Source organism: Mus caroli, unplaced genomic scaffold, assembly GCF_978045245.1.
Source record: "Mus caroli unplaced genomic scaffold, Mus_caroli_1 scaffold_8, whole genome shotgun sequence".
Taxonomy (NCBI): domain Eukaryota; kingdom Metazoa; phylum Chordata; class Mammalia; order Rodentia; family Muridae; genus Mus; species Mus caroli.
Genome location: NW_028227263.1, coordinates 129499354 through 129562897, shown reverse-complemented (window position 1 = coordinate 129562897; position 63544 = coordinate 129499354). Strand labels below are relative to the sequence as shown.

The following is a 63544-nucleotide window of genomic DNA, read 5'->3' as shown; positions in this document are numbered from 1 at the left end:
TAATGTGTAACATTAGTAACAAGACAGCTTTAATTGGTAACTCAAGTTTGGAGTCTTTCAAACAGGTGGCATAAAGTAGGCAAAAATGTAGGTCTCTAAGGATACTTCTAGTTGAGATAATATTTAATGTGATTCTTATCCTAAAACGTAGACTTAAAGATAAGATTTAAAACAATGACTCTTTAATGAAGCATTAAAATTTGCACTGTCATGCATTCACAGATATAAAATGGCAGCCAAAATTTCATAACATGATAGTAATGCTTCTAATATTGATTTTAAAGATGATAAATTGTTTTAAAATTGGGTTTTGCTTTCCCAAGGTTGGAGATATTATCCTAATGTTGTAAAAGAAACTTAAAATTATGGTTAAAACTGCCAGTGTTCCATTGAATGCCGCTTGCAGTTTGATCGCAAATTTAAGATTTTCTACTCACACATATATTGTTAATTAAGATTATGACAAGAGTAATAATCTTATGAGAGCAGGAATTCAGCTCTCTGTGGCCATAAAGCCATACAAAGCTCAGAGAAGGCTCAGAGAGGCTTATTGTGACTTTCTTTTGTTTTGCAAATGGTATGCCTAAGGAAGTTCTTGAAACTTGCCTCTCCCTGCCTCCAGGGGAATTTCTCTTTAGCTAAAAGAACACTGTTGCAGATCTATCCAGATGTTGTTCTAATGAAGTTCAAATTCAAAGTTTATAAAAGGTCAACCAGACAGTAGGACTTATAAAGGCAATACAATCTCCCTTGCCTACTTCATGTAAAGTTATAGGTTTAAAGGTTTGCTTTTTCCTTTGCATCTTGATAATTGTAAAGGGTTTGCTTCTAGTGAACTGATAATCACTGGAAAATTTTGCCTCTAGGTATGGTTAATAGAGCTTTATATTATGTAAGAAAAAATTTTATTGTCTCTGCTTTAATACAAGAAGCTAGGAGTTTGAACCTTTCACTGTATATTGTTTCTTAAGTGGAAAGCTTTTCATTAGCTAATGCCTCTCAGGGGAAGTTTACTTCAAATATTTGCTCTCACACAATGAGCTTTACAGTTCTGGGGAGTAGCTGTTGCTCCAGAAATGATTCAGAGGCAATATCTTTTTAATATTCAGTGTTTTAGTTATACTATAAAATTGTGGTACAGAAAATCTAGAACAAAAATTTGATTTGCTTCAAAATTTTATTTTCAAAAGCTTCCAGAAGATGGTAATTGGCTAAGGCCTCACCTTACATTCTTAAAGTGCCTTAAACTTTTGTCGGATGTTATCTTGAGAGACACAAATTAACTGGTAAAGAACAAAAGGCTTTGCAGAAGATAATTGAAGCTTTTATAATTATCAATTATAGTCAATGGTAAATAAATATTAGCTGCTTATTTTAGTTATGGTTATTAAATGTGCCCACAGCAATTCTTTGGCAAGAGAAAACATTAATGTAAAATCATCTTTCTTTGCCTCAAAGTAAAGTTTTAACATCTGATTAAGGCTGTTGTGGTGCTAATAAAGAATTGTAAGATAAATTCATATATTTAAAAAACCTAAAACAAAAAAATTGTGTCTTAAAAAAGTGACAAAGTATCTGTTCCTTGTTCCAAACAGCAATTAATTTGGTTATTGCAGAATATTGATATTTGGCCTATTACATACCATCATTTTAAATAAAATTGATAATCATCATCCTAAAGATAAGTTAAAGATTGTTTTTATGCATGCTTTTTTTACCGTCTATAAATTCATGCATGCATCCCAATTACTGTGTTTAAAAACAGCCCTTCTATGGGAGAAAAGTATATGTGAATTGGATCACATGCTTATTCTTTTGAGTTTCCTCCTGCTTCAGCACAGATAATTAAATGTGTGCTGTAGATGGTGTTTTAAAATGTTGAATAACCAAGCTTTAATTTGTATATTAATAGTCAACATTATATTTCAGAGCTTACAATTGCTTAAAATTGTTCATCCCTCAGATATTATAAATTCTCAAATTTGCAATGGTTTGTGCATATATACCTCATAAGAAAAAAATGCTGCTCTTTTAAGAAGACTTTTTTTGGACATTTAAGAATTTTTCCTGGATTGCCTGGACATGAACCCTTAAGTCAGTGCCATGCTGGATTTATATCTCAGGCACATTACAGGCCTTACATAAGAATAATCTTGTTGGGCTGGTGAGATGGCTCAGTGGGTAAGAACACCCGACTGCTCTTGCAAAGGTCCAAGGTTCAAATCCCAGCAACCACATGGTGGCTCACAACCATCCGTAACAAGATCTGGCGCCCTCTTCTGGAGTGTCTGAAGACAGCTGCAGTGTACTTATATATAAAAAATAAATAAATCTTTAAAAAAAAAAAAAGAATAATCTTGTTCTTTACATAATCAAAACAGTATTGGCTTAAGATATTTATGTATCTTTAGAGAATGTGCATATCAAATTGTAAAGAAAAGAATTTGTTCTTGATGTCCTCAGGTTCTACCTGTTTCCACATAATGGTATTAATTCTCGAGGACTTATACTTAATCAATTGCTGCAAATGAATGTTCTTATTTCTAATTAATAAAAACTAAATTATGCACATTTGACTATTAATAACTTTTCATGCTTTTTAGTTACAACCTCTCTTCAAGGGAAACAACTGAAAGTGTCGTCACTGCCCATGTTATATTAAAACTAACTATAACAGTCAAGTATTTGAGATGTTTCGTCAACAATTTAATAATTCTCAAAGACAAGGTATTAAACTATAGCTTCTTAAAAAACAAAGAAGGGGAGGAATTATATCCCTTTGCACATTATTTAAATGATATTTTTATTTAAGAATTTTGAAATTTGGATGTCAAAGAACTTAATAAATGCCTTATAGTATCTTAAAACTAGACATAATCATGTGTAGGTGAGATGAAAATGATCTACTTATTGGCATATGGATTGATCCTGAACAGCTACCCTACTGAGGAAAGGGGGAAGCTTAGATTCTCTCCACAGAATGCTGAAAAAGCATCACAACTGTCAGAATGATTTGTGTGAAAAACTGACCTGTAAATTCGCTTAGTGCCCTGACTGTGGTGACAAGAAAGCTGAATTAGGTATATGTTTTTGACCCACCTTTGCTTGCTTTTGTCCCAGATTGGACAGGCTAAGATGCCTTGCCTCAAGCTTTTTAACCTTATGGAACATAGAACATTAGAGACCATGGAACCTGATTTAGAAAGATTAGTCATAAGAAAGAGTTATAATGATTCTTCTCTTTCCTTCAATGTGACAGGTTATTGTAACTCAATCTTAGACTGGTCTAGTAATATTTCCAATATAACAGATTCCTATTGAAGACAGCTAAAAATCTTAAATAACTAGCAAAGTTAATTTGGAGCATAGCCTCCATTTTCAGAGAATCTCCAGCATTTCTGCTACTTCTCAAAGCCAACTCCCCCACACCAGGAGGTCAGAGTCCGATCTTGATCATTGCTAATTTGCAACTGAATAAAGTACCTAGGCTTCCACAAAGAAACTTTTATCCTGTTGCTTTCCAACTATCTAAACTTTGTTTTTCAAGCAGGTCTGTCTCTCCTTATAGCCTGATTTCAGCAAGTGTGCAGCCTCGCCTACAGCAAGCACAGGTGGCAGAAAATAATCAATATGAAGAAGCATATTCAGTATATATTTGTGGCTTTGGTCTGATTTGAGAATATTGTGCTATGAGGTCTGGACAGTCAATGACAGGCAACCAGTTTTCGGTGCCAGATCAATCTAAGACAGAGGTATATGGCGAGAGGCTGTGGTTTGTTAATAATATACCACAGAGCCATGTTTGTGTAAAATAAACAAAAAAAGCTGCATATATTCTCCTTGATGGATAAGAATGGCTTGGAAAATCTTAGATCCTAAAACGGACACAACCACCAGCCACCAAAACTCCCAGGCAGGACTAGGGAGCATAAATAAATCTTATGTCTCGGTCCAGCTATGTTCATTATACATTTAGGGAGGAATTGTAGCCTCCCCCAGCCTGAAGTGGGTGGCACAAATCTTGTTGCCACTGAGGTGGTGCCACCTGCGGTACAGCTTTCCGACTTGGCTGGCTCCTTTTTGAAGTGACAACTGCCCTGAGATTCTGCTAAATGCCGAGAGGCTGAACCTGTCTTCCTGAGACATTCGTGAAGAAGCAACCACCCTGGTGACCAAGTGCTGACAAAATGGCTCCAGGCACCAAGAGTGGAATTGGGGGGAATGGGCCTTCCCCCTTATAAGCACGGTCTCTTAGTATATTTGCAGGCCTTGAATAGACAAGTGTCATGGTCTCCATTAATTTCTCTCTCAGTCTAAGTCTCTTTCAGCTCCAGCCTGAGTCCCAGGTATATGTAGTTCATGTAGGCCATGGGCTGGCATAAAAAACAAATTGATAAAAATCAGAGATGACTGTTGCGTCCAACTCAACCAGCAAGAAAAACGCAACCACAGGTTCTACTTAAAGCAGTTTACTCAGGCAGCTTCTTCTTCAAATCCCCTGTGGTTCAGGGTACAAAGGCTTTTATCCACTCAAGCCACAACCATGCCTCAAACAATCACCACAGGTCATATCACCTCACCAGGCAGGCTTGCTCAGCCAATCAGGGATTAAGGGTGAGCCATCCACCAAATATGGGCTTGTTTACTTCCTGGCATAGATTTCCGTCTGGCTGGCCAGGGAGTCCGGAATGGCTTCCCACAATTCCCCCTATTATATTCTTTTGAAGCAAGCTCCATGGGTGAAGATAGAGGTCTGATCCCCAGTGTGCAGAAATAGAGGCCATGTACAGGATTGACTCTTAGGCTCACAGGTGTTTACTCAGAGCAACCCTGACCTGCTCCTGTGCCATTTTTCCTGGGGGAAGGACACTAGGACACACAACCCTCATGCAATCAGACATACCACCCAGAGATTGTCAAACAGCTTCCAGACTAACCTCTGTGCAGTGCTTAGCCTTACAACCCTGTGGAGCGATGGCTTCATTGTTCATTCTTCCTGGCAGCAAGCCAAATCTGAGGTGACTGCCCTGCTTCCACTGTGGCAAAAGCTTGTACCACCATGGCGGCAGTGCGGACCTGCGCATTCTGCAACTGACACATACACCATACACACAACATGCATGCCAAAACAAGGGCCACAGTGAGGGCACCTATCCCAGCCCATTCTTTCTCGATGCCAAGCCAGTATCCACTCAGGTAGAATTCACAGTGACAATCGCTGAGCGAAGCTCATTCATCTTGCCATCAAAATTTGCAGTCCAATTTAAACATTGACAGTATCCCCCATCTGGGTTCCACACCCATCAGGTGCAGACACATGCTCATCACCAGCAAGATCAGCTTCTTCATTTTGACAGCGTCACACTAGCCGCTCCAGTACCCACACTGGCTCTGCACGATTCTGTGGAAACACGAAAACAGACCCTCTCGCCCAGGCCAACAGGGGAACCGGATCCTGTAAGCACGTCCTTCCATTTAGCATACCCCAGTTTACTGGGGGCTGGTATTATCCAATTGCAAAAAATTTAAGGTAAAAAGAGCTAAGGAGAGTCTTATCTTTGGGGTATGGTGATAGCCTATTCCCCCTTTTTGTTTTATTAATAATTCTTTTAAGGTTCTATGTGCTCGTTCAATGATTTCTTGACCTTGAGGAATTTATGGCAGGCTGTGTTTAACTTGTAATGGTTGGCGTCTTTCCCACAGCAACTTCTGTAATTGTAAGACCAAGGCTTGGATGGTACTATGAGCTTTTATTTGGCCAGCCACTTCTAGGGATAAAACTAAATTAACTACATATTGTGAATCTGAAATTTGATTAAAAGGAAAATCACAATCCTTAATGACCTCAATAACTATTTGTAATTCCACCATCTGTGGAGTACAGGGATAATACTGCCTGACCACAGGAACTTTCCCCTCTACATACGGTTTTTGATCCATCAGTAAACATGTTAACTACATCCTTAATGGGTGTTTTCCTCACCACTTGAGGAAAAACATGACTGGATGTTCCTTTAAAAAGGTCATTAAAGAATGTTTGGGATAATGATTATCAAATGGGCCCTCATTAACACAGGCTAAAATAGCCCACTCATCAATATTTGCTGTTAGGACCTTTTGCTGATACCCATCATAAGGGATTACAATAGAGCTGGGTTTTATACCAAAAAATTGTAAACAATACTGAATTCCCAACAAGGCTAAAGAAGCCACTGTTGTAGGGTAATGATCTAATTTCCTCTCAGCGCATATTTTGGAATGGATCCATAACAATGAGCCTTCTTGCCACAATAATCCTGTGGGTTGTATCTCAATAGGTAATATTATCAAAATGATGGGTAACCCTTCTCTACAATGCTGAAGCTGGGCTTTAATCAATTCTTCTTCCACTAGGGTAAGGGCCTTACTAGCCTCAGATGTTTATTCCCTTTTGGAACTTAACTCTGAGTCTCCGTCTAAAATTTGAAACAGAGGTTTTAATTTAACATTTGGGATCTTCAAATAGGGCCGAATCCAATTGATATCGCCTAACAATTTCTGAAAATCATTTAAAGTATGCAAGGAATCAACCCTCAACTGTATCTTTTGAGGCCAAATGGCTGTAGGGGCGATCTTTGCTCTTAAACAGGACACTATTTTTAACAAATCCCTACCCCATAAGGTAATGGGCAGCTCAAGCACATATGGTTGAAACATCCCATCATGCCCTTCCTTATCTTTCCAAGGAGCATCCTGGCTCTTACGTCTGGGCTCTTTGCATAGCCCAGGCCTGGTAATATTTGTACAGATTCCTGAATCGGCCATCCTTTTGGGTAGTCCTTAAACCAAAAGGCAGTAAGAGAAATTACCCAAATGGCTAGAAAAAGAAAGTAATCCATACACTGTCCCCATTACCCTCTTACTTTCACTACCCTCTTACTTTCACCTTCTCGTCTCCAGAGCAGGAGAGCCCTATTGTCTCTTACCCAGAGCCTTATTGTCTTTTTACAGAGAGTCTAATTGTCTCTTTAGCGAGAGCATTATTGTTTCTTACTGAGAGCCTTACTGTCTCTTTACCAAGAGACAGTAAGGCTCTCAAGATTTATCTCAATCCTGGGATGGTGAGTTACTTACCGTACTCATCCTGTTGACAGAACCTGACTGCAGAAATTTCTGAACCTCTTCGGTGGGGGAGTCGGTTCCCTAGTTTCGGCACCATTTGTTGCATCCCACTCAACCAGCAAGGAAAACGCAACCACAGGTTCTTCTTAAAGCAGTTTACTCAGGCAGCTTCTCTTTTCAAATCCCCCGTGCATCGGGGTACAAGGGTTTTTATCCACTCAAGCCACAACCATGCCTCAACCAATCACCACAGGTCACATCACTTCACCAGGCAGGCTTGCTCAGCCAATCAGGGATTAAGGGTGAGCCATCCACCAAATATGGGCTTGTTTACTGCCTGGCATAGATTTCCATCTGGCTGGCCAGGGAGTCCGGAATAGCTTCCCACAGATGACAAAGGAAGAACCCTTAAAGACCTTGGCTACAGACAAGAAGAAAGAGACAAAGTAGGATAAAAAGATAGGTGATGTATATATCTCTGTACACGAAGATAGCTCGAGAACAAGCTGACATTTAAATGTCTATATGTAGCCAATAACACCTATTGGGTATAAAATTCTCATGACTTGTTGTTACATACAATCCTTTAAGATGGCATGAATAGAAATTTATATTTTAGCCAGGCGTTCGTGGCGCACGCCTTTAATCCCAGCACTCGGGAGGCAGAGGCAGGCGGATTTCTGAGTTCGAGGCCAGCCTGGTCTACAGAGTGAGTTCCAGGACAGCCAGGGCTACACAGAGAAACCCTGTCTCGAAAAACCAAAAAAAAAAAAAAAAAAAAAGAAATTTATATTTCTTTGGTTATATGATCAAAGTAACCACTAAAGAAAAACAATTGTCTTTCTTTATTGATCTTCATTAATTAATTTTTGCACCTTATACCTTTGATATGAAGGTTTACAGAGCTATGTGTAGGTTGTAAGGTCTATACATTGTAGAATGAAAGAGGAGGAAGACAGGCCTGACAACATTATGGGACCTTCCATTCCATCTCCTTGATTGATTTTATCTCAACTACATTGAAGCTGTTTCCTCTAAAGACTTGCTTCCAGGACTTTTGCAGAACACCTAGCTTGTCCATCTAGCCATTCAGAATGTTATAATCAGGATGTCAGCTAAGCTGTAAAGTTGTTCAACACATAGAGATTGGAAGGCAAATGATGCCAAGTAGCCCTCCTTTGACAAAACTAATTTTCCTATTTCCTTTTGGGTCCACATAAGGGAATTCTTTTCCCTAATTCAGCTAAAAGCTAGCAAAAGAATTTTGTTGTTCCAGGCACTTAGTTTATACAATTTTTCAATTTACTCAAATAGACATGACTAAGAATAGTTAGGTTTCACATTTCAGATATATTTTACATATTCTTCAAAGTGTCAGAAACCCACAGGATATGACATTTGAGGCCATTTCCTTATTAAAGATCATTTGACTAGTACCATCTGTGCTCCTGGCAACACTCCCTTTTTGGTTCAAAGAAAAAACTGAGCAACAATGGAGTTTCTCCAGTTGTGGCAAGATACCTACTGGGCAAGAATTGTCCTAATTCATCTATTGACAAAAATACTGTGTGGGAAAGTGACACACTATGTGAAATAGTCAACTGATAGCTCTGACAAGAGAGGGTAACAAGTCCTTCATAATTCTGCTTTACATAGGTCTGTCAGATGATCCTGGGTCAGCACACCAAAGACTGATATTGCAACATTTTGAGGAATGAAGGTAGTAACTGTCTCTACACATTAGTAATTGCAGGTAATGTTTAAGTTGTTCTCATATTCTGACAAGGTTGTAGACTAGTTCTAGTGCCATACTCAACTCAAGTTATTTAACATCGAGAGAGATGATATAGGTTTGAGAGGATAGTTTTCACATGGTAATCCAAGCTAAATCCATGACATAATTCAGGTATAATATTGTAAGCACTTTAAGTTTACATAGATGTTTCATCTAAATTCACAAATATGATAATCTGAGTGTATCTCATACGTTATAATTCACGTAATTGTAATGGTTGTGGTCAATTTATATCTTAGAGAAAAGAGGCTATTTTTGTACAAAATCGGGGAAATGTTGTGGATGGCTGTTGGTCTGTGGGTGTTTTTGAGAGAGTATTAGGAGAGTTCGCGAGTCCCACCAGAGATCTGGTGGTCTGGGTGTGTGGACACGGAAGGACTGCCGGAGGCTTTTCACGTGGACCTGGATGGGTATCTGGCTGTGTTAAGTCACTGACCCCACATTGTGATGGTGGACAAGAGGCAGCCTCAGATACCAGGTTCTCAGCCTCCAGCATTGCATGTGGATATGGCAGAGGAGCTGAGAACAGAATAGGGGCCCCAGGGTGGCACTTGGCCCCAGAGATAAGGGAAGAGGGGAGAGGGAGAGGCAGGGGCTGGATGATTCCCACACAGGCGAGAGTCCTTAGTCCAGTCCTTGGCTGCTCCATAGGAAGGTCTTCTGTCAGGAGTTTAGACATGGCTTGTTAGGAGAAAGCCTATCCCATTGTTCAAGCATGCTGGGCCTTGATAGTCAGAGACAGTCTATGATTTTAGAGCTTTATTGGAGAAATGCAGGGGGAAAGAGTAAAGGTAGAAAGAGAGAGAGACTGGTCATTGCTATAGGCAAGAAGGGGTCAAGCAGCCCGTCTTATGGTAGGCTAGCTATCTTGCTGTTGCTAGATTAGTTTGAGGAGGAGTCTAGCCAGCATGCCAAAAGCTTGGGACATTGTCTACATGACTGCTAGCCACACGCTTGTGAAGGCTGTGGGTTTTGACACTTTGTCAGGAGACAGGGCTCCAGGAGACATGATCGAACTCCTTCAGACCCATGTAGGTGGAAATTACCACCCATCGGGTCACCCTGGGGTTCAAGCCCCCAGCTTTACTGGAGATCAGGCTGTCTGTGCATAGCTCATTGCCTTACAGGTGGCCCTGGTGCTGTTTGTAGTCTGATGTTAATTCTGCATTCCCAAGAGGGGCTTCCTCAATTAATAGTAGATCACATGTGAACCTTCTCCCCATTCTAACTGGTCAAATAAATGGTGGAGCCTGTGATTGGGCTGTAGAAGGGATAGTTGGGGAATGGAAGTTTTAGAGAGTGGAAGAAGTTTAGGGCATGATAGAGAAGAAGGACAGAGAAAGAAGAGGTAGAAGGAACATGGAACAGAACCACATGGCTTGGAGAAGCTGCAAGTAGCAAGGGATCTATCTCATACCTAGGAAATAGATTGGTATAGTGGTAGATCTCCCCAATCTAAGCGTACAGAATATAAACATAACAACTGACTTGTGTGTTATCTACATGGGCTTATTGGGGTTGAAAATTTACTGCAATATGAATTGACAGTCATTGGTAATTAATATCTCTCAACATCAATGTACTCAACTCCCCAATACAAAGTCACAGTATAACAGAATGTGTGTGAAAATAGGATCCATCTTTCTGCTACACACAAGAAATACACTTCAGCAACAAAGATAGACATTACATCAGAGTAAATGGCTGGGACAAGATTTTTCAAGCAAATGTACCCAAGAACCAAGCTGGAGCAGCCATCCTAATATCTAATAAAACAGACTTCCAACAAAAATGAATCCATAGATTGGGAAGGACTTTTCATACTCATCCAAGAATAAAATACTTCAAGATGATATCTCAATACTGAAATCCATTCCCTAAATGCAAGCGCCCCACATTTATAAAAGAATCATTACTAGCATTTAAATCACACATCAAACTCCACATATAATAGTGCAATACTATCACCTCACTCCTCCTACTGGGTATGCTATCTAGACAGAAAGTCAACAGAGAAATAATGAAACAAACAGATGTTAGAATGACCTGTCCAGTAGGTCCAGTTATTCGAGGGTCTTGAGGAGACCTTCTCCTAAGAACCAAATGGGGGGGAGAGAGAGACAAGAACCTTGTGTAATGAACAACACACAGAAGCAGTCTGAGTAACATCACGGTCTCACTGTATTTAGCTAGGCTCAAGGCTTAAATGCACAAGCAAAAGGGGAAGTACTTCTCAGCAGGAGGAATGATGCAGCAGAAATGCACAAGCAAAGGAGGAAGTACTTCTTAGCAGGAGGGATGGGGTAGTGGAAATTTTTCTTTTGGCAACTACACGGGGAAGCAGGAACTTGGTGGTATCAGGGTACATCTTGTGGTCAGGACATCCAGCACTGACTTAGGGCTGGAAAAATCTGTGGTTGTTCTCAGAGTGGTGCATCGGTGGCCCTCTTTTGACCCCCTTTTCTTCTTAGGGGGAGAGGCCCAATTCAGAGATCAGGACAATAGTGTTGTCTAAATAGCTCCCAACATTAGAACTCAAAATAACCTAACAGATATGTACAGAATATTTTACGCAAACATGAAAGAATATATTGTCTTCTCATCTTATAACAGAACTTTCTTAAAAATTGACCATGTAATCAGTTCCAAAGCAAATTTCATCAGATACAAAAAATCGAAATAACCTCCTATATCTTATCAGATCCCCATGGATTACGTCTGGGCTTCAACAAGAACAAGAGAAATAGCAGAAAGCCTACAAACTGAAGGAGACTGACAACTCTACTGAATGACTACTGGGACATGGATGAAATAAAGAAGAAATAAAGACCTTATAGAATTCATTGACAATGAAAACATAACATAACAAACTTATGATACACAAAGAAAGCAGTGCTAGGAGGATAATTCATGGTACTAAATGCTTTCATAAAGAAATTGATGAGTTATCATGCTAGCTACTTAATAATACACCTGAAAGCTCTAGAACATAAAGAAGACAACATACAAGAGGAGTAGATTAGAGGAAATGATCAACCTCAAGTCTGAGATCAATAAATTACAAGAAAAGAGTACAATACAAACATACAATGAAGCAAATAATTTCCTTTTTGTTTGTTTTTGAGAAAATCATTAAAATAGACAAGACTTCAGCTAACTTAAATAAAGACAGAAAAGAATTTTCAAATTTTCAAAATCAGAAATGAAAGGGGGACATAACAACAGACAAATAGGAAATACAAAGAATCATTATGTATTACTTCAAAAGCCTGTACACATAAAGTGGAATATAGAAGTAAAATCAATGATTTTCCTGATAGATTTCACTTAACAAACTTAAGTCAAGATCAGGTAAACAATTTAAATTGAATTATAACCGCCAAAGAAACAAAAGTAGTCATAAAGCTCTTTCATTCAAAGGAAAACAAAGAAAGAAACAAACAGACAGACAAACAAGCCTCGGGAGAGATGGTTTTAGCACAGAATTCTACTAGACTTTCAAAGAAGAGCTAATACTGATAGCTTTTCAAATTATTCTGCAAAATATAAACAGAAGGAACATTGCCAAATTCATTTTATGAGTTAACTGTCACCCTGATTTCTAAACAACAAAAAGACAAAGCCAAGAATGAGAAATACAGATAAATTTTCGTTATAAACATTGATGCAAAAGTACTCAACAAAATACTTGCAATCCCAATCCAAGACCACATCAAAATCATAATCCACGATGATCAAATAGGGTTCATCCCAGGAATGCAGGGATGTTCAACATACAAAAATCTACCAATATTCTCTACCATATAAACAAACAAACAGAATGTGAAAAATAACATGTGATCACCTTGTCAGATTATGAAAAAAAAAAAACTTTGACAAAATCCAACATTCCTACTTTATTTTAAATGTCTTCGAGTTATCAGGGGTACATTACGTACTTAAACATAATGAAGGTAATATACATCAGGCTAATAGCCAAAATCAAATTAAATGGAGAGAAACCTAATACAATTCCACTAAAATCATATAGAAGATAAGGCTATCCTCTCTCACCATATCTATTAAATGTAGTACTTGAAGTTCTAGATATTTCAATAATACAACAAAAGAAGATCAAGGAGATACAAATTGGAAAGGAAGAAGTCAAAATATCACTATGTGCAGATAATGTGATAGTATCCATAAGTGACCACTAAAATTCTATCAAAGAACACTTACAGCTGATAAACATCTTCAGCCAATTAGCTGTATACAAAATTAACTAAAAAATTATTAACCTTCCTTTACACAAAAGATGAATGGGCTAAAGGGCGGGCATGGTTGCACACAACTAAATCCCAACAATTGGGAGACAGAGGCAGGCAGATTTCTGAGTTCCAGGCCAGCCTGATCTACAAAGTGAGTTCCAGGACAGCTAGACTTATACAGAGAAAACCCTGTCACAAAAAACCAAAAAGCCAAAAAAAAAAAAAAAAAAAGACAAAGAAAGAAAGAAAGAAGAAAGAAAGAAAGAAAGAAAGAAAGAAAGAAAGAAAGAAAGAAAGAAAGAAAGAAAGAAAGAAAAATTAGGAAACAAACCCTTCAGAATAGCCACATATAATACAAAATACATTGGTGTGACTCTAAACCAGCAAGTGAAAGATTTGTATAATAAGATTTTCAAGTGTCTGAAAAGAAATTGAAGAAGAAATCAGAAGATGGCATCATCTATCATGCTCATGTACAAGTAGGATTAACATAGTAAAAATGGCCATTTTACCAAAAGCAATCTATAGATTCAGTGAGACTTCTATAAAAATTCCTACAGACTTCTTTATCCACCTTAGAAGAATAACTCTTCATTTTATGTGGTTAAAAACAAAACAAAACAAAACAAAACAAAACAAAACAAAACAAAACAAGAAAGCTAAAAACTCCTGTACAAGAACTTCTGGGATGTATGACCATCTGTGTTCTCAACCTCTACTACAGAGCTCAGGGATTCTTATGAAAGAATTGTGGGTAAGATTGAAGGAGCTGGAAGTGTCAAGATCATCAGAAGAAAACCCGCAGAGCCAATTAACCTGGGTCTATGGGGGCTCCCAGAGACTGAACCACCAACAAAAGAGTATGAACTGGTTGGATTTAGGCTGCCTGTACATATGTAACAAGTATACATCTTAGTCTTCATGTGTGTCTCATGAAGACTAATTGAACCGGGGGTGGGCTGTCTCTGACTAAGACTCTGTTGCCTCCTTTTGTATCCCTTTCCCACAGTTGGGCTGCCCTGTCTGGCCTCAGTGGGAGAGGATGTACTTAGTTCTATGCGATTTGATGCACCAGGGTGGGTTTGTCCCTGAGTGGGTGAATGCAAGGGAACCCCCTTCCTTGAGGAGAGGGGACAGAATGAGGAAGTTGTAAGTGTGCAGCTGGGAGGAGAGTAGCGAGGTGGCTGCAAGAAGGATGTAAATAGAATAAATAAACAAATGAAAACGTTAAGAATATATATATTTCCTTGCAAATAATGAAGCTGGTATTCATGCAAAGTATGATAAATGCACAAATACTGAGTAATTCTTGTGCAATTTCCATAGTGTCACACTTAGAAAAATTTTCATGTCCAATCTCATTCAATAAAACTACATATAAATGACCTATTTAAATGAAAATAAAATGTTTTAAAGCTGGAATTCTATAAAGTGAATTGGAATTTGCTGATAATACACAACAAGACAATAATAATAGTAGCAAATATATGATGACTCAAGATTCCATGGTTCTAGGCTGAAGAGATGACTCTCAAAGATGGAGAGATATTAGTAGTACTGTATGGCTTAGGTAGAGGACCTGAGATGAGTTTCTAGGACCCAAAGAAGGAAGTTTACAGCTACATTCAACTGCAGGTCCCTCGGAACCAAGGCACTCTTCTGGCCTCTGTAGGTACTACAAACAGAAAGGTATACACACCAGCACTACCACCACTACTGTTTCTACTACTAGTATTAGTAACACAAGGTTTTAAAAATTCACTCTCACAATTCCACAACAGGATTTATTCTATGACCACATCCAGGCATTCAAGATATAGAACAACAGGAACATAAACATCAATTTTCATATATTATCTAGAAGTTTTGAAAACTTATTCCCATGGGAACATCCCTGGTGGGAATCCAGCCATTTTCTCCTGGTAAACTTTATCAAAGGCTTCAGCTTGGGCTACTGTGAAGTGATTCTTCCAGTCCCCAGTTGTGCCTGTAAAATGTGAATAAGATATATAGGTGGATTAATAATTGTTGTAACACTAAACTAGCTCTTCCCATCATATGCTTTTACCTTCTGTTTGATAATGATCACACAGTTAATATGCTACAACCACTCCAGTAGTGACTCATATTACAGGTTTAGAAATCTGGAAGCAGACCTGAGGCACAGTTTCAAGGAAAGAGCCTCCTGGAACCTTGGCATTCCCATAGCTAGAATGCCCCAGATTTCTCTCTGCAATGTTGTGGAGGGTCTTGCATGTTTTCTTACGGTGTTTTACCGGATAAGATTTAGAAGTCTCAGGGTAAGCTTAGCAAAGTATATTTAGAATCTTCATTACAGCCAGGTGTAGCAGACTACATTGCATATTAGAAGCAAGTTGGTGAATTCTTCTGACAAATGGAGATTCCCTACAGATACTTAACAGCCAAGTTACACTCATATGCAAGAATTTACCAATGCCTAGGAAATAGGAGGGTTGTGGTTTTGCATTATTCATGAGAAGGTCTGCTAGAGCAGAAAGCCCTGGTGCTAGCTTTCACAAGGCTCAAAGGAGAAGGACAAATTGTGACTATGTTGTGAAATCCTTACCTATCATTAGCTGACTCTAGACAGGGCTGTTCTATCTTTACTCTAAATATTACCTGGTTCCTGTAAGTCTTTTGAAGTCATTTCTCTGTTTTGTGCCATGTACTTCAACATACTTTGCCTGCTGTGACACCCTACTCCTTTCTTTCTGTATTATATAAGAGTGGTGTTCGATTTGTGACAATACATTCAGATTCAGCACACTCTCTCCTCTCTGTGTCTGTCAGTGAATTCTCCCAGACTCCATGCTCACCTGTTGGAACCTTGATTCCCATGGATTGAGGGGGGCCAACTGAGCCCTGTCCTTGGCATTAATAAATCAAACTATCATTTCCTGTAGTAAATTTCTCTCTCTCTCTCTCTCTCTCTCTCTCTCTCTCTCTCTCTCTCTCTCTCTCTCTCTCTCTCTCTCTCTCTCTCTCCCTCCCTGAAACAGGGTTTCTCTGGCTGTCCTGTAACTCACTTTGTAGACCAGGCTGGCCTGGAGCTCAGAAATCTGCCTGCCTCTGCCTTCCCAGTGCTGGCTGGGAGTAAAGGCGTGTGCCACCATGCCCTACCGAAAATTTCTTCAGTCCTGAAATCATATATGCAAACTTCACCCTCTGTCTAAATTATGTCCTACCTTTTCCTCTCTCACCAATATGCTAGACAATCTAACAGCAGCAACAATGGCTTGATCATTTTATATATACACTGATTATTCCTGCTTCCCATCAAACCTGTTCCTATCATGCTATCCTACTCAGCAGGTTTTATCATCTCAATGATCCAAACAGACTTCAAGTGTTCTGTCTACTTCTTAGTATTTACTTATAGAAGTAAATAATTTTAAAGCAACTTTTAACCAATATCTTAAAGTAGTTTCTACTTATGTGTGTGTGTGGTCACATGAGTGCTGCAAATACACACAGTTATGAGCAGCATTTCAGGTGCCTTGATTTTCTCACCTTTTACAGTGGACCAAGTCCCTCCCAGCTGAGGGCATTGAAGGACTCTGTTTCACTCATCCATGGTGTTTGGTGATACATGAAGATCTGTATAATTTAAGCCCCTGTTCTATGTAGCACTGTGTCTTATGAACATATATTGTTTTTCACCACTCCATTCCAGAATGTCTTTAGTTTGAAACTTAGATATCAATCAACTGCTCACGCTGTGTTGTATCTTCCTTCACTCTAGAGGGCTAATATTTTTCATATAATTACATCTTGGTCTTTGTCTCTTTATTAATGATACTGTAACCTTCTCTTCCCATCTTAACTCCATTTACAATCTAGCAGGCCCCATCATTGCTTTATTTCCTAGCTGTGACACTGTTATATGTACCATGCATTTATGCTTTGAATATACACACAGAATATGCATCTAATATATTTGAAAAGAAAGTGATTCTGAAATTACTAAATGGTTCATTTTACAAAGAGTGCCAAACATATAGGATATACTCAGTGTGGGATTTTCAAATAAATTCATGAATACCTGAGAAAGGTATAGTCAGTGCTCCTATTTTGCTGATGAGGAAACATTAGTCTTTGAGATGTTATCATTATGACAGTGATTGGTGTGTATTTGAATCCAAAAAGAATGACAATAGAAGCCATTCTTTTCTTTATCACATACTTTCTTTCTGTATCATCACATAAGTTAATTTTAATTCACCAGAGATCTATATTAAAGAAAATATAAAGAATTCATAAAAATGTAAATCCTTGATACAGCATATGAAAATAATATACTATAATTGATATGAATGTAAAATGTCATCTAATGAGATGGTATCTATTAATATCCATTGTGCTCTCAGGTTCTTTCTTTTCTTTATTAGAATACGTTTTCTTGTTTTTGACAGCATGCCTGGATCCTGATAAGCCAAACCAGATAGATACTAGACTACAAGCATCTCAACAAATTCAATATGGATTCCCAATGTAATAAATCAGTCCATCTGAGAAACCACATTTTTGGAGGTACACACATGGAGTTGTAAGTTCACCTATGTGCAAATTCTGTGCACCTTATTGTAATTTTATTTTCTTTCCTTATTTCTAAAAATCTCCCCAATCTTTTGTGTGTTAGATGGCAGGATAACCCTAACATGTGGTGGCTTAACTCTTATTGAAAAAGAACTTCCTTATAGTTCTGGAGGCTGCAGATCTCACATCAGAGTATTGTCCAAACCTTTGTAGGATTTTCTTTTTGGCCTGAAGATGGCAGGTTTCTTCCTCTGTCCTTTGGTCATCTTCCCTTTTTGACTCTGATTAATGTCTTCTGAAGATACCAGTGAAAATGATCAATGGCCCAACTACTGGGTCCATTAAACATATACTCTGAAGCAATGGGTACAGGGACTTTTGAGTGTTGCCAGAATATGTATCCTATACATGTCTTGATTGTGGCATTGTCTTTACAAAGTCTTGTCAACCAAACAGGGGCTAAATATCTCTCTAGTGTGCATTTCCTGCAGAGCCTAAATATTGAATTATAATGACTACATTTGCACGAGGAAAATCATTGCTTGGAGATTAAAACCAGATGCATCTCAACAACTTGAATTTTTGAGTCTCTGGGATAAAGCTTACAAAGTAGCTCTGCAGAGGCAATAAAAGATAATTTCTTGTGTCTTGAGATGAGAACAATTAAAGGATATGGAAAAATAGGTCTAGTGAATTAGCATTATCTTTGATTTGCTCATAGTTTGATGATTCAAAACTGGCACCAATGTGATAGAGGAATTGAGAAGACAAATATTATCTTTATATACATTTTACTTTCAAAGTTATTTCCAGACATATCCAATTCATCATTGTCTATAATGAATTAGTGAAGCAAGTGGGTAATGTATTTGGTGTCCCCCATCAGTGACCTGGTTTTCAGAATTCCCTGGCTTAAAGGATATTGGTGTCACACTAGTATAAGAAAAAATAATCCCCCAAAATAAAAGCTGTCTTCAAATGCAAAAAAATCATATGCTACATATAATCACTTTGATAATTAAATTTCAAAAGATTAATGAGGTCTTATCAAGTATTTTGGCAGAACTATATTATAATTAGTGTGTATGTATGTATGTATGTATGTATGTATGTATGTGTTCCTGTTATCATCTGTGCTGCATGACAAATAGTATTTCTATTCAGAAGAGATTAAATCCAAGTGTGGTCTCATCCTAAAAGAATCTTACTGGAAAAGCAGAAACAACAGTTATCTTCATGGAATTTTGTCTTAAATTCCATTCCATCTGCTCTGATTTGTCTCTGCTAAAGCTTTTGCTTGTCAGTTTCCTTATTCCTTTGCTGTTAAAAGAGCTACTTCATTCCTTTAGGTATGTAATAACAGACTTTTATTTTCTTACAATGTTTTAACTCTGCCAAATTCTCATTCATTATAGGAAATCAAGAAACAGAACACTTTGCTTTGGTGAGACATTGATTTCTAGTGCAGAGAAATATGTCTGCACAGAGTCTGGAGTGCAGGAGTCTGAGGGAAGCTGGCAAGAACAGTTTATTCTTTCATATGCCTTGATCTTTAGTGTATAGATTTCCATTTTCTTTTAGTGAGTGGTGACATATCTTTATGTTTAAATCTCAGTCAAAATTTCGTATTATTTGGATAGTATGAGTACTAGATTAAATACAATCTGGTAACTACTTAGACTTCCTTTTTTCTACAAAAACTCCTGATATCCCTATATTTTTAGTTTCCATTCTTACACTCCAAAGCAGTCGATGGAAGGTAAAGTCTGAAACATTTTAAGTATGGATAAAGGAAATTAAACTCATAATTTTTACTTCATTCATTTATACCCATGTTTTTATTTAGTGTTAAATATCTAATGACTGACACCTTCTTTCTTCTACTCTCAGTTCCATCTCACCTATCATTATCTAATTAGGTCTGGGTGAGGCACAAGGTCTGATTCATTCTGGCAAAGTCAATCCAGAACTGTACAGCTATGAAACCACACACACAAACAATCTGTTCCCAGCATAGAAAGAGTTGGCACATAAATAAAGAGGATTGAAATTCCCCTTCCAGGAGAGATAATTCCAAAGAAGAGAGGGGTCATGAACCTATGTAATCTAAATAGGTTGGCAAATAACATCAGAATTTAACACTAGAAAATTTTTTTAGAACTATTGGACTTGGCGTCCACTGGACAGCAATCTTGACCTGGTCAACATCTTTTCCAGCTGTTAATGTAATTTTTGTTGTCTTATGGTTATCATCTTAGATATATCTTTGGTCTAATGCATTACACTTTTTTATTTTATATTTTAGAGATGAGGAATATGATACAGGGAACTTGACAAAATGCCTCATAGAACACTGACCTCTTTCCCATTTTTTTCATTGAAGTTATTGGACATGACCACCTCCAATCCCAAGTTCATATCCCAGAATAAATCAGCTTTGCAGATTATTTGAAGCCCATATCTTCTCCATAAAACCATTCCCTGTTGTGTCTGTGAGAAGCTATCGGTGATGAGCAGTGACTTTCAGTACATTACCAACTACTTAGAGCTTTATTGCCACAACAACCCCTTCACATGTTCTGACATATTCTGAAGCTAGATGATCTCTTTACCTTTTCTCATGAGCTTCAAGCCATTAGTAATCTGATCTTCCTTAACGAGACTAAAATTGGACATGTTGTTTTCTTTCATGGCTTGGAAAGAGCTGTAGTTGAGGACGAGATCCAGCTCATCTGGCCCTAATTTTTTTCCTAGGAAGTCACAGATCTTCTTTATGGTTCCCTTTGTATCCTAAAAGAAGAACAAACTGAAATGAGGGCAATAAACACAGAGCACTGAGAGAAAAGTTTAAAAAATGGGATCTGTGTATGGGGATGATCAAAGTGTTGTGAAAGGGCATCATCAAATGAGAGAGCATGAATAGGAATTAGGCAATAAAAGAAATGGAACAAAGGGAGGAAGGACTCACACTCAACATTTATATATTGAGTGTGCTTGCAATGTGGCTCATCTATGGTGTCTAAAAGACAGAGGCTGGGGATTCTTTTTAGGGAGGAGAAAATGTAAGAGAGAGATTCTCATAGAACCAAGGTTAAATTTAAACTTGCTTTTTAGAGGATCATGACCTTGAATTTCAGACCTTCCTTGTCCATCTCCATAGTGCTAAGGTCACAGGTGTGTGCTGATGCACTCACTCATTATACTGAGTTTTTTTTCTTAATACAGGGCCTCACTATGGAGTTTTTTCTTGTGTGTTGGAAGTTGCTGTGGCGATTAGTATATGTCAAGCTCACACAGATCAGAAATCCATCTATCTGGCTTTTTCCTTCCAAGTTCTGGAACTGAAAGTATGTACAACCATAACTATCCTGCCCTGGGACATTTATAGAAACTTATAGAAATGCTGCTGAACAATGATCAAGGCAAATGAAGACATGTGCACAAAATCCTCAGCAGATATTAATGTTAGTGCCAGATAATACTGTTTGATTAGGCTAACTGAGAACAATCCAGATTTTATGACAGTTTCATGCAAATGTTCTCAATATTTATTACTTGAGGGTACTTCTGAGAGATTTTGTTTTGAGTAAGCATCTCAGGTGGTGGCTCAGGGGGTCATCACATTCCCAATTTTTCTGTCTCAGATCTCTAACCGTTGCAATGATGTCAGTGTACTACCACAATTAATTTAATCTTCTGATATAATCATTACAAGGTAAAATCTTAGAACAACAAAAATTGTGCTTTCAATACTACCCCTCCCCCTGGCGACATGAGGTTTTATTGGTTTAAAACTTTTTTTTTACATATTTATCAGAGTACTGCTTAATATTTCATAGAAATGTAAACAATCATGATAATAACTGAAAGAATGTGTTAATGGTCAGATAGAAGACTTATTAGAATGTGTAGTAGTGTGTAGCAGACAGCTGGGTAGTGATCCTTTCTTGGGAAAACTGAACTTAATGATGATTAAGTAAAAGATTCTACATATGGGAAAAAGAGTATGATGAAACTTTTTTAATTATTTAAGTTTATTTATTTTTTACACTCTATATTTTATTCCCTTATATCCTGATCCACCCTATGACTGTTCCACATTGCATACATCCTCCCCACCATGGTATCTCTATGGGGGTGTCCTCCCAAACCCAGCTGACGTCTAATCTCCCTGTGTCCTTCTTTCTCCCAAGGGTTAGATGCATCATCTTTGAATGAACAGTGACCCAGAAATTCTCTATGTATATGTGTTGAGGGCCTCATATCAGCTGGTGTATGCTGTCTGGTTGTCCACTGTTTGAAAGATCTCAGGGGTCCAGATTAATCGAGACTCTTTGTCCTCCTAAAGGATCACCCTTCTCCTTTCAACGTACTCTAATTCAAAAACAAGTGTTAGCTACTTCTGTCCATTGGGTGGGTGCAAACATTTGCCTCTGATTCTTTCATCTGCTTGCTGGGTTTTTCAGAGGGCATTCATCATAGGTCCCTTTTTGTAAGCTATCCATAGACTCAGAAATAGTGTCAGACTTTGTGACCTCCCCTTGAACTGGACCCCACTTTGGGTCTTTTGCTGGACCTTCTTTTCCTCAGGTTCCTCTCCATTTCCAACCCTGTCATTCTTTCAGACAGGAAAAATTATGGGTTAAACTTATGCCTGTGGGATGGGCCCACTCTCCTTCACTTGATGCCCTGTCTTCCTGCAGATGGTGCAGGTAGGGTCTATAACATCCTGCTCCCAAATGCATGGAAATTCATCTAAGTTCTCTCCCTTTGAGTCCTGAGAGTCTTTAACTTCCCAGGTCTCTGGTGCATTCTGGAGGGTCCCCCCAACCTCTTATTTTCAGAGGATGCCTGTTTCCATTCTTTCTGCTGGCCATCAGAATTTCAGTCCTTTTCCTTCACCCAGTACTAGATCAGGTTCACATGTCCCTCCCAGTCCCCCCATACACTTTCCCTCCCAGCTTCCTCCCTTCTGCTTCCTCAGAGATAAACACTCCGAGGTCTAATTTAATTTTGAATAATTGCATCTTTCAGTTTTTGTCTGGTTGTACTTTTTCTTTTTATTAATAAATATTTTTCTCCATCCCTAGAGGGGAGCAGGTAGGTTGAGAGCAGATCTTTGGCTTTCTCTCTGCCTTTCTAGATCCCATGCCTAATTTTCATCTTTTTTATTGTTGTTGTTGTTGTAATAGGTTCTTGTACTTAACTGAGTGGTAACTGTAAGGTCACCTTTTTCATGTCTTCATAGTATAGTACCAAGAAGTTGTCCCATTCTCTCATGGACAGCCAGCCACGGATATGCTCAAACCATGATCCATATATGACTGTGTAAAGGGAGAAGTAGAGTCTCAATTACAAAGTAATAACACAGTGTCTGCTTGACTTTCTTCATTTTCTGATAGCAACAGCAGAAAGCTTCACTATGAAAAATCTAACTAGTCTGTATTTATAACATTAAACATGATGTTTGAGGTTAACACAGATATAGAGAACTAATAAAATCAAGTTCATTATGAAACTCATTACCACACAGCTTTACCATTGATGCCAAGAGGAGATATTCTACTGTCAAGGTGCAAGGACAGAGGTGTGTGCTGGGGGAAATCTATCACAACAATACAGAAATCTAGAGGTGATTTCTGTAAGTTCCTGCCTCCTGGTGAGGTGTATGAAGAAAACACAACGATTTGATAACAAAGATGGGAGAACAGTATTTTATATGGTGTTGGAAAGAAAGATTTCCATCAGTACAGCAATCTACTGGCAGAAATCTAATAGATGTATGAATCAAAGCTATATGACATCATTAATAATCATCTCAACAAAGTTAGTTAAGGGGATCAGGCTCCTTTGAGTGTGTGTGTGTGTGTGTGTGTGTGTGTGTGTGTGTGTGTGTAAGAGATGGAGAGAGAGAGAGGGAGAGAGAGAGAGAGAGAGAGAGAGAGAGAGAGAGAGAGAGAGAGAGAGAGAATATGTTTGTGAGGTTTTAGAGTATATAAGAGAACTATATAAGGCACTGCCAAGTGGGGAAGACAAGAGACAGGAATTTCAACAGAATATCTCAACGCAGCATACCTATGTCTACAATTCCCTTTGGGAGTATATAGGGGTATCCTTTCCATTTCTCAATTTTCAATTTTCAGTCCCTGATGTTTTACATAGTGCTCTTTTCCTGAGTTGAACTCACATGCTGCAATATAGATGTGCAAGGTCAGAGGTGCCCAGTAGTGCAATAATGACACAATTGTTATGGGGTTACTTAAATGATGTCTGATTGGATTTGAGGCTTGATCCTTGAGATGGAATTCATGCCTGGTACTATAATCCTGGTTATGAACCCATGGTTGATGATGTCATAGTTCCAAACTAGGATTCCGACTGTCAATTTACTAAATGGTCATATTGTCAAACTACAGTCTAAATATTTGTATTTATACCTGTGGATTTGTGCTGTTCTATATCTTTGTTAGAGATTAATTTTGCAACTATCTCTGGTTAATGTAGACTCAGAAGTGATCAAAATGTGCAGCATAATTGTGAGTGTTCAGTCATTGATATATCATTCCTTACCCAAGGCTCAGGAAATACCATGGAACAGGAAGTAGAAAGTAAAAGCTAGAGAATGTGGTGGAATGCTTTGAAATTTGGAATGCTCTGTAAATATTGTCCTTTGAACATACATTAGCTGTTATGCAAATGTGCTCATATCACCAATGGTTGCCTAAAGAAAAACTGCATAACATAAAGCTGGTTAATATTCCAGGATGCATGGGAGAGGGTGTCCTGAATCTGTACTCCTCACTGAGGATCTATTTGCAGTTGATGACTGCTAGATGAGAAAGACTTCCACACCCTTTCCATATAGGACCACTGTTATGGTTCTAGTGCCCACATGGACGGCCCCACATCCATGCACATATGAACATCACAAATTAGCATTAGGGGGTTGTATTGTTTTGAAAAAAATTAAGTTCCACTATGGACATATTATGTGATGTATAATGTGTTAGAATACATACTGGCAAACCTGGCAGAATATGATATAACATATTCATTTTTTTATCTTTGGAAGAATAGAAATATTATGTAAAAATCACAAAAAATTTGAAAACTAAATCAAGCACAAACAAAGGACATAGGAAAATCTAATGCTTGTCTAAATAAAATTCTAAAAGCAGATAATTCAGGATGAAGAAGCCAATATATGATGCCAATTCACTTTACTTTTGAAGGACACCAGTTCCAATATCTAAGACATATTTATTCCAAGAATGAGTTTTTAAATCTTCTTCAGAAACCACTTCATGATGAATTTTCATGATAGTTTAGTTCATCTCTTATCCACTATCAGAAAAGTGTATCCATGTAGTAAACAGAGATTAAGTCACAGACCCACAGCTCCTATTGGTGCAGACAATATGAGACTTTGGAGTGGTGAGCAGTAATTTGGATTCTATATTAAACCTTTTGCTCCAATGTTTAGGTATCATATTGGATGTGGATGTAACATATTATAGAGGCAGAGGTGGTGGATGACTTGACTAAAACAGTGTTTTATGAACACTTCATGGCAGTTGGACACATTAACTCACTAGTTGTGACAGTATGTGCAAGACCTGTGTAAGCTCAAGAGAGACTGAGTTCCTGCATGGAGCAAGAGGTTGGTCATGATGTGCCAACTATGAGGAACTACTAGTGACTGATGGCTTCCTGAAGAGAGTCAGTTTATTTATGAGTGTTTATCTAACTACAGTGAATATTCATACACCCAAAAATGTATAGGCAGAATTAATTGCAATGGATGGTTTTAAAAAGCAACAGGACTGGAGAGATGGCTCAGGATTTTAGAACACTTGCTGCTCCCACAGAAGATGTTGGTTCAGTTCCCAGTACCAACATGGTAACTCACTATCTTCTGTAACTTCAGTTCTAGAAGATAATTTATACCCCTGGCCATCGTGGGTAATGCTCTCATTATGGTTCACATACATACATGCAGATAAAAGACACCTAGACATAAAATAAAACTAAATCTTAAAAAGATAATATACAAAGTTGGATGCTTATGGGATTAGAAGCAGTATAAGGGAGGAATCAGGAAAGGGAATGAATGTGATAAAAATACAATTTATGTGATTATCAAAGAGTTAAAAGATATATTTAAAAACTTTTATACAAAGAGCACAGAGATACTGAGTTAACTCAAAGAACATTAGTCTTCTAACCCTTGAGAAGGAAGATCAATGAAAAGAATACCTCATTTTACAGCTGTATACACGGAGATTCAGAGAATATAGTAAGCCCTAGAAAATTGAAGTAAAAGAAATCATTTATACGATTTATTTTATTTTTTATTTCCATATATGCCTATGTTATGTTTGTGAGATTGCCTGTATGTATGTTTTTATTTGCAAAAGAGAGAAGAGGATTTCAGTTACTCTGAATATGGAGTTATAGAAAATCATCACCTACTCAGGGTGTGAGTGTGGGGAACCAGACTCTACTCCTCTAAAAAAGCAGCAAGTGCTATAGATCACTGAGCCTTCTGTCCAGCTCCTAATGGTATCATTTTTAAAAGAAAGACATGAGCAACTTTACTGAACAAAAAAGTAGAAATTAGCAAAAATTCGAAATTGTAAATGAAATGAATAGATTTTTAAAAGGGAATGAAGCAATTGTTTTATGGCTCAATGTATAAAATGTTTATCATATAAGCCTTATGATCACTTCTCATTTTCTGTAACCTGAGTAAATCACAAGGAAATAAATGACTCCACAAAGTTGCCCACAGATCATCACTGATGTTCTGTGATATGTGTATCCACACAGACACTATGCACACATACATCCCAGATAATAATAAAGAAAATATCATTAAAGGAAAAAAGAAATAGGAAACTGGACACAATCTATAAATACCCGGAAGACAGTCCTAATTAGGAATCATGTAGATACAATTGGCATGTGTGTATGTATGTAAACATTGTCCTGATTATTAATTGAAGATATAGAAGGATAATGTATATTGTGAGCAGCATCATTCCTTACTTAGTGGGATCCTGAGAAGTATAGATGGAGGAAAAATCCAAATGAAGGCCAAAAGGCCATGACCTATATATTTATTCTCTTCTTGATCATGACTGTGTAAACAAAGAAAGTACATTGAAATCACTGAGAGATCTGTTAAGCCATACATTTCAGAAAAAGAGAGGATAGGTGTCCGCCTGACTCGGGAGGGCTTTGCCTGAGCATCAGTGGGAGATATCTTGGCTCCGGAACTCGCTAAAAATAGTCTGCACAGGTGAGAGTGTGGACTACAGAAGCTAACAGTTTCTGGTATAGGCAGGAGCCACAGAGCTTCTGAGGCAGCCCCCTTTTCAGGCTCCAGACACCCAGGCACCTTCCCTGCCAGAGGATAGGTGTCCGCCCTGCCAGGGAGGGCTTTGCAGGAGCACCTGGGGGAGCCATCTTGGTTCCTGGATCCCTCTGAGACTAGTCTGTGCAGGTGAGAGTGTGGACTACAGAAGCTAACAGCTTCTGTGACAGGCTGAAGCAACACAGCTTCTGACACAGGTCCTGTTTTGGGCCTTCATCCTCGGCCAGGAGACAGGTCCAAACACCAGATATCTGTGCACCTTCCCTGTAAGAGGAGAGCTTGCCTGCAGACCATTGAAACTCAGACAAGAGCTAGTCTCCCAGGTCTGCTGATAGAGGCTAAAAATCATGAGGGGAATAATCTCTAACCCGAGACAACTATAACAACTAACTCCAGAGATTACCAGATGGCGAAAGGTAAACGTAAGAATCTTACTAACAGAAACCAAGATCACTCACCATCATTAGAACCCAGCACTCCCACCTTGCCCAGTCCAGAGCACCCAAACACATCTGAAAAGCTAGACCCAGATTTAAAAACAAATCTTATAAAATTTTTAAGCATTTTAAGTTTATTATAAAAAAAACTTCAACCAGAGAAATGGATACAGAAAACGTGGTACATTTTCAGAATGGAGTGCTATGCAGCTATTAAAGCAATGAGTTTATGAAGTTCTTAGATAAATGGATTGATATGGAGGTTGTCATACCAAGTGAGGTAACCCAATCTCAAAGGAACACACATGATATGCACTCACTGATAAGTGGATAATACCCATAAGTTTAGAATCCTTCTTAGAAGGGGAACAACATAACCATGGAAAGAGTTGTAGAGGCAAAGTTCAGAGCAGAGCCTGAAGGAATGACAATCTAGAGACTGCCTCACTTGCAGATCCATCCCATGAACAACCATCAAACCCAGACACTGTGGTAGATGCCAACAAGAGCTTGCTGTCAGGAGCCTGATATAGCTGTCTCCTGAGGGACTTTTCTAGTTCCTGGCAAATACAGAAGTGGATGCTCACAATCATCCATTGGATGGAGCCGAATGTCCCTAATGAAGGAACTAGAGAAAGTACCCAGGGAGCTTAAGGGGTTTGAAGCCCCATAAGAGGATCATCAATATGAACTAACCAGTACCCCAAGAACTCCTTGGAACTAAACACCCTATCAAAGAAAACACATGGTAGAACTTGAGGCTCTAGATATATATGTAACAGAGGATAGCCTAATTAGTCATCAATGGGAGGAGAGGCAGGCCCTTGTTCCTGTGAAGGGTCTATGCCCCAGTATAGGGGAATGCCAAGACCTGGAAAAGGAGTGAGTTGGTTGGGGAGTAGTGGAGGTTGAAGGGGATTGGGGAGCTACAGAGGGGAAACCATGAAAGGGAATAACATTTTGAAATGTAAATAAAGAAAATATCTAATAAAAAAAAAGAATTGACATACAAGAATAATTGAACCTTCACATGAAATATTACAATTTCAACATCACCTCAATTCACTATCCACCACCAAAACCAAAACTGTATTAGTAGACTTAGAACGAAAACAATAATTAGCTATGCATTCTCTTTCAACACTTTTGCAAATTACCTGCAACAAATTCTTTCTCATCACTTTATATTTATGCTTTCTTTTATTTTCCCAAGGCTTCATAAATATTCTTTCTTTTGAAAATATCATTCTGACTGGAGTAAGATAAGCTCACAAAGTAGTTTTTATTTGCATTTCCAGGATGGCTAATAATGTTGAATGGTTTAAAAATTGGAGATGAGGAATTTGTTTTTCTTGTTTTGGTTGCACTATTAGGTTCCATGATACAGATTTTGCTCCAGTTTTTTTTTCTTGATTTTGAATTTTTAAAAATCTTTTAGACTCTAGACAACCACAGACCGTGAACATGTAGATTGGAAAAGTTTTCATCCATTCTGTAGCCTGAATCTTCACATGAAAAATGATTTACATTGGTTTATAGAAGCCCTTTCTTTGAGCAAGGTCCTACTTGTCCATTATTTGCCTTGTTGTCTGAGTGGGATGAATCCTATTTAGCAAGTCCTTACCTGAAACGATATACGACTTTTTCCTTTAGCAGTTTCATAGATTTGAGTCTTCTGTTGAGGTTCTTGATCCACTTGATATTGGTGTGTGTCTGTCAGGCTGTGTCTGTCCTTCTGTGTCTGTCGGTCTGTCTATGTGTGTCACTGTTTATATGTTTGAGGGATGAGGGATTATATGCCCCAGTACAGGGGAATGCCAGGGCCAGGAAGCAGGAGTGGGTGGGGTGGGGAGCAGGGAGGGGGGAGGGTATAAGGGACTTTTAGAGTAAAGTAGGAAAGGGGATAGCATTTGAAATGTAAATGAAGAAAATATCTAATAAAAATAAAAATAAAAAAGAAGATATAGACTCAGTCTTCTACATACAGCAATCTAGTTACCAATTTACTGAAGAAATTGTCTTTCTTAAATGTATATTTTTTTAATTTTGCCAAACAAAAAGAACCATCAGTTGTGTTAACATATTGTCTTGTTTTTCTACTCCATTAATCTCTATGTCTGTTTTTGTAACAGTCGAATGCTCTCTTTAATATCTCTGTAGTATAACTGGAAATAAGGTACTGTTTTTTCAAGATCAATTTGATTATCAGAATGATTTTTTTATTTGCTTTCATATGAATTTATTACTGATTTTGTTTTTTATTTGGACATTTCATACATGTATAAATTACATTCTAATATTGATAGCATTCACCTTCTCTAATCTCCCTCTGTCTTTATTAACCTCTATTCCCTATAGTTCTCTTTTAAAACACTCATATCTCTTTATTCATGACTCATTAGTATAACCATGAATAGGATTTTCTGTGAAACTGTAGAGTTGAACTACCCATTGAAACCTATTAAGGATCTCAATTGGTATAAAACTGAAGACAGTGGCTTCCTATGACCCAGAATCCTTCAGTATCTGGCACTTCAGCAGGGATTAGTGATGTTCCATGAGTCTCCTCCCCAACCTATGATTAATTATTGATGAATGCCAGACTTGTACAGACCCATTGCAAGCAGCTTCAAATGATTTTACTTGCTGCATTTAGTCTGCCATGTTCACAAGCCAGTATTTTATAGCACTTCTCTCTTTATCTTCAGCTCCTACATTCATTCCACCATCTCTTCTGCAATAATATCTAAGCATGAGAAGTGGATGTGCAATATACCATGTAAGAATGAACATCTTACCATTCTGCACGAATTCAATTTTTTTTTAATTCTGTGGATAATGACATTGAAATTTTGATTGGGATTGTGTTGGATCAGTACATTGTTTTGGAGGGATGGCAATTTTTTGTAACATTAACTCTCCTAGTTTTAGAACAGGAGATTTTCTATTTTCTACCTCTTAGTGTCTGCTTCACCCTGTTGAAAATTTCACTGTAGAGGATATATCACCTCTTTCTTGTATTAATTTCTTTTCTACTGCTGTGATAAAACACAATGAACAGGGCACATTATAGAAGGAATGTTTTGTTTGGGGTTTATGGATCTAGAGAGACAAAGGTATATTATCATTACTATGGCTGGAAGTATGACACCATCCAAGTAGACAGAGTATTCAAGCAGCAATTTAGATCTCACAAGTGAATCCATAAGCAGGAGGGAGAGAGATCACTCAAAAAGGTGCCAGTTTTGAAACTTTAAATCTCACTCCAGTGACATATTTCCTCAAGCAAGTTCACAGTTCATACTACTCACAAAATATTCACCACTTCGGGATCACATATTCAAATGCCTGAAATTTATAGGGGACATCTCTTTCAAGCAAGCAAACGGTGATATATTTATTCTGGGATATTTTCTTATGTCTTCCTTTTTATTAGATATTTTCTTTACTTACATTTCAAAAGTCATCCCCTTTCCTGGTATCATCCCCCTCCCCAGAAATCCCCTTATACCATCCCCTCTCACCCTGCTTCTATAAAGGTGTTCTCCCACACACCGACTGCTGCCACCCCACAGTGACTTTGAACACTGGGGCATTGGGTCTTCACAGAACAAAGGGTTTCTCCTCCCATTAATGCCCAACAAGGACATCCTCTACTACATATGTGGCTGGAGCTATGAGTCCCTCCATGTGTACACTTTGGTTGATGGTTTAGGCCCTGGGAACTCTGGGGTCTGGTTGGTAGATATTGATGTTCTTCCTGTGGAAATTTAAATCCCTTTAGCTACTTCAGTCTTTGATCTAAATCCTCCATTGGGAACCCAGTGTTCTGTCCAAGCATCTGCCTCTGTATTTGTCAGGCATTGGCAGAGCCTCTCAGGATACAGATATATCAGGCTCAAGTCTAAGTGGATCAAAGAACTCCACATAAAACCAGAGACACTGAAATTTATAGAGGAAGTGGTGAAGAGCCTCGAAGATATGGGCACAGGGAAAAGATTTCTGAACAGAACACCAATGGTTTGTCAAGAATAGAGAAATAGGACCTCATAAAATGCACAGGACACTGTAAATAAGACAAAAAGCAACCAACAGAGCAGGAAAAGATCTTTACCAATCCTAAAGCTGAAAGGGGGGATAATATCCAATAAATATAAAGAATACAAGAAGTTGAACACCAGAAAACTAAGCAACCCTATTAAAAGATGGGAGCTAAATCAGTTTGGCAGTTCCTCAGAAAATTCGACTTAGCAATACCTGAAGATCCTGCAATACCACTCCTGAGCATATATCAAGAAGATGCTCCAACATGTAGTAAGGACACAGGCTCCACTATGTTCATAGCAGCATTATTTATAATAGCCAGAAGCTGAAGAGACCCTTAATGTCCCTCAACAGAGGAATGGATACAGAAAGTGTGGTACAGTCACAGAATGGAGTACTACGAAGCTATTAAAAACAATTGACTTCATGAAATTCCTAGACAAATGGATAGATCTGTAGGATATCATCTTGAGGTAAACCAATCACAAAAGAACACACATGATATGCACTCACTGAGAAGAGAATATTAGCTCAGAATTTCATAATCCTTTTCTGAAGGGGATCCAAATACCCATGGAAGGAGTTACAGACACAAAGTTAAGAGTAGAGCCTGAAGGAAAGACCATCCAGAGACTGTTCAACTCGGGGATCCATCACATTAACAACCACCAAACCCAGACACGAGGCAGATACCAACAAGAGCTGGCTGACAGGAGCCTGATATAGCTGTCTCCTGTGAGGCTCTGCTAGAGTCTGGCAAATACAGAAGTGGATGCTCACAGCCATCCATTGGATGGAGCACAAAGTCTGCAATGAAAGAGCTAGAGAATGTATCCAAGGAGCTGAAGGGGCCTGTAGCCTCATAGAAGCAACATCAATATGAACTAACCAGTACCCCCCAGAGCTCCTTGGAACGAAACCCCCAATCAACGAAAACACATGGTGGAACTTGTGGCTCTAGATGTATATATAGCACAGGATGGCCTATTCAGTCATCAATGGGAGGAGAGGACCTTGGTCCTGTGGAGGCTCTATGCCCCAGCATAGGGGAATTCCAGGACTAGGAATGAGAGTTGGTAGGATATTGTGCAGGCAGGGTGAGGGGATAGGGGATTTTCAGTGGGGAAACTAGGAAAGGGGATAACATTGGAAATTTAAATAAAGAAAACTTATCATAAAAAATTTAAAAAATAATACATCACAACTAGGTTTTCTTAATGAACATAAATAGAAAAATTCTTTTTGTTTGTTTTGTTTTTAGTAGAGTTTACAATCTTTGCTCTTACTGAGGTGCAAACCCACAATAAGAAAAAATTTTGGACATTGGAGGTCTTTGTAATAAGGCTGTACTTCAATATTCCTCACATAACCAAAGGTTATACCTCCATATTATCCAAGCTAAGAGTTGAAAATTCAGTTGTGCCAAGGAACGAATTGTAGGCATGATTTTTCAATACAGATTTCCTGCTATGGTCAAAGTTATTTGACTTGACTGATTGTCTTCATTCTCAGCCCACAAGGATCAGGTTACACTCATTTAAGAAATGGTGTGATATTAAGATGGTTTATCGATGAAATCAAACATGAACAGTTTCAATGTAGAATGGTTCTGCTTGGAGGGTGGCACAGATATTAGGTGTGGTTATGATTCTGTTTCCTTTGCTTTGATGATTTTAAAAAGCATACATCTCAGATTAAGAATAACTTATACAGTTCTTTTCTTAAAAATAGATACAATAAATATATGTATCCAAGCAAAGCATTTAGTCTCAATCTTTGCTGTTCTCTTATAAGCCATCTTTCAAATTAGTTGTCTATATTTCTTTTGGCCACATAAATAATTTTGAAATATGTAACCTGTTCTAAAAATCATATTATAGAAAAAACCAACAAATAAACAACCCTAGTAAGAGAGAGGTTGAGGTAGGAGAAGCCCAGGGAAAGATACGGAAGTGTACAAACACGAATAAAGTTTATATGGATTGCATAATTTTGGACCTATTTTTCCAAATACCAAACTAGAGAGACTACTGGATTGCATCTTACTAATTCCTAATTTTTTTATATTTTTGAATTTCAATAGATTAGGATATGTTAGTAATACTAATTTTCAAATTAAAAGATACCAGGGAAAAGTGATTGTTACTTCGTGTTGTTTTTGTTGTTAGAGGTGGAATTATGTTTGTGTAGGTTTGTTAAAAGATTACTTTCTTGCTTCTTTTAGGGTGTAGTTTCACTCCTTGTACTGGTGTTTTCTGTTATTATTTGTAGGGCTTGATTTGTGGAAAGATACTGTATAATTTTGATTTTGTCATGGAATATCTTGTTTTCTCTGTCTATGGCATTTGTGTTTTCTTATGGTCTGTATGACATCTGTCCAGGATTTTCTAGCTTTCATAGTCTTTGGTGAGAAGTGTGGTGTAATTCTGATAGGCCTGCTTTATATGTTTCTTGACCTTTTTTCATTAACGCTTTTAAAATTCCTTGTTTAGTACATTTGCTGTTTTGATTATTATGTGATGTAAGGGAGATATTTCTTTTCTGGTCCAGTCTATTTCGAGTTCTGTAGGTTTTTTGTATGTTCTTGTGCATCTCTTCCTTTACTTTAGGGAAGTATATATTTGCTGTATGTTATCATAAAAAATAGATGAGAGCTAATAATGAAATGATTAACCAAAGTGTTTCAGGCCAATGGAACTAGAAAAAGCAAATATTGCTGGTGTAATCTCACAAAATCATAGTTGACTTGAATCAATTCTGGTGAGAAATGATAAACATCATTTTGTATTGATTAAAGGAATAATGCATGGAAAGGACAGGGCAGTTGTAATCACAGGTACACCTAGTTCTACACAGAACATACTACTAGATATACAGTAACAAACAGTAGTCTTACTCTGAATGGTTAACACATCATCTTATTAAAAAATAAACAATATTAAGTGATGTCCCGGATAAAGCAGGCTTAACAAACATCTATAGAACACTAAATCTAAACAGTGTAGAATACACATTGTTCTCAGAAGCCTATGGAGCTATCACTCAAATATATATATAAAGAAATTATTGACCAATATAAATTAAAATAATTTCTTATATTCTACTTAGCAACAATAAAATGGTTACAAATAAATAAAGAGAGAATCTCCAGAATGCAAACTAACTCACGGAGATTTAACAACTCACAAGTGAATGATGAAGAAGTCAAGAACAAAAGGACTCATATAATCAAATGAAGATGGAAACAAAACAGCATTTAACCTATGGAATAAAATGAAAACAGCCCTAACAGGGACATTTAAAGCTCAAAGTTCCTTCATTAAGAAATCAAGGTGATTTCTAATACAATAGTTAATGTTCAACATGGAAATTTGGAAAAAGAACAAAGCAAACAGCGAACTTAGTAGCTGGAAAGATATCAGTGACCTCAGTGTAGAAATTAAAGAAGGGAACAGCAGGAACAAGAAACACAATATAGGGAGTTGATGAAACAGTTATATTCTTCAAAATATAACGAATATTGATCAAATCTTATCTAAACTCACCAAAAGAATAGCAAATGCCAAAATGCCAAAAGCAATACAGTAAAACACAAAAGAGGAGTCATTATCACAGCACAAATGAAATTAAGAAAAATTTTAGAGTTTACCTTAAAAATCATATACCACTAAGCTTGAAAACATAAAAGATATGGATGAATATATGTATATATATATATATATATATATATATATATATATATATATGTGTGTGTGTGTGTGTGTGTGTGTGTGTGTGTGTGTGTGTGTGTGTGTATGATAAATGTTACATTTGAAACAATTAATGAGGTACATATGTGAGGAGGCTCAGCAGTTCAAAGCATCCCCTGTTTTCTATAAGACAAGGATTCAGTTTCTAGTACACCTGGAAGTTCACAATGCCCTATTAAAATATAGACACTAGTTTTCCTCATAAGACTGCTTTCATTGTGTCCCATAAGGTTAGGTATGTTTTAGCTTCATTTTATTATTCTCTAAAAGGCCTTTAATTTCATTCTTTATTTCTTCCTTAACCATGTTATCATTGAATACAGTGTTGTTCAGCTTCAACGTTTATGTGGGTTTTCTATTATTTATGTTGTTATTGAAGTTCAAACTTAGTCTATGGTGATAGGATGTATGGGATTACTTCAATTTTTTTTTATCTGCTGATCAGCCATCTTTATAATAGCCAGAAGCTGGAAAGAACCCAGATATCCCTCAGCAGAAGAATAGATACAGAAAATGTGGTAAATTTACAGAATGGAGTACTATGCAGCTATTAAAGACAATGAAGTTGATCTTGTATCCCAGGTCCCTCAGAGACCAGTCTGCATAGGAGAGCCTGCAGACTGCAAAAGCAACATAGCTTCTGGGACAGGCCCCTTTTCGGGCCTTCATATTCAGCCAGGAAGCAGATCTGAGCTCCAGACATCAGTGCTCCTTCCATGTCAGAGGAGAGTACTCTGACCACTGAGACTCAGGAGAGAGCTGGCCTCCCGGGAGTGCTAACAGAAGCAAACAGAATCACAGGAGGAACAAGCTACAATCAAAAACAGCTATAACAACTAACACCAGAAATTACCAGACGGCTAAAGGCAAACATAAGATTCTTACTAATAGACGGCAAGACTGCTCACCATCCTCAGAACCTAGCATCCACACCTCCGCAAGTCCTGGATAACACAAAATATCTGAAAAGCAAGATTCAGGTTTAAAATCGTATCTCATGATGCTGGTAGATGATTTTAAGAAGGAAATTAATATCTCACTTAAAGAAATATAGGAGAACATGGCTAAAGAGGCAGAATGCCTTGAAGAGGAAACACAAAAATCCCTTAAGAATTACACAAAAACACTGCTAAATGAGTAGAAGCCTTTAAAGAAGAAACACAAAAATCCCTTCCAGAATTTCAGGAAAACACAACCAAACAGGTGATGGAACTAAACAAACCCATCAAAGATCAAAAGAAGGGAAGTAAAAACAATAAAGAAAACCCAAAGGGAGACAACTCTGGAGATAGAAACCCTAGGAAAGAAACCGGGAGTCATAGATGTGAGCATCAGCAACAGAATACAAGAGATGGAAGAGAGAATCTCAGATGCAGAAGACTCCATAGAGAACGTGGACACAACAATCAAAGAAAATGCAAAATGCAAAAAGATCCTAACCCAAAACATCCAGGAAATCCAGGACACAATGATAAGACCAAACCTATGGATAATAGAAGTAGATGAGAATGAAGATTTTCAACTTAAAGGGCCAGCAAATATCTTCAACAAAATTATAGAAGAAAACGTCCTTAACCTAAAGAAAGAGATGACCATTAACACACTAGAAACCTACAGAACACTGAATAGACTAGACAATAAAAGGAATTCTTCCCAACACATAATAATCAGAATATCAAATGCACTAACAAAGATAGAATATTAAAAGCAGTAAGGGGAAAAGTTCAAGTAACATATAAAGGCAGACCTATTAGAATCACACCAGACTTCTCAGCAGAGACTAATAAAGCCAGAAGATCCTGGAAAGATATTATACAGACCGTAACAGAACACAAATGCCAGCCCAGGCTACTATACCCAACAAAACTCTCAATAACATAGATGGAGAAACCAAAGTATTCCATGACAAAACCAAACTCACACAATATTTTTCCATGAATCCAGGCCTTCAAAGGACCCAACATTTTGCAGCTTAGAGAAAACCCACCTCAGGGAAAAAGGCAGATACTATGTCAGAGGGAGAGGCTGGGAAAATTTTTCCCAGCAAATGGTCCGAAGAAACAAGTTGGAGTAGCTATTCTAATATCGAATAAAATCGACTTCCAAACCAAAGTTATCAAAAAAGACAAGGAGGGGCACTTCATACACATCAAAGTTAAATTCTACCAAGATTAACTCTCAATCCTGAATATCTATGCTACAAATGCAAGGGCAGACATTCATTAAAGAAACTTTAGTAAAGCTCAAAGGACACATTGCATCTCACACACTAACTGTGGGAGACTTCACACCACTCTCATCAATGGATAGATCCTGGAAACAGAAACAAATCAGAGACACATGGAAACTAACAGAAATTCTGAAAAAAAATATATATAACATTTTATCATAAAACAAAAAGATATACCCTCTTCTCAGCACCTCATGGTACCTCCTCCAAAATTGACCATATAATCAGGGACAAAACAGGGCTCAACAGATACAAAAATATTGAAATTATCCCATGCACCCTATCACATAAAAATGGACTAAGGCTAATCTTCAAAAACAGCATAAATAATGGAAATCCAATACTCATGTGGAAACTGAACAACACTCTACTCATTGATACCTTGGTCAAGGATGAAATCAAGAAAGAAAGACTTTTTAGAGTTTAATGAAATTGAAGCCACAACTTTTCCATCCTTATGGGACACAATGAAGGCAGTCCTAAGAGAAAAATTCATAGGCCTGAGTGACTCCAAAAAGAAACTATAGAGAGCATACAGTTGCAGCATGGCAGCACACCTAGGAGCTCTAGAAGGAAAGGAAGGAAATTCACCCAAGAGGAGTAGATATCAGGAAATAATCAAATTATGGCTGAAATCAACCAAGTGGAAACAAAAGGAAGTATTCAAAGAATCAACGAAACCAGGAACAGGTACTTTGAGAAAATCAACAAAATAGATAAACTCTTAGCCAGACTCACTAGAGGGCACAGGGACAGTATCCTGATTAAGAAAATCAGAAATAAAAACGGAGACATAACAACAGAACCTGAGAAAATCTAAAACATCATCAGATCCTACTACAAAAGGCTATACTCAACAAAACTGTAAAACCTGGATGAAATGGACAATTTCCTAGATATATACCAGGTACCAAAGTTAAATCAGGTTCAGATTAATGACCTAAAAAGTCACATTTCCCCTAAAGAAATAGAAGCAGTCATCAATAGTCTCCCAACCAAAAAAAAAAGCCCAGGAACAGATGGGTTTAATGCAGAGTTCTATCAGACCTTCAAAGAAGACTTAATTTTAGTGCTTCTCAAACTATTCAACAAAATAGACACAGAAGGTAGTCTATCCAATTCACTATACGAAGCCACAATTGCTCTGATACCTAAACCACATAAAGACCCAACAAAGAAAAAGGACTTCAGACCAATTTCCCTTATGAATATCAATGCAAAAATACTCAATAAAATCCTCCCAAACCGAATCCAAGAACATATCAAAACGATCATCCATCATGATCATGGAGGCTTCATCCCAGGGATACAGGGATGGTTCAATATTCAGAAATCCGTCAATGTGATCCACTATATAAACAAACTCAAAGACAAAAACCACATGATCATTTTGTTTAATGCTGAGAAAGTATTTGAAAAATCCAACACCCATTCATGATAAAAGTCATGGAAAGATCAGGAATTCAAGGCCCATAACTAAACATAATAAAAGAAATATACAGCAAAGCAGTAGCCAACATCAAACAAAATGGAAAGAAGCTGGAAGCAATCCCACTAAAATTAGGGACTAGACAAGGCTGTCCACTCTATCCCTACCTGTTCAATATAGTACTTGAAGTACTAGCCAGAGCAATTTACAACAAAAGGAGATAAGGGGGATACAAATTGGAAAAGAAGAAGTCAAAATACCATTATTTACAGATGATATGGTAGTATATATAAGTGGCCCTAAAAGTTTCACCAGAGAATTCCTAAACCTGATAAACAGCTTCAGTGCAGTAGCTGTATATAAAATTAACTCTCTACACAAAGGGTAAACAGGATGAGAAAGAAATTAGGGAGAAAACACCCTTCAAAATAGTAACAAATAATATAAAATATATTGGTGTGACCCTAACTAAAGAAGTGAAAGATCTATATGATAAGAACTTCAAGTCTCTGAAGAAATAAATTGAAGAAGATCTCAGAAGATGGAAAGATCTCCCATGCTCATGGATTGGCAGTATTGATATAGTAAAAATGGCTATTATGCTGAAAGCAATCTACAGATTCAATGCAATCCGCATCAAAATTCCAACTCAATTCTTCACTGAGTTAGAAAGGGCAATTTGCAAATTCATCTAGAATAGTAAAAAACCTAGGATAGCAAAAACTATTCTCAACAATAAAAGAAACTCTGGTGGAATCAGCATGCCTGACTTCAAGCTGTACTACAGATCAATAGTGATAAAAAAGTACATGGTACTGGTACAGCAACAGACAGGTAGATCAATGGAATAGAATTGAAGACCCAGAAATAAACCCACACACCTATGGACACTTGATCTCTGACAAGGGAGCTAAAACCATCCAGTGGAAAAAAGACAGCATTTTCAACAAATGGTGCTGGCACAACGGGCAGTTTTCATGTAGAAGAATGCGAACTGATACATTCTTATCTACTTGTATAAAACTCCAGTCTAAGCGGATCAAAGAACTCCACATAAAACCAGAGACACTGAAATTTATAGAGGAGAAAGTGGGGAAAGCCTTGAAGATATGGGCACAAGTGAAAAATTCCTGAACAGAACAGCAATGGCCTGTGCATTAAGTTCAAAAATTAACTAATGGGACCTCATAAAATTGCAAAGCTTCTGTAAGGCAAAAGACATTGTCAATAAGACAAAAAAGCCACCAACAGATTGGGAAAGTTTTTTTTTACCAATCCTAAATCTGATAGAGGACTAATATCCAATTTGTACAAAGAGATTGAAAAGCTGGACTCCAAAAAATCAAACAACCCCATTAAAAATGGGGTACAGCGCTAAAATTAAGAATTCTCAACTGAGTAATACCAAAAGGTTGAGAAATAATTGAAAAAATGTTCAACATTCTTAATCCTAAGTCAAATGCGAATTAAAACAACCCTGAGATTACACCTTACACCAGTCAGAATGGCTAAGATCAAAAATCCATGTGGCAGTAGATGCTTTCCAGGATGTGGAGAAAGAGGATTACTCCTCCATCACTTGGTGGGATTGCAAGCTTTTACACCATTCTGGATATCAGTCTGATGATGCCTATGAAAAATTGGACATAATATTTCCAGAAGATCCAGCAATACCTCTCTTAGGCATATACCAAGATGTTCCAAGTGGTAATAAGGAGACATGCTCTACTATGTTCATCGCAGCCTTACTTATATTAGCCAGAAGCTGGAAAGAACCCATTTGTCCCTCAACAGAGGAATGGATACAGAAAATGTGGTACATTTACACATGGAGTACACTTCAGCAATTAAAAACAATGAATTTATGAAATACTTAGGCAAATGGATGTAAATGGACAATATCATCCTTAGTGAGGTAACCCAATCAAAAAAGAACTCACTTGATTTGCACTCACTAATCAGTGGATTTTAGCCCAGAATCTCAGAATACTGAAGATACAATTTTCAAAACACAAGAAAACCAAGAAGAAGGAAGACCAAAGCGTGGATACTTCATTCATCCTTAGAATAGGGAACAAAACACCCATGGAAGGAGTTACAGAGACAAAGTTTGGAGGTGAGACCAAAGGATGGACTGTACAGAGACTGCCCCATGCAGGGATCCATTCCATAATCAACCACCAAACATAGACACTTTTGCATATCCCAGCAAGATTTTGCTGAAAGGACCCTGATCTAGCTGTCTCTTGTGATGTCAGTGCCTGGCAAATACAGAAGTGGATGCTCACATTCATATATTGGATGGAACACAGAGCTCCCAATGGAGGAGACAGAGAAAGTACCCAAGTAGCTGAAGGAGTCTGCAACCCTATAGGTGGAACAACAATATGAACTAACCAGTACCCACAGAGCTCAAGTCTCTAGGTGCATATGTAGCAGAAGATTGTCTAGTTAGCCATCATTGGGAAGGGAGGCCCCTTGGTCTTATAAAGTTTATATGTCCCAGTACAGGGGAACGTCAGGGCCAAGAAGTGGGAGTGACTGGGTAGGTGAGCAGTGCAGGGGGGAGGGTATAGGGGACTTTCAGGATAGTATTTGGAATGTAATTGAAGAAAATATATAATAAATATTGAAAAAATACAATACATTTATGAAATTCCTAGACAAATGGATGGATCTGGAGGATATCATCTTGAGTGAGTTAACCCAATCACAAAAGAACACACATGATATGAACTCACTGATAAGTGGACATTAGCCCAGAGTCTCATAATTCTTTTTAGAATGAGGAACAAAATACCCATTTAAGGAGTTACATAGACAAATTTCGGAGTGGAGGCTGAAGGAATGACCATCCAGAGACTGCCCCACTTGGGGATCCATTCCATAAACCACCACCAAAACCAGACACTATGGAAGATGCCAACAAGAGCTTGCGGAGAGGAGCCTGATATAGCTGTCTCCTGAGGGGTCTTCCAGTTCCTGGCAAAATCAGAAGTGGATGCTCACAGTCATCCATCCATTGGACTGAGCACAAGTTCCACAATGAAGGAGATAGAGAAAGTCCTCAGGGGGCTGTAAGGGTCTGAAGCCCCATAGGAGGAACATTAATATGCACTAACCAATACCCCCAGCATTCCTCCAAACTATACCAACAATCAAAGAAAACAGATGGTGGAATTTGTGGCTTTACCTGTATATGTAGCAGAGGATGGCCTAGTTGATCATCAATGGGAGGAGAGGCCCTTGGTCCTGTGAAGGCTCTATGCCCCAGTATAGAGAAATGCCAGGACCTGGAATGGGATTCTGTGGGTTGGGGTACAGGGAGATCATGGTGGGTATATGTGATTTTCAGAGGGGAAATTAGAAAAGGGGATGACATTTGAAATGTACATAAAGAAAATATATCATAAGAGATGTAAAAAATAAGAAAGGGGTAGTTGGAAAAAGAATTAAAATCAGCTAGAATGGAGAAAAGGCAAGAATGGTAAGTGGGCTGTCACTGAGATCAAAATCCCTGTATACATGTATGGAAACATCAAAAATAAAACACTTTATTATATGTGATTAATATATTTCAATAAGAATATAAATCAAAACAGTGTATCAAGAATCCACCACCCCACCTCTGAAAATATTTTAGAGACAAATAGGAGATTAGGATTTACAATATATAGAAAGATGTCTTTTAAGAAAATGCTGGATGATCACGCTAATTTATAAGATGTATAAGAAGCCATTACAAAAAGACTAAGAAAATAGACAAATGAGAAGCATAGTAGGAAATAAGCAGCATTTCTCATTTTTCTGTTCTGTGATAAACCACCATGATAAAAGGCAATTTAAGGAAAAGAGAGCTTGTTTGTGTCAGGTAGAACGATAGGAAGTGAAATCTGGGATTTCATTTTCTCAACTGCATGCAGGAATCAAATGGAGTGTACTGGAATTTGTTTGAGTGTTTACTGTCTCAAAGCCCGCCTTGAATGGAATACTTTCTCCAACCAGGCTGTGCCTCATAAACATTCTGAAAAGGTGCCACCAATTGGGAACCAAGTGTTGAAATTTGGGGGCCTATGTGGGCCACTTCTTAATCAAATGATGACCGATGTCAATATCAAGATTAGGTCTGTAAAGACTAGATACTCCAAATGATGCTTAAATATTATGACATGGGGCAATCTGTGACTGTATCCTGCACTGTAGTGGCATGTGAGAACAGAAAGACTTCACAATCAGTGTTCAAATGATGATGACTCCTGGGCCCATAGACTTGTTGAATGTATAGAGATAAAATGGAACCTACAGAATATTAAAGGTCTAGAGATGCAGGCAAGTTAGGTATCATACATGAAATTGTGGGTTTGAGCCCCAGCACCAATTAAATAGAATATACAGTAGGTGTTTTTAGTCTTAGATCTTGAGAGGTAGCAGAAGAAGGAACCACACTTCAATATAGAAAATTCAAGGCCAACCTAAGCTATCTCTCACTTTGTCTTTAAAAAAAAAATTCTCTGAGCCCTGGAACTGGGGAGATTCCAGAGTCTCTATGGTGGTGACTCTATCTGAAACTCTTAACAGTAAGTGACATGGAGCCTGAAATGCCACCTCCTGTAGGCAGGTAGGATTCCCAGTGGAGGGATAAGAATAGCAACACATTCAGAAAACCTTTGACCCCAAATGTGTTCTAAACAGAAGATGTCCAGAAACAAAGATGGAGCAGAGATGGAAAAAATGGGCAATTATTGACTAGCCAAAATTTAGACACACACCATGGGCAAGAAACAATCCATGACACTATTACTCTGAGATGCATGCCTACAAGAGCCCAGAATAAGTGAGGTTCCACCCAGCAGCTGAGTAAAAGAGATTGTATACATCCACAGCCAAACATTAGTTAGAGCTGTGGAAGTCTTTTGGAAAAGTTGGGGAAAGGATTGAGGGACCCAAAGGTGTTAAGAACCCCAGATTAAGACCTGAAGAGTCAACCAACCTGGACATTTTAACACTCTCAGAAACCGAACCACCAAACAAAAAGCGATCAAGAGCTAGACCTTGGGGCCCTGCACATATGTAGCAGATTTGCAACTTGGTCTTCGAGCAGGTCTCCCAACAACTGGAGCTGGGGCTCTCCATGAACATGTTTCCTGTCTGTGGATCCTATTCCTCTATCTGGGCTGCCTTGTCTTGTCTCAGTGGGAGAAGACACACTAAGTCCTGGGGAGAATTGATGTGTCATGGTAGGGAGGTACGCTAGGGACACCTATCCCTTCTCAGAAGACAAGAGGATGGGGATAGGAGCTGCAAGTAGAGATCATTAAGAGGAGAGGGGTGCTGAATATTGTGATATTAATTAATTAATTAATTAATAGTATATGTAATATGAATAAATAAATCATTAATTAATAAGTTAATTAATGAAATAAATGTCTCTGAGTTTCTCCCACCTCCTATATTTTACAGATTACTCACCATTTCCTTTGAGGAACCATTCAAAATAAGTTCCGAGTGACCCTGGATTCTTCACAAGGTTTGTGTTACCATAGAAAAAGTAACCAGACACAAGAATATCTCTTGGATTTCTGATGAGATAGATTGCCTTGAATGGATAAAGATGTAAATGAAGGTCAACAGTTATTCCTCACATTTTAACTCTCTTAAGTTCCATGAAATTTTCTAATATCTAATGGTTTTAAAAACATTTGTTATTTTCATGTGGGCAAAACATATACACAAGTGAAAAAATCTATAGTCATAATTCCCCTTTTCTAATTTTATATGATTTGTAAAAATGGAACAACAAAATGACTAGTTCATTAACAGTGTAAAAAAAACCGGGCTGATTAGACAGTTCTAGATTACAATAACAATTGGTTATCTAATACCAAATGGCAAGCCTGTAAAATATACATACAAGTAATGCTGTAGTGATTGAGAAAGATGTTCTGAAGGATTTAGGGATATACAGATTCATTTAGGAATATATTGATTATTTATTTAAATATGAATATATACTGTATACTTTAGAAACATGTAAATATATGTCTATATAGGAATACATAAACATAGAAATATATTTAGGAATATATATGTATATGTATATGTATATGATTTTGTATAGGTATAGGTATAGGTATAGGTATAGGTATAGGTATAGGTATAGGTATATGTATGGTTATGTGTATGTGTATGTGTATATGTATATTTATGTAACACGAATTAATGAAAAAATAAACCATAAATTTGAAAGAGAGAAAAAAGTGATATATTAATGTTTTTGGAGGGAGAAAATGGTAGGGGAAAATGATGTATATAATTCTAATTTATTATAAAAATTTCAAAACATAAATGAAAAGAAAAAAATTAAAAGTAATCATTATTTTTTAAAAAATATTTATATTATATATAGGAGTACACTGTCGCTGTATTCAAACATACCAAAAGGCATTGGATCCCATTACATATGGTCATGAGTCACCATGTTGTTGCTGAGAATTGATGTCAGTACCTCTGGAAAAGCAGTTACTGCTCTTAATCCTGGAGCCACAACTCCAGCCCCCAAAGTAATAATTTTTAATAAAAGGCACTTCATATTTTGTACCAATACTTCTAGATCTCATCTTTTTAACTTCAAAAATATTGATTTATTCATGTCTGAGTGCACACATTCATTTTTGTACATTATTTGTGGACAGAAATCCAAAACCACCTAAAAGGTGGTTGGATGCCCTGTTACTAGAGTTGCAGACAGTTGTGAGACACCATGTGTGTGTTGGGAACTGAACCGAGGTCCTTTGCAAGAGAAGCCAGAACTCTTAACAGCTGAGCCATCTCTCTAAGTCCTCTTAGAAATTTTAAATATTTTTTTGGATATTTTTATATACATTTCAAATCTTATCACTTTTTTCAGCTTCCCACCTCTTCCCTGGAAACCCCCATTCCAATCTCCTTCCCCCTGCTTCAATGAAAGTGTTTTCTGACCAAACCATCCACTCCTACTTCCAAAGGATATCAAAAATTATTCTCAACAATAAAAGAACTACTGAGTGAATCACCATACCCGATCTCTTGCTGTATTATAGAGCAATACTGATAAAAAAATTGTATGCTATTGGTACAATGAAATGCAGGTAGCTTAATGAAATAGAGTTGAGAATCCAAAATTGAACCCACACTCCTATGTTCAGTTGATATTTTGCATTTTCAACAAATGATGCCTGTTTAATTGGCTGTCCACATGTAGAACACTGGAAATCAACCCATTCTTATCTCCTTTTACACAGCTCAACTCCAAGTGTATCAAGAACTTCCACATAAAATCAGACACACTGAAACTTTTAGAAGATAAAGAGAGGAAGAACCTTAAATATATGGACACAAAAGAAAAATTCCTGAACAGAACAGAAATGGTTTATGCTCTAAGATCAAGAATTGACAAATGTGACCTAATAAAATTGCAAAGTTTCTGTAAGTCAATGAACCCTGTCATTAGGACAAATGGAAAAGAGGAACACTCCTCCATTGCAGGTGGGATTGCAAGCTGGTATAACCACTCTGAAAATCACTCTGGTAGTTTCTAAGGAAATTGTACAAAGTATTATCTGAGGACCCTCTCCCAAGCTTATACCCAAAAGATGCTACAACATATAACAAGGACATGTGCTCCTCTATGTTCATAGCAGCCATATTTATAAGAGACAGAAATTGGAAATAAATCAGATGTCCTTCAACAGAGGAAAGGATACAGAAAATGTGGTACATTTACAAGATAGCATACTACTCATCAACAAAAACCTTTGAAATGCAATGACCTTTGAAATTCATAGGAAAATTAATAGAAATAGAAAATATCATCTTGAGTGATGTAACCCAATCACAAAAGTATCTAAATAATATGCATTACCTGATAAGTGGATATTTGCCTAGTAGCTCAGAATAACCAAAATATAATTCACAGACCACATGAAGCTCTAGAAGAAGGACGACCAAAGTGTTGATACTTCCATGCTTCTTAGAAGGGGGGACAAAAAACTCATGGGAGGAAACATGGAGACAAAGTGTGGAGCAGAGACTGAAGGAAAGACAATACAGATACTGCTCCATCTGAGGATCCATCCCATATTCAGTAAACAAACCAAGACATTATTGTCAATGCCGAGAAGTGCATGCTGTCAGGAGCTGTCTTCTGAGAGGCTCTGCCAGAAATATAGAATTTATCTCTTTAAGCTTCAGTTTCCCCTGTCAAAATTTTCCAAATCCAGATAAGACACACACATATATAAGAGTCGCCACAAATTCATTGTGCAGTTTTAATGAGAGATTATTCTAAGTTTGTCTTTGTAGTTGCAGCATAAACTATTTATAGCTTTAATGGATGGAGGGATTTACAGAAAACTTTCTTACTAACTAGTACCTGTGATAGGTCAGTATGTGGATATCTCTGATTCCTTCTACTGATCCTCTTTCCATTTCATGGGAGATTCCTGTGGCTACTGATATTAATAGACAGCTAGACACATGATGACACTTTATATATAACTGATCTTTGAACATTGATGGCTGGTCATTTTGTTTCCCCTATAAGCAATTGTGTCTTAGGTGTTTCACCCACAGGGCTTAGAGTATGTGTTATAAGTAAGATTGGCTCTTTGATGACAATGATATAGTAATTATATCTGTACATTAGAGTTTGAACTCTGTTTGGCCTATATATAGTTCATGAATATTTCAGTGTGATATTTCACTTTATTTCTTAAAGCTGCCCAGGATCACTGTGTGCTGGTCCACATCCTTGTACTCTATCTAATATAGTCTGAGGTGGGGAAACATCAGCATCACCTAGTGCATGAGAATCCCATCTTCACATTTCAGAAAGACCTTCAGGACTTGTCAGGTAAAATAAGTTCAGAGTGTTTAGTCAAAGAAAATTTCAACCACTGGACACTGACCTTGGCCTTGGAACTGAAGAAAGACTTGGGGAAGAGATGGATGGGAAGATGGGAGGTTATGAGTCGTGGTCCTTCCTTATTGATTAATGCAGGGTATCCTGTATCAGTCTCTAGCCAGGGTGAGCGGTCCCAAATGGGCACACTTTGGATCCACTTTGGATCTCCCTTGGTCTGAATCAAGCAGACAATCTCAATCAGCCAGTTTGTTCCTGAATGAAAAGGAAAAGTGACTGTCACTCATGTCAACATTACTTGTGAAAAAGCTTCAAGTAGAATATATGCCCATACAATTTACAGTGCTGCCCAATTTCAAGCACACAGACTTGTGTTCACAATGTCCATGTGACATAAGTGCAAAGTATATTCACTCATCATATTCTAGACTTAATTTTGCAAAACAGAGTCCCTATACTCAATAAACAGCAACCTGGCAATGGAATATCTCCTCCAGCTCTGGGCCAACATCATTCTACATTCTGGTGGTATGAATTTGTATCTCAAATATTTCAAAATGTTCTAATCATAGCACATGCCCGCTGAGACTACCTCCTTTATTTTAATTCACTGTTATTGAGACACTCCCAGGCTGCAATATATGACTGAGTACTTCTTCTTTTTAAAGTGAATCAATTCCCTTGTGCATATTTATCACACACCCTTGATTTGTGTTTATGTGCTCATTTGTCAGTGGATGTTACTCTAGCTTCCTTCTCTGAGATATTGTCTGGTACTTTTTTCCTGTATTCCCACTGCCTTTGGAATTTCTGTGTCATTTTTCTTTCAATGTCAGAAACCTAATACTTACTCTATGTTCAGTGCTTCTTCCAAACAGCAATCATCCATACCCCTGAACTACCATGATGTTGCTTTATGCTTTCTTGAGTTTTCGGATTCTTTCTACGTCCTGCACAAGGTCCATAGTAAATTTACTTAAAACTGTCCTCTTCTCCAAATATCCTCACATACATGCCTTTATCTCTTAATGTTATTTCTTGTATTTAATCTCACCGCTCTCACTCTTATATCTATACCCCAGAGAAAGGGACCAATGGCATATTCTGCCTCAGGGAGCACGCACTATCATTGTTCTGGTGCCATAGCTGATCTCCTCTGCCCACATAGGTCAGACAGAGTGGAACACACACAAATCTCCATGCCCACAAGTCATTTTACACATTAATATATAGAACACTCTACTCATCATACAAAATGAATTAGGATCAAAGTACTAACCTCCCTTATACATTTCAGAATTAGTCTTACTGATGATCCTTACCTGACTTGGGGTAAGTCAATATCAACAAGTCTTCTTCTTTCACCACAAACTTATTACGGATATCTTCCAAAATTTCTCTTTGATATACTAGGGCAGGAAAAGGTATCCCTTCAAACCAATTATAGTCTGACATCATGAATAGCTCCTTGTAGGTGCTGTTAGGATTACAGCCCAGCACACCTATTCAGCTTATAGCAAATGCTGAGAGGTAAGATTTATAGTGCAGGTAAGAAATCATTAACATTCTCTTGTTTGCTGTGAAATATTTACTTATAGGAAGAAATAAATATTGTAACCTACAGTCAAAGGTTACTATATTGAGCAATTTTAAAGTTGTACAAATAACATTCTGCAATTTGTGAGACCAAGTTCATGACCTCAAATCAGAGACTCAGTAAGATGCAATAGGACATAGAAATGCAAGTTAATTTAAAATGCCTAGTAATACAATTTAGCTTTCAGAATGATTTTGAATGTACAGAAAAATGACAAGAGATCATACAAAACCTTTCTACGGAATTTCTTTCTTTTTTTTTTTTAAATAGTGGTTGCTTTTGAGAAACTCATAGTACATTAACTGCCCTTCTTCTTCCCCTCAAAGCCTTCCCTCCTTTTCCCATAATTTTGATCTCTTCTTTAACATTTGCTGCTATTTATATAAACACACATGTATAGTCAACCTACATAGTCCATGCATTTGAGCTTGTATGTGATGCATCTTGAGGTGTGCAGTTAAGATTAGAAAAATCAATGTGAGATTTCATCTTCAGACACAGCCTATTCTCCATATCTTAGCAACAACTGATATGAGGTATTTCTTATATAGTAAAATCATATAGAATTTCCCCTGGCCTCTTTAGTATACCTACTAATGCCATTATGCTGGTTTGTTTGGGTAACTATACTGTTAAAAGTTCATGTGTCTATTTTCCTGTTGTGTCTAAGAGAGACATATTGTATCAACAGGAACCTTGGCCTTTGGGGGAACTCTGTATTCTCTTCTGTGACCTTTTCTGTGAGCCTCTCAGGTTGTAGGGATTTATTTCAGATATATCAGTTGGGGTTGTGTACCTTTATGTTATTATCTACATTTTGGTCCATTGTGGATCCTTGCCAGAGTCACCACATGTTGCAAAAAGAAGTATCTTTGACAATGGGTGAGAACTGCATTAACCTGTGGGTATAAGGTCAAGTACTTAGAAAACAGCTGGAAATTACACTGGTTTAGGGAACTGTTGGTAATGAGACTCATGGGGTTTTGCTTTTTCCATTCCCACCTGGTTTTATGTTTGTAATACCAGACATGGCTCCCCTCTATTTGAGTAGGCTTAAGGTCTAATTATATAGCCTTTGATCAGCCCAAAATAAAAGTGCCACTTTTTGGCTTCTTTGGATGCCTTGCCAGTCAAGTCATTCTTCTGGCTCACAGGCTTCATGCCTGCATAGTTTGAGTGATTGTTCCTCTCCCTGGCATAGTGAGCAAGGTCTTACTTTATGAAACCACTTTATTGGCAAGAGATTTCCGGACTATTTTAGATCAGTTCCTCCAAATTGTGTGTCTGAAGTGCATCTCCAAGATCTGGGAGGCAACCAAGGGCATCAAGAACTTATGTTTTTTGGGGGGGAATTCTCAGATTCTACTAACTACTTTAGATAATATTTCTCATGCATGATATTGGGGTTTTGATATATAGTCCATAGTTCTTGTGGAGAACATTGTCATACCAAATGGCAAAATATCTTTAAACTACATATTAATGTTTCACATATATATTTATCATATGTGATTTTAGATAAATACTGGATAATATGATTTTCTATGTTTTTTTAAACTTCCATGGAATTATTTAGCCTTTTATCACTTCAATTACTTTGCATTAGACCTGTGTCCTGTTTCCAAAATACACTCCATCCTATTTTCCCCATTTTTCCCTTTGTAACACCTGTGTGCTATTCCAGTGTCTAGAATTTTTCTCTCAAATGATCCCTTTTAACTTTCCTGGTTACTGTGGTTACTCCAAGTTATAAGCACACAGTTACAGATTCAAAGGCAGAACACACAAATCTCTTATAGATCCACCTGTTTGCTTAAAAATTTCATGATGTCATTTATCTCCACATCTAAGTAGATTTTCTTTGTACATATGAACCACACTTTCATTAGTCATTTATTAGTTGAAGGATATTTAAGTTGTTTTTGTTTTCTAGTTATTATGACTAGAAAAGTAATAAACATGGCTGAGAAACAATTTGTGGAGTAATATATCAAGTCCTTTCACATATGTCAAGGAATATTGTATCTGTGCCATATGATACACTTTTCACACTGATTTTCACAGTGACTTCATCATATTGAAATGCAGTTAAGTTCGTGAGGGTCGCCGTTTCCCAAATTATTACAATCATTTATCTCACCTGCATTTTTTGTAAGTTTTTTGTTTGGTCATATTATTTCTGACTAGAGTAGATTAAATCTCAAAATAGTTTAATTTTTATTACCTTGCTTGCTAAAGTTTTTGACCAATTAAGAAGGTATATTTTAGTTCTTATATATATATTTATTTATTTCTTCTCTTGTGAAAAAATAAAACTGGCCAGAGGTAAAGGTCAGTATTTTTCATAATTTTTATTAGATATTTTCTTCATTTATATTTCAAATGCTATCCCTAAAGTCCCCTATACAATCCCCCCACCCTGCTTCTCTACCCACTCACTCCCACTTCTTAGCCCTGATATTATCCTGTACTAGGGCATATAAAGTTTGCAAGATCAATGGCTGTCTCTTCCCAATGATGCCCGACTGGGCCATCTTCTGCTATATTTTCAACAAAAGACATGAGCTCTGGGGGTACTGGTTAGTTCATATTGTTGTTCCAACTATAGGGTTGCAGAACCCCTCAGCTCCTTGGGAACTTCCTCTAGCTCCTCCATTGGGGGCCCTGTGTTCAATCCAATAGATGACTGTGAGCATCCACTGCTGTATTTGTCAGGCACTGGCATAGCCTCACAAGAGACACCTATATTAGGGTCCATTCAGCAAAATCTTGCTGGCATATGTAATAGTGTCTGTGTTTGGTGTCCCATTATAGGATGGATCCCTGCATGAGGGGAAGTCTCAGGATGGTCCATCCTTTGTTCTCAGCTACAATCTTTGTCTCTGTAACTCCTTCCATGGGTATTTTGTTCTCTATTTTAAAGAGGAATGGCATAACTACACGTCGGTCTTCCTTCTATATTTTCTTGTGTTTTGCAAAATGTATCTTGGGTATTCTAAGTTTCTGGGCTAATATCCACGTATCAGTGCATCCATATCATGTTAGTTCTTTTGTGATTTGGTTACCACACTAAGATGATATCCTCCATATCCATCCATTTGCCTATGAGTTTCATAAATTTATTGTTTTTAATATCTGAGTAGTACTCCATTGTGTAAATAAATGTACCACATTTTCTGTATCCATTCCTCTGTTGAGGGACAAATGGGTTCTTTCCAGCTTCTGGCTAATATAAGTAAGACTGCTATGAACATAGTGGAGCATGTGTCCTTATTACCAGTTGGAACATCTGGATATATGTCCAAGAGAGTTATTGCTGGATCCTCCATTAGTACTATGTCCAATTTTCTGAGGAACTGCCAGACTAATTTCCAGAGTGGTTGTACATGCTTACAATCCCACCAAAAATAGAGGAGTGTTCCTCTTTCTCCACATTCTGGCCAGCATCTACTGTCACCTGAATTTTTTAACTTAGCTATTCTGACTGGTGTGAGGTGGAATCTCAGGGTTGTTTTGATTTGCATTTCCTTGATGATTAAGGATGTTGAACATTTTTTTCAAGTGCTTCTCAGCCATTCGATATTCCTCACTTGAGAATTTTTTCTTCATCACTGTGTCCCATTTTTTAATGGGGTTATATGATTTTTCTGGAGTCCATCTTCTTGAGTTCTTTATATACATTGAATATTAGTACCCTATCTCATTTATGATTGGTAAAGATATTTTCCCAATCTCTTGGTTGCCATTTTGTCTTATTGACAGTGTCTTTTGTCTTACAGAATCTTTACAATTATATTTGTCAATTCTCGATCTTACAGCACATGTCTTTGCTGTTCTGTTCAGGAATATTTCCCCTGTGCCGGTAACTTTTAGGCTTTTCCTTACTTTCCCCTCTATAAGATTCAGTGTCTCTCATTTTGTATGAGAGTTCCTTGATCCCCTTAATTTTTTGCTATCCAAAGTTTTTTGTGATTGTAGATGAATTTAATAAAAGCCCTTTCTAATTCTGTGAATAATTGAGTTGGAATTTTGACAGAGATTAAATTGAATCTGTAGATTGTTTTTGGCAAGATAGCCATTTTGACAATATTAATCCTGCCAATCCATGAGCATGAGAGATCTTTCCATCTTCTGAGATCTTCAATATCTTTGTTCAGAGACTTGAAGTTCTTATCATACCAATCTTTCACTTCCTTACTTGGAGTCATACCAAGGTATTTTATATTATTTATGACTATTCCAAAGGGGATTGTCTCCCTAATTTCATTCTCACGTTGTTTATCTTTTGTCTAGGGAAAGGCCACTGATTTGTTGGAGTTAATTTTTTTTTATCCAGCTAATGCACTGAAGTTGTTTATCAGATATAGGAACTCTCTGGTGGAATTTTAAGGGTAATTTATATATACTATAATATCATCTGCAAATAGTGATATTATGACTTCCTCCTTTCCAATTTGAATCCCCTTGATCTCCTTTTGTTGTTGAATTGTTCTGGCTAGGACTTCAAGTACTATGTTGAATAGGTAGGGAGAGAGTGGGCAGCCTTGTCTAGTCCCTACTTTTAGTGGGATTGCTTCCAGCTTCTCTGCATTATTTTGATCTTGGCTACTGGTTTACTGTATATTGCTTTTATTATGTTTAGTTATGGGCCTTGAATTACTGATGATTTCCTGATTTCCATGAATGTGTGCTGGATTTTGTCAAATACTTTCTCAGCATCTAAAGAGATGATCATGTGATTTTTGTCTTTGAGTTTGTTTATATAGTGAATATATATATATGTTGATGGGTTTTCATATATTAAGCAATCCCTTCATTCCTGGGATGATGCTTGCTTGATCATGAAGGATGATCGTTTTTATGTGTTCTTGGATTTGGTTTGTGCAAATTTTATTGAGTATTTTTGCATCAATATTACTAAGGGAAATTGGTCTGAAGTTCTCTTTCTTTGTTGGGTCTTCTTGTGGTTTAGGTATCAGAGTAATTGTGGCTTCATATAATAAATTGGGTAGAGTATCTTCTGTTTCTATTTTGTGGAATAGTTTGAGGAGTAATGGAATTACATCTCCTTTGAAGGTGTTATACAACAGTGAACTTAACCCATCTGTTCCTGGCCTTTTTTGGTTGGGAGATTATTAATGACTGCTTATATTTCTTTAGGGAATATGGGACTTGTATAAATTGTTTAATCTGATCGTGATTTAACTTTGGTACCTGGCATCTGTCTAGGAAATTGTCTATTCCATCCAGGTTTTCCAGTTTTGTTTAGTATAGATTTTTGTAGTAGGGTCTGATGATGCTTTGCATTTCCTCAGGTTGTGCTGTTATATCATCTCCTCTTTCATTTCTGAATTTGTTAATTAGGCTACTGCCCCTGTGCTCTCTAATTAGTCTGGCTAAGGGTTTATCTATTTTGTTGATTTTCTTAAAGAACCAGCTCCTAGTTTGGTTTATTTTTTTGTATAGTTCTTTTTGTTTCCACTTCGTTGATTTCGATGATGAGTTTGGTTACTTCCTGCAGTCTATTCTCCTTTTGTGAATTTGCTTCCTTTTGTTCTAAAGCTTTTAGGTGTGCTGTCAAGGTGTTAGTGTATGCTCTCTCTAGTTTATTTTTGGTGGCACTCAGAGCTATGATTTTCCTCTTAGGACGTCTTAAATTATGTCCTGTAAGTTTGGGTATGTTCTGGCTTCATTTTCATTAAACTCTAATGATCAAAATCTCAGGTGACAGCAGATTCTGATGAGGATGTGGAGAAAGAGCAACACTTCTCCATTGTTGGTGGGATTGCAAGCTGGTACAACCACTCTTGAAATCAGTCTGGCGGTTCCTCAGAAATTTGGACATAGTACAAACAGAAAATACATCAATACCTCTTCTTTTTTTTTTTTCCAGAAAATTTTAACAGGTTTATTTATAATTGTTATAAAGTTGAACTGTTGAAATGTGTTCACCAAAACATTTTGCTTGCATTAACGCTTTACATCTTGCATTTATATTAAAAATTCACACACAAATAAACATGGAGAAACTGCCAATACCTGATTCTGTCCCCTCTGTTTCCACTCGCAATCATATACTTAGGTCCCTTTGACCCATGGAAAAAATATCTAACATTCAGAACTACTGATTACAGGAAGAAGAGGAAAATTTTTGTTTAAAGAATGAAATGTTTCCCCTCATAATTGACTCTTAAGCACGTTCTCGCGTATGCGGCTTGCTAGCTGGATATCTTTTGGCATAATTGTTACAGGTTTGGCATGGATAGCACACAGTTTGGTATCTTCAAAAAGGCCAACCAGATAGGCCTCACTTGCCTCCTGCAAAGCACCAATAGCTGTACTCTGGAAGCGCAGATCTGTTTTGAAGTCCTGAGCAATTTCTCTTACCAGACACTGAAAAGGGAACTTGGGAATCAGAAGCTCGGTGGCCTTCTGATAGCATCTGATTTCACTGAGGCCACAGTACCAGGCCTGTAACGATGAGGTTTCTTCACCCCCTCCAGTAGAGGGCGCACTCTTGTGAGCAGCTTTTGTAGTCAGTTGTTTCTTGGGTGCTTTACCACCGGTGGATTTGCGGGCAGTCTGCTTTGTACGAGCCATGGTATGGACACCTCCTTACTTACCCCCCTTCTCCTTCGGCTGGAGCTCAGCAAGCAAGAGGTGGCACTGGCATTGGAGAGCAGCAAAGGCTGCGAACACAATATGAGATAATACTCTTAAAGAAACCTTTCTTGACTATCTGTTCCAAAATAACTCTCATGGTCACTTCCTTTTCTCATTGTATTCTTATTTTCTATTGATAGTATGGCCACATTTTTGGGTACTTACTGGTTTTCTTCCATATTAGAACATTTGCTCCTTAAGGGTAGTAATTTGTGTCTTTTTCTGACTTCCAGCTCTCTATGCATTTTTTTTTGATTTTTAATATTTTTATTACATATTTTCCTCAATTACATTTCCAATGCTATCCCAAAAGTCCCCCATAGCGCCCCCCACTTCCCTACCCACCCATTCCCATTCTTTTGGCCCTGGCATTCCCCTATATTGGGGCATATAAAGTTTGCAAGTCCAATGGGCCTCTCTTTACAATGATGGCCAACTAGGCCATCTTTCGATACATATGCAGCTAGAGACAAGAGCTCCGGGGTTCTGGTTAGTACATCATGTTGTTCCAACAATAGGGTTGCAGATCCCTTTAGCTCCTTGGGTACTTTCTCTAGCTTCTCCATTGGGAGCCCTGTGATACATCCAATAGCTGACTGGGAACATCCACTCCTGTGTTTGCTAGGCCCAGGCATCGTCTCACAAGAGACAGGGATATTTGGGTCCTTTCAGCAAAATCTTGCTAGTGTATGCAATGGTGTCAGCGTTTAGAAGCTGGTTATGGGACGGATCCCTGGATACAGCAGTCTCTAAATGGTCCATCCTTTCATCACAGCTACGAACTTTGTCTCTGTAACTCCTTCCCTGGATGTTTTGTACCCAATTCTATGAAGGTGCACAGTGTCCACACTTTGGTCTTCATTCTTCTTGAGTTTCATGCGTTTATCAAATTGTATCTTATATCTTGGGTATCCTAAGTTTTGGGCTAATATCCACTTATCAATGAATACATATTGTGTGAGTTCTTTTGTGATTGTGTTACTTCACTCGAGATGATGCCCTCCAGGTCCATCCATTTGGCTAGGAATTTCATAAATTCATTCTTTTTAATAGCTGAGTAGTACTCCATTGTGTAAATGTACCATAATTTCTGTATCCATTCCTCTGTTGAGGGACATCTGGGTTCTTTCCAGCTTCTGGCTATTATAAATAGGGCTGCTATGAACATAGTGGAGCATGTGTCCTTTTTACCGGTTGGGACATCTTCTGGATATATGCCCAGGAGAGGTATTGCTGGATCCTCCGGTAGTACTATGTCCAATTTTCTGAGGAACCGCCAGACTGATTTCCAGAGTGGTTGTACAAGCTTGCAATCCCACCAACAATGGAGGAGTGTTCCTCTTTCTCCACATCCTCGCCAGCATCTGCTGTCACCTGAATTTTTGATCTTAGCCATTCTGACTGGTGTGAGGTGGAATCTCAGGGTTGTTTTGATTTGCATTTCCCTGATGATTAAGGATGTTGAACATTTTTTCAGGTGTTTCTCTGCCATTCGGTATTCCTCTGGTGAGAATTCTTTGTTCAGTTCTGAGCCCCATTTTTTAATGGGGTTATTTGACTTTCTGGAGTCCACCTTCTTGAGTTCTTTATATATATTGGATATTAGTCCCTTATCTGATTTAGGATAGGTGAAGATCCTTTCCCAATCTGTTGGTGGTTTTTTTGTCTTATTGATGGTGTCTTTAGCCTTGCAGAAGCTTTGTAGTTTCATGAGGTCCCACTTGTCAATTCTCGATCTTACAGCACAAGCCATTACTGTTCTATTCAGGAATTTTTCCCCTGTGCCCATATCTTCAAGGCTTTTCCCCACTTTCTCCTCTATAAGTTTCAGTGTCTCTGGTTTTATGTGAAGTTCCTTGATCCACTTAGACTTGACCTTAGTACAAGGAGATAGGAATGGATCGATTCGCATTCTTCTACATGTTAACAACCAGTTGTGCCAGCACCATTTGTTGAAAATGCTGTCTTTCTTCCACTGGATGTTTTTAGCTCCCTTGTCGAAGATCAAGTGACCATAGGTGTGTGGGTTCATTTCTGGGTCTTCAATTCTATTCCATTGGTCTATTTGTCTGTCACTATACCAGTACCATGCTGTTTTTATCACAATTGCTCTGTAGTAGAGCTTTAGGTCCGGCATGGTGATTCCACCAGAGGTTCTTTTATCCTTGAGAAGAGTTTTTGCTATCCTAGGTTTTTTGTTATTCCAGATGAATTTGCAGATTGCACTTTCTAATTCGTTGAAGAATTGATTTGGAATTTTGATGGGGATTGCATTGAATCTGTAGATTGCTTTTGGCAAGATAGCCATTTTTACAATGTTGATCCTGCCAATCCATGAGCATGGGAGATCTTTCCATCTTCTGAGATCTTCTATAATTTCTTTCTTCAGAGACTTGAAGTTTTTATTATACAGATCTTTCACTTCCTTAGTTAGAGTCACGCCAAGATATTTTATATTATTTGTGACTATTGAGAAGGGTGTTGTTTCCCTAATTTCTTTCTCAGCCTGTTTATTCTTTGTGTAGAGAAAGGCCATTGATTTGTTTGAGTTAATTTTATATCCAGCTACTTCACCGAAGCTGTTTATCAGGCTTAGGAGTTCTCTGGTGGAATTTTTAGGGTCACTTATATATACTATCATATCATCTGCAAAAAGTGATATTTTGACTTCATCTTTTCCAATTTGTATCCCTTTGATCTCCTTTTGTTGTCGAATTGCTCTGGCTAGGACTTCAAGTACAATGTTGAATAGGTATGGAGAAAGTGGACAGCCTTGTCTAGTCCCTGATTTTAGAGGGATTGCTTCAAGCTTCTGACCATTTACTTTGATGTTGGCTACTGGTTTGCTGTAGATTGCTTTTATCATGTTTAGGTATGGGCCTTGAATTCCTGATCTTTCCAAGACTTTTATCATGAATGGGTGTTGGATCTTGTCAAATGCTTTTTCCGCATCTAACGAGATGACCATGTGGTTTTTGTCTTTGAGTTTGTTTATATACTGGATTACGTTGATGGATTTCCGTATATTGAACCATCCCTGCATCCCTGGGATGAAACCTACTTGGTCAGGATGGATGATTGTTTTGATGTGTTCTTGGATTCGGTTAGCAAGAACTTTATTGAGGATTTTTGCATCAATATTCATAAGGGATATTGGTCTGAAGTTTTCTATCTTTGTTGGGTCTTTTTGTGGTTTAGGTATCAGAGTAATTGTGGCTTCATAGAATGAGTTGGGTAGAGTACCTTCTGTTTCTATTTTGTGGAATAGTTTGTGAAGAACTGGGATTAGATCTTCTTTGAAGGTCTGATAGAACTCTGCACTAAACCCATCTGGTCCTGGGCTTTTTTTTAGTTGGGAGACTATTAATGACTGCTTCTATTTCTTTGGGGGATATAGGGCTGTTTAGATCATTAACCTGATCTTGATTCAACTTTGGTACCTGGTATCTGTCTAGGAACTTCTCCATTTCATCCAGGTTCTCCAGTTTTGTTGAGTATAGCCTTTGGTAGAAGGATCTGATGGTGTTTTGGATGTCTTCAGGATCTGTTGTTATGTCTCCTTTTTCATTTCTGATTTTGTTAATTAGGATGCTTTCCCTGTGCCCTCTAGTGAGTCTGGCTAAGGGTTTATCTATCTTGTTGATTTTCTCAAAGAACCAGCTCCTTGATTGGTTGATTCTTTGAATAGTTTTTCTTGTTTCCACTTGGTTGATTTCACCCCTGAGTTTGATTATTTCCTGCCGTCTACTCCTCTTGGGTGAATTTGCTTCCTTTTGTTCTAGTGCTTTTAGGTGTGTTGTCAAGCTGCTAATGTGTGCTCTTTCTAGTTTCCTTTTGGAGGCACTCAGAGCTATGAGTTTTCCTCTTAGAAATGCTTTCATTGCGTCCCATAAGTTTGGGTATGTTGTGGCTTCATTTTCATTGAACTCTAAAAAGTCCTTAATTTCTTTCTTTATTCCTTCCTTGACCAAGGTATCATTGAGAAGAGTGTTGTTCAGTTTCCACGTGAAGGTTGGCTTTCTATTATTTATTTTGTTATTGAAGATCAGCCTTAGTCCATGGTGATCTGATAGGATGCATGGGACAATTTCAATATTTTTATATCTGTTGAGGCCTGCTTTGTGACCAATTATGTGGTCAATTTTGGAGAAGGTACCATGAGGTGCTGAGAAGAAGGTATATCCTTTTGTTTTAGGATAGAATGTTCTGTAGATATCTGCCAAATCCATTTGATTCATAATTTCTCTTAGTTTCACTGTGTCCCTGTTTAGTTTCTGTTTCCATGATCTGTCCATTGGTGAAAGTGGTGTGTTGAAGTCTCCCACTATTATTGTATGAGGTGCAATGTGTGCTTTGAGATTTACTAAAGTTTCTTTAATGAATGTGGCTGCCTTTGTATTTGGAGCATAGATATTCAGGATTGATAGTTCCTCTTGGAGGATTTTACCTTTGATGAGTATGAAGTGTCCCTCCCTGTCTTTTTTAATGACTTTGGGTTGGAAGTCAATCTTATCAGATATTAGAATGGCTACTCCAGCTTGTTTCTTTATGCCATTTGCTTGGAAAATTGTTTTCCAGCCTTTCATTCTGAGATAGTGTCTATCCTTTTCTCTGAGATGAGTTTCCTGTAAGCAGCAAAATGTTGGGTCTTGTTTGTGTAGCCAGTTTGTTAGTCTATGTCTTTTTATCGGGGAGTTGTGTCCATTGATATTAAGAGATATTAAGGAAAAGTAATTGTTGTTTCCTGTTATTTTTGTTGTTAAAGTTGGCATTTTGTTCTTGTGGCTGTCTTCTTTTAGGTTTGTTGAGGGATTACCTTCTTGTTGTTTCTAGGGCGTGGTTCCTGTCCTTGTATTGGTTTTTTTCTGTTATTATCCTTTGAAGGGCTGGATTCGTGGAGAGATAATGTGTGAATTTGGTTTTGTCGTGGAATACTTTGGTTTCTCCATCTATGTTAATTGAGAGTTTGGCTGGGTATAGTAGCCTGGGCTGGAATTTGTGTTCTTTTAGTGTCTGTATAACATCCGTCCAGGATCTTCTGGCTTTCATAGTCTCTGGTGAAAAATCTGGTGTAATTCTGATAGGCTTGCCTTTATATGTTACTTGGCCTTTTTCTCTTACTGCTTTTAGTATTCTATCTTTATTTAGAGCATTTGTTGTTCTGATTATAATGTGTCGGGAGGTATTTCTTTTCTGGTCCAGTCTATTTGGAGTTCTGTAGGCTTCTTGTATGTTCATGGGCATCTCTTTCTTTCGATTTGGGAAGTTTTCTTCTATAATTTTGTTGAAGATGTTTGCTGGTCCTTTGAGTTGAAAATCTTCATTCTCATCCACTCCTATTATCCGTAGGTTTGGTCTTCTCATTGTGTCCTGTATTTCTTGGATGTTTTGAGTTAGGATCTTTTTGCATTTTACATTTTCTTTGATTGTTGTGCCGATGTTCTCTATGGAATCTTCTGCACCTGAGATTCTCTCTTCCATCTCTTGTATTCTGTTGCTGATGCTCGTATCTATGGTTCCAGATTTCTTTCCTAGGGTTTCTATCTCCAGTGTTGCCTCATTTTGGGTTTTCTTTATTGTGTCTACTTCCCTTTTTAGGTCTAGTATGGTTTTGTTCATTTCCATCATCTGTTTGGATGTGTTTTCCTGTTTTTCTGTAAGGACTTCTACCTGTTTGATTATGTTATCCTGTTTTTCTTTAAGGATTTGTAACTCTTTAGCATTGTTCTCCTGCAATTCTTTAAGGGATTTTTGTGCTTCCTCTTTATTGTCTTCTGCCTGTTTAGCAGTTTTCTCCTGTATTTCTTTAAGTGTGTTATTAAAGTCCTTCTTGAAGTCCTCTATCATCATCAGGAGATATGCTTTTAAATCCGTGTCTAGCTTTTCCGGTGTGTTGGGGTGCCCTGGACTGGGCGAAGTGGGGGTGCTGGGTTCTGATGATGGTGAGTGGTCTTGGTTTCTGTTAGTAAGATTATTACGTTTACCTTTCGCCATCTGGTAATCTCTGGGGTTAGTTGTTATCGTTGTCACTGTTTAAAGATTGGAGCAGAAGCTGTGTTCCACTCACCAGCAGTCTCTAAATCCTGCGGCGGGGGTCGTGGGTAGCTGACAGTACCCCGGTGCTGGTCCAGCCCGAAGAGGCCTGTGGTCCTACTCAGGCCGGTTTTCTGCTTCCCTAACTAATGCAGTCTCTGGTCCCGCGTGCAATTGGATTGGAGCAGAAGCTGTGTTCCACTCTCCAGAAGTCTTAAGATCCAGCAGTCCCAAAATCCTGTGGCGGGGGGTCGTGGGTAGCTGGCGGGTGTCAGGCAACCCTGCGCTCCAGCTACCCCGGCGCTGATCCAGCCGGATGAGGCCTGTGGCCCTACTCAGGCCGATTTCTGCTTCCCTAACTAATGCAGTCTCAGGTCCCGTGCAATTGGATTGGAGCAGAAGCTGTGTTCCACTCACCAGCAGTCCCAAAATCCTGCGGTGGGGGTCGTGGGTAGCTGGCGGGTGTCAGGCAACCCTGCGCTCCCGCTACCCCGGCGCTGATCCGGCCGGATGAGGCCTGTGGCCCTACTCAGGCCGATTTCTGCTTCCCTAACTAATGCAGTCTCAGGTCCCGCGCAATTGGATTGGAGCAGAAGCTGTGCTCCACTCACCAGAAGTCTTAAGATCCTGTGGCGGGTGTTGTGGGTAGCTGGCGAGTGTCAGCTGACCCTGCACCCCAGCTGCCCTGGTGCTTTTCTGACCAGAAGAGGGTTGTGGCCCTATGTAGGCCGGATTTCTCTCTCCCCAACCAGAGCAGTCTCAGGTCCCGCGTGATTGGACTGGAGCAGAAGCTGTGTTCCACTCACCAGCAGTCCCAAAATCCTGCGGCGGGGGGTCGTGGGTAGCTGGCGGGTGTCAGGCAACCCTGCGCTCCCGCTACCCCGGCGCTGATCCGGCCGGATGAGGCCTGTGGCCCTACTCAGGCCGATTTCTGCTTCCCTAACTAATGCAGTCTCAGGTCCCGCGCAATTGGATTGGAGCAGACGCTGTGTTCCACTCACCAGCAGTCCCAAAATCCTGCAGCGGGGGTCGTGGGTAGCTGGTGGGTGTCAGGCAACCCTGCGCTCCCGCTACCCCGGTGCTGATCCTGCCGGATGAGGCCTGTGGTCCTACTCCTCAATACCTCTTCTGGTATGTTCCATCTCCCAGGAGATGTTCCAATTTATAATAAGGAAACATGTTCCACTATGTTAATAGCAGCTTTATTTATAATAGCCAGAAGCTGGAAAGAACCCAGATGTCCTTCAACAGGAGAATAGATACAGAAAATGTGGTACATTTACACAATGGAGTAATACTCGGGTATTGAGATAATTGAATTTATGAAATTCTTAGGCAAATGGACGTGTCTGGAGGATATCAACCTGAGTGAAGTAACCCAATCACA

General features: G+C 38.1%; 1 protein-coding gene and 1 pseudogene across 2 annotated transcripts; both read right to left on the bottom strand.

Moving 5' to 3' along the window:
* Nucleotides 1-14913: 14913 nt before the first annotated feature.
* Nucleotides 14914-49397, bottom strand: LOC147003510 (sulfotransferase 2A1). 2 transcript variants are annotated; one of them, XM_085842174.1, is made up of 6 exons: nt 49187-49397; nt 47911-48119; nt 44435-44561; nt 22930-23024; nt 20313-20490; nt 14914-15130 (listed from the first exon to the last, which is right to left on the bottom strand). In XM_085842174.1, exons 1-6 carry the CDS (start codon nt 49320-49322, stop codon nt 15018-15020), a joined length of 858 nt encoding a protein of 285 aa, XP_085698300.1. In that variant the 5' UTR covers nt 49323-49397; the 3' UTR covers nt 14914-15017. The 2 variants fall into 2 exon arrangements, with proteins under 2 accessions (XP_085698300.1, XP_085698299.1); XM_085842173.1 differs by lacking the exons at nt 14914-15130; nt 20313-20490; nt 22930-23024 and adding an exon at nt 35327-42271.
* Nucleotides 49398-55638: 6241 nt separating this feature from the next.
* LOC147003509 (histone H3.3A-like) lies at nt 55639-56126 on the bottom strand (annotated as a pseudogene).
* Nucleotides 56127-63544: the final 7418 nt, after the last annotated feature.

Bases quoted from the DNA above. Each gene is read 5' to 3' on its own strand.
- LOC147003510 (XM_085842174.1), bottom strand. From the start codon at position 49,322: ATGATGTCAGACTATAATTGGTTTGAAGGGATACCTTTTCCTGCCCTA. The intron at 20,491-22,929 runs GTGACCTTACAG...TTCTTCTTTTAG, and splicing joins ACTATGAAGACATGAAAAAG to GATACAAAGGGAACCATAAA. The intron at 15,131-20,312 runs GTAAAGAGATCA...CACATTTTACAG, and splicing joins CTTGAAGCTCATGAGAAAAG to GCACAACTGGGGACTGGAAG.